Here is a 59573-nt window from a genome sequence, read left to right as displayed (position 1 = left end):
GAATACATCTGCATGATAGCTTAATAACTATAATATCAAAAGGCATTAATTGGCCCTGGCCGGTTGGCTCAGCGGTAGAGCGTCGGCCTGGCGTGCGGGGGACCTGGGTTCAATTCCCGGCCAGGGCACATAGGAGAAGTGCCCATTTGCTTCTCCACCCCCCCTCCTTCCTCTCTGTCTCTCTCTTCCCCTCCCGCAGCCAAGGCTCCATTGGAGCAAAGATGGCCGGGGCACTGGGGATGGCTCCTTGGCCTCTGCCCCAGGCGCTAGAGTGGCTCTGGTCGCGGCAGAGCGACGCCCCGGAGGGGCAGAGCATCGCCCCTGGTGGGCGTGCCAGGTGGATCCCGGTGGGGCGCATGTGGGAGTCTGTCTGATTGTCTCTCCCCGTTTCCAGCTTCAGAAAAATACAAAAAAAAAAAAAAAAGGCATTAATTGCTATTGCTTCTATGGTTCCCACAACATTCCTCTCTTTATCTCAAGGGATAAAGAACAGAAATTTTTTTTTTCTTTTTTTCTTTATTCATTTTTAGAGAGGAGAGAGAGAAGGGGGGAGGAGCTGGAAGCATCAATTCCCATATGTGCCTTGACTAGGCAAGCCCAGGGTTTCGAACCGCCGACCTCAGCATTTCCAGGTCGACGTGTTATCCACTGCGCCACCACAGGTCAGGCCAAGAACAGAAATCTTGAACAGAAATCTTATGAGAATGTTTTACTGAGAAAAAGCCCAGCAACTGCCTTCAGTCACATAGACCTGTTTCAGTGACCCGCCTTCAAGTCAAAACAATTCTCTTGGCAAAACATTCTTTTCTTGTTGGCTGTGTTCCCATCCAAGGCCATGCAATGGGTTATTCCACTGCATATGCCCGAGTAGACACACCTTCACAGGATGGTCATCTCAAGGGAGTCCCTTCCCAAGTTCTGTGGCACTGCCTCATGAAGAGACATGTAACAGATGTTTCCTTATGTAAATAATAAAAGCAAATGCTAACACTTTCAAATTTTTAATTATACCATTACTCTTAGTAATTTTAATTTAATTTTATTTTTTTAATTTTTTTACAGGGACAGAGAGTGAGTCAGAGAGGGATAGATAGGGACAGACAGACAGGAACGGAGAGAGATGAGAAGCATCAATCATCAGTTTTTCGTTGCGACACCTTAGGTGTTCATTGATTGCTTTCTCATATGTGCCATGACCGCGAGCCTTCAGCAGACTGAGTAACCCCCCGCTCGAGCCAGTGACCTTGGGTCCATGCTAGTGAGCTTTTTTGCTCAAACCAGATGAGCCCACGCTCAAGCTGGGTATCCTGGGGTCTCGAACCTGGGTCCTTCCACATCCCAGTCTGACGCTCTATCCACTGCGCCACCGCCTGGTCAGGCACTCTTAGTAATTGTTTTTTTTTTAATTTTTCTGAAGCTGGAAACGGGGAGAGACAGTCAGACAGACTCCCGCGTGCGCCCGACCAGGATCCACCCGGCATGCCCACCAGGGGCAACGCTCTGCCCACCAGGGGGCGATGCTCTGCCCCTCCGGGGCGTCGCTCTGCCGCGACCAGAGCCACTCTAGCGCCTGGGGCAGAGGCCAAGGAGCCATCCCCAGCGCCCAGGCCATCTTTGCTCCAATGAGCCTTGGCTGCGGGAGGGGAAGAGAGACAGAAAGGAAGGAGGGCCTGACTGGGCGGTGGCACAGTGGATAGAGCGTTGGACTGGGATGCAGAAGACCCAGGTTCGAGACCCCGAGGTCGCCAGCTTGAGCACGGGCTCATCTGGTTTGAGCAAAAGCTCACCAGCTTGAGCCCAAGGTCACTGGCTCAAGCAAGGGGTTACTCAGTCTGCTGAAGGCCTGTGGTCAAGGCACATATGAGAAGGCAATCAATGAATAATTAAGGTGTTGCAATGCACAATGAAAAACTAATAATTGATGCTTCTCATCTCTCCGTCCCTGTCTATCCCTCTCTCTGACTCTCTGTCTCTGTAAAAAAAAAAAAGAAAGAAAGGAAGGAGGGGGGGTGGAGAAGCAAATGGGCGCTTCTCCTATGTGCCCTGGCCAGGAATCGAACCCAGGTACCCAGCACGCCAGGCCAACGCTCTACCGCTGAGCCAACCGGCCAGGGCCAGTAATTTTTAACTTAAAATATGCAAGTTAATATTTGCTGTGGAGATTCAGAAGATGGTGCTAGATGGAGTTTGGATCAACAAGATCATAACCTGTAAAAAAGGACATTCTTGTTTCCTCAAAACTAATAGCTTTCCTCAAAGCTTTCAGTGTTTTTTCCCTAACACAGAGGTTGTATTATCTTAAATAATTAAATTCTTGCACTGAAGTAGATTGAAACTTTGGAAGATAAATTGCTCTTGGGCAAGAAAACAAATCAACTGTCCCTCTTCCTCCCCCCCAGGACTTCCAGGGCTGAGTTCATTATAGAAAAATTGACCTGCCATTTCTCTATAGGTGAACTCTTCCACAAGTACTGATGAGGGAAAACATAGATGTTAAAAGGTACTGTGGAAAAAGTTACTGAGAGCAGAAATTTTATAGTATCTAGGGCTTACTTTATAGAGAATATACCACCCTATTAAATGCCCTTTGATATTGCAATATTAACGATTCTTGAGGTGAAAATTAAGCTAAATGTCTTTTTTGAGACTATTTTATAAATTTTGTTATCTATACCTTACAAAATACTCAGAAATAGAAAACAAAAATAGAGCTAAAAGATACTTTTTTTTTCATTCAGTGACAGGAGGGGAGACAGACTCCCACATGCACCCGACTGGGATCCACCCAGCATGCCCACTAGGGGGTGAAGTTCTGCCCATCTGGGTTGTTGCTCCATTGCTCAGCAACTGAGCTCTTCCTAGTGCCTGAGGTAGAGGCCATGGAGCCATCCTCACCAACCTGGGCCAACTTGCTCCAATCGAGCCAAGGCTTCAGGAGGGGGGGGGGAGAGAGAGAGAGAGAGAAAGAGAGAGAGAAATAAGAGAGGGAGGGATACAGAAGCAGATGATTGCTTCTCCTGTGTGCCCTGACCTGGAATCAAACCCAGGACATCCACATGCTGGGCCAATGCTCTACCACTGAACCAACCAGCCAGGGCCAAAATATACAACATTAAAATATAAATTTTTTGCCTGACCAGGTGGTGGCGCAGTGGATAGAGTGTTGGACTGGGATGCGGAGGGCCCAGGTTCAAAACCCCGAGGTTGCCAGCTTGAGCGCGGGCTCATCTGATTTGAGCAAAGCTCACCAGCTTGGACCCAAGGTCGCTGGCTCGAGCAAGGGGTTACTTGGTCTGCTGTGGCCCCATGGTCAAGGCACATATGAGAGGGAAATCAATGAACAACTAAGGTGTCGCAATAAAAAAAAAACTAATAATGATTGATGCTTCTCATCTCTCTCCATTCCTGTCTGTCTATCCCTCTCTCTGACTCTCTGTCTCTATAAAACAAAAAAACATAAAAACAAAACCTTAAAATATATATATATATAAAATTTTCTAATTCCTCAGAAGAAACATAATAAATTTGAAACTTCATTATATTTAGATTATTACTGACATAAATATAGTATGATGTGAACAAGTTAATCACAAGGTATTTGAAGGTAATTTATTTCATGTGTGCGATAGAACAATTCTTTTTAAAATGCAATTTATAACAATATTCATTTTTATTTATAATTTTAGATTTTACTTTTATTGTCCTGACCGGATAGCAAAGTTGGTTAGAGCATTGTTCTGAAGCACAGGTTGCCGGTTTGATCCCCAGTCAGGGCACAAACAAGAACAGATGGATGTTCCTGTCTCTGTCTCTCCCTTACTCTCTCGCTAAATAAATTGCTGAGCAAACAAGTGTGTTAATTTAGCTAGCTTGTACTTTCCCTGATTGGTGCCTGGGCACGGGTCAGCATATGTGTATAGTCTACTGCGGCTGCAGGTGCTTGCCCTCAGGGCGCAGATTGTAGATTGCAGATTGCTGCCATTGGGAGGGGCCCCTGATTGCCGGAGAAGGGGTCCCCCCCACACACTCCTGTTTTGCTAGTTAGTGAGCCCTGAGAGGAAGGAAGCGGATTCTCGTGCCTGCTTGCTCGTCCACCTTTGCTAGACTCTAATAAACCCAACGGCCCACCATCCAGCTCCACAGTCTCTCTACCATCTCTCCCAATCCAATGTGAACCTGCATGGCCATCGCACCGGGCCTTACATAAATTTTAAAAAAGATTCTACTTTCATCAATTTTAGAGGGGCGTGAGGTGGTGGAGGAGGTAGTGGAGGCGTATGAAGCATCAACTCATAGTAATAGCTTTTTTGTTGTCTTTTGATGGTTTTGTTGACCTTTTAGAGAAAGAATTGGGGGAGAAAAAGAGAAAGGGAGGAGGGCAGGAACAAGAAGCTTCAACTAGCGGTAGTTGCTTCTTGTATTTGACTTGACCAGGCAAGCCCAGGGTTTTGAACTGGCGACCTCAGCGTTCCAGGTCCAGGCTTTATGCACTGTGCCACCACAGGCCAGGCTTTTTTCTTTTTTTTTTTAAATTAACTTTATTTTTTAAAGAGAAACATCAACTTGTAATTGCTCATTGGTTACTTTCTCTTCGAGCCAGCGCCCTTGGGGTCTCTAACCTGGATCCTCAGCATCCCAGCCCCACGCTCTAGCCTGCGGCCAATGCTCATGCCTGGCCTCTCGTCAGGCCTCGTTTCTTGTCGGGGACACTGTCCTGGCCGCCGCTGCACACAGGCTTCCTCTCTCTTACCCGGGTTCACCGCCACTGCTGGTCTCTCAGCCTGACTCGCTGGGGGACCAAGGAGCTCCGACCAGGCCGGCCCCTTGGGTTTCCTTCAGCAGCCTCACGCTCACGGCGCATGCGTGGCCTCCGCAGGCCCCGCCCCCAGCACGCGGGCGCCACATCCTACAGACCCGGCAGCGGAGAGCGGACAGCCCTCGAGTGAGTTTCACTCTTTTTCTGTCAAACCCTTCCTTCCACAACCCGTCCTTCATCCCGGGTCTGGGGCATCCTGGTGGGCCTTCAAGTCCCCGCTGCCGCCCCGCCCACTTAATGCGTCGCCGTGAGAAAGGGGGGCGCTTCCCGGGCGGTTTCAAGGCCGCCCCCGCGGGGTTGTTCTACCTTCGGTCCACATAGTGGCACCTTTCACCTCTTTTTCCTTTTAAAATCTTTTACTGACTTTGCTTAAAATCCTTTACTGGCCTGACCTGTGGTGGTGCAGTGGATAAAGCGTCGACCTGGAAATGCTGAGGTTGCCGGTTCGAAACCGCTTGCCTGGTCAAGGCACATATGGGAGTTGATGCTTCCAGCTCCTCCCCCCCTTCTCTCTCTCTGTCTCTCCTCTCTCTCTGTCTGTCTCTCCCTCTCCTCTCTAAAATGAATAAATTAAAAAAAAAAAATCCTTTACTGACCTTTTTTTTTTTTTTTTTTACACCAGGAGCCAATCAAGTCCTTAGGTGGATCCGCGGCCCCCGTCTCTCACCGGGCCCCAGGTGGCCGTCAGTCCATTCAGCCTCTGGCCGCGCTGACCTCCCCCCCCCCCCCCCCCCCGGTCCTAGAATCCCCTCCCCGCCTCTTTCGCGCCTTTCTCGGGCCACCTTCTCATCACATTTCCTGGACCGGGCTTTGGAGGAGGAGGTGTCGTGGACCTGCGTCCTGACATCCCAAGTTTCTCAGTCCCAAATGCCACCCCACCGAGAAATGTGCTCTTTGGGGTCATGTGGGCAAGAGGACCAGGAGAAAAGTAGAGTGCCCGAGAGAGAGAGAGAGAGAGAGAGAGAGAGAGAGAGAGAGAGAGAAATTGGAAAAGTGAGGAGGAGAGCAGAGTGTGAGAGAGGTGTAACCAGAAGAATGCAGGAATGCAATGTCTGGGGTCTTATGCTCAAGCCAGTGATCTCTGCGTTTCGGACTGAGGGAGGAAGGGCTGACTGAGAAAGTTTGAAAACTGAAACCACAATTGTGGTTCCTGTTATCGTTTCCCTGAAATAAACTTGCAGCACCAGCAAAAAGAATAGATTATATGAATAGTCAAGGACAAACCGTTCAAACTTCTTCTCACACACCTCCCCATCCTGGAGACACAAGTCAAGTAAGTCTGCAAACAAGTCAAATCAGGCACTTGTCACGGGAAGGAAGGCTAAAGCTGGAAAGGTATATAAGATGTAAGAAATCTAATTTGGGGGAGCTCGTGTTTTTGGTGCTACTAGCCCACACGCTCCACCGGCTACCAGTACATCCAACTTCCTCGACCAAGTTGTCTGGGTGTTTTATCCTCCATCGGGGTTGCTTCCTGCAACACGTGAGGGAGCACAGATGGCAAGGTGGAGGATGAGGGACTTGCAAAACCACAGTGAAAGTAGCAGGGGGGAAACACAGAAATTTACAGAAAAGCAGGATCTTCAAAGAGATGACAGTGAGCAAATAGGATGAGGGTCCACGGAAGAATGTGAAAAATTAGTGTTGTAATCATAAATTAAATCCCTAACCTGGCAGGGCACAGTTGGTAGACACCCTCAGGCCTGTAATTTCATTTTTTTGTTTGTTTAGAGTTTATTTATTCATTTTTAGAGAGAGAGAGAGAGGAGAGAGAGAGAAGGGGGGAGGAGCTGGAAGCATCAACTCCCATATGTGCCTTGACCAGGCAAGCCCAGGGTTTCAAACCTCAGTGTTCCAGGTCAACACTCTAGCCACTGTGCCACCACAGGTGGTAATTTCTTTAGTGGAAGGTATTTAACCCAGTACTGCCCATTGTCTCCTGCATCTAGGTTAATAGACCTTTGAAATGCCAGAAATAATAGCCCTTAGGCATGACGACTTTCAAGAAAGCACAGACTCGACTGATTTGTGGTGGCGCAGTGTTTAAAGCGTCAACCTAGAGTGCGAGGTTGCCAGTTTGAAACCCTCGGCTTGCCTGGTCAAGGCACATGTGGGAGTTGATGCTTCCTGCTCCTCCCCCCTTCTTTCTCTCTCTCCACTCCCACCCTCTCTTCTCTAAAATGAATAAAGTCTCTAAAAAATAAAAAAGCACTTAATCTTGGCTGCCCTGTAATCCAATTGTGGGGGACTGTAAACTGACAGAGTCCTTGCAGTTTAGATTTGTGGGGGACAGAGGTGTGAGGGTCTGTCAGTGAGCTGACAGGGTCCTTGCTGCCCATCCCCCACCGCACTTGCCTGATTAAATTGCTAAAGGCTGAGCTCTTCCCCACAGCCTCTGATTGTTTGAATAAATTGGTAAAGGCAATTTACTCTAGACAGGCAGTTTTCTTTTTACCCTTTTTTTTTTAAAGTTAAGATGTTATGCATAGTGGGGGGAGAATTCTTGGTTTCCTTCAGAAATGTAACTGGTATCTTAGCTCTTTGTTTTGCAAATAACTTTGCTCTCTGCACTATAAATAAAGCATTTTGAGGGTGCAGGCTTGCTCTTGCAAGCCATCAGCTTGCCAATGGGTACTCCCATTGGGTTTTGGAGCCCAGTATGTGTTTTTTACTTGCCCGCCGGGTGCAAGCTAGGATTAAAGATCATGGCCCATCACTTCTTGGCTCTGTTGTTTCTTATTTTATTTTATTTTATTTATTTATTTATTTACAGAGACAGAGAGTGGGTCAGAGAGAGGGACAGACAGATAGGAATGGAGAGAGATGAGAAGCATCAATCATTAGTTTTTCATTGCGCGTTGCAACACCTTAGTTGTTCATTGATTGCTTTCTCATACGTGCCTTGACCGTGTGCCTTCAGCAGACCGAGTAACCCCTTGCTGGAGCCAGCGACCTTGGGTTCAAGCTGGTGGGCTTTTCCTCAAACCAGATGAGCCCGCACTCAAGCTGGCAACCTCGGGATCTCGAACCTGGGTCCTCTGCATCCCAGTCCGACGCTCTATCCACTGTGCCACCGCCTGGTCAGACAGCTTTGTTGTTTCTTTACCGACTGTCCGAATCCAATGCAAACCTGCATGGGCCAGGCTGCTGTGCTGGTGGCCGTGGATACTGGCTTTACACTGTCCATGTGAAAGTCAGTCCTTGGGTGATGTAATGCTGGAAGTGCCTCTTGGACAGTCTTTGAACAGTTTGCTGAGTAACCTATAAATCCTGCAAGAACTTAGGTGGTTACATTTCTACACTTTGCAGTTAGAGTTTAAGTCCTAGTGACTACTGCTTCTAGCTGGAATTAGCAGCAGGTCCCAGCCTACAATAGGCATGGGGCATTGAGACAAGAGGAATAAAGACTATACATTAAATAAAGTGACAAAATCAGACTGTCAATACCCACAGTAAAGATTTTTGAGGGATAAATAAAACTTAAATATTCAAGTGAGGCATAGTAGATGGCCCTTGTGTTTACAAGAAATGAGATCAGCTTATCTACTACTTGAAAGAAATACCTTAGGCTCGTGAATGAAGTACTTGGGCCTTCAGTGGCAATTCCCAGCATGCTGGGCAAGGTCAGGTCACAGGTAGATGGAGCAGGGCTAGAAGAGACTGAACCCTCCCTCCATGGAGCAAGGGGGCAGCTTACCTTCTCATGTCCCTCTTTCCACAGCAGAGGTGTGTCCCTTGATGGGGCTGGGAAGCCTGGCAGGCTTCAGTTCAATGACCTTTCTTTCCACTCTGGAGCAGGGCCTTGATAGAATGCTATGAAGCCCCTTAGGGCACTGGAGCCAAAAGTTGTTATTTCCTGACTTCTTTTGGGCCTTATTTGCCTTTTCTGTTACTTCCTTGGTCATTATAGACCTTAAAAGCCATGCTCAGAAGATCTCACTGAGGGGCTTGACTAAGAGCAAAATTGGGAATTTAGTGTTTAAAAAAGCATATTAGAGGAAAGAAAAGATTTGATCTGTGGTGGTAAGGTGGTTGGAGACTGTGGAAGGTCTGAGTTTGATCTAGGGTGAGACTTCAGGTGGTGGGGGTTAAGGCGATGCCTAGATAGACTATGGACTGAGAATGAAGTTGAGCCTTAGCAGAGAGGACATGATATCACTTCATAGCAAGGAAGTTAGGAAGGGTGGTAATGTGTCTCCTTGAGGCAGGCAGGGAGGGGCTGCAGAGGAGTAGGTTATCTATATATTGTAAGAGAGTACTAGTTTTGAGATTGCATGCTGTTAAATCCTGAGCTAGTGCCTGCCGAAACAGGTGTGGGCTGTTTCTGAACCCTTTAGGATAAGACAATCCAGGTAAATTACTGGGCTGCATTAGTGTCTGGGTAAAGGCAAACAGAAAGTAAGAGTCAGGGTGTAGAGGAATGGTAAAGAAGGCATTCTTGAGGTCTAGGATTGTGAAGTGAGGGGTGTTTGAGGGAATGTGTGACAGTAATTTGTAGAGATTAGGGACCACTGGATGGAGGGGAATTACTGCCTCATTGATTAGGTGTAAGGTTTATATGAGGAGATAAGCTCCTGAAGGTTTTCGAACAGGAAGGATGGGGGTATTGCAGGGAGAGTCCGTGGGGATGAGTAAACCTGTTTTAAGAGGTGGGTAATTATTGGCTTAAGGCCTTAGAAACAGACACTGTTACACATTAAGCAAAGACTTCACATATTATGAATTAAGGAATTTAAATGAGCGCGCTTTACTTGTTTCAATTAAAATTATACTAGAGATATTTTCTGACAAAAAAAGAGACAAGATGGATTATTCACTCAGTTCAATAGACGATTTTGTTTTGTTTTGTTTTAAGCTTTTCAAGATGGCAGGGAGTTGCCAGCATAGAGGGGAGGAAGAGAGAAAGCAGAGGGATGGACAGTGTGAGCAGCTGGATGGAAAGAAGGAGGTTCAGAATCTGCAGGAGGAGGAGGAGGGTAAAGTACTGGTGTGGCACCACATGGTCAGAGGAGTCAAAAGGATTTAGAGTTCTGAGGAGAGGGGAGAGGGGGAGGAGGAAAGAGGCACAGTCACAGTTTGTAAGGAGGGAAGAGAGGTCAGAGATGAGACAGGCAACGCAGCCAGAGCCACAGCTTCTAAGGAGGGGGGAGGGGATGAAGAACACAGTGAAGGGAGAGGTCCCTGGCCAGCAGGGGAGGAGAAAGAGAGACTGGTGAATGAGAAAACAGGATTTAGTGAAGGGAGGGGGCTTTCTGGAGGGAAGAGACTCCAGCAAAAAGATTTGCTGAGGGAGTAGAGAGGGGTCCCGAGAGAGGGGTGCCCTCAGGGGTCAGGCAGGAAGGAGAGATTTGGGAGTTCGCAGAAAAGGAAAGATTAGGAGCAGAGGTTTTAGGTGAGGTTTCTTTGGCCAAAACCGGCCTGCATGTAGAACAGAAGGCACAGAAATTAAGGACAGGAGAGAAGGGAGAAGAAAGCCTGCACGTAAGGAATTTCTGATGCCCTCCCCATCCGGTGGCAGAAATTGTCAAGATCTCTTATGATATTGTAATCGAATGTCCCGTTTTCAGGCCAATGGGAGTCATTGTCTAGTCTGTACTGAGGCCATGCCATGTTACAGAAGAAGATTAATTTCTTCAGTTTGAGGTCTGAGAGACCAAGTTTGGTGAGTTTTTTTATGAGACATCCTAGAGGGGTCTGGTCGGAAGGCTTAGACTCTGAAGAGCCCATAGTGGAGACAGGTGAGCAAGAGGGGACGTCCTCGCCTTCTGTCACTGTCCCAAGAGGAGAGAATCTCCGTGTGGGGGAGTCGTCCCTGATAGAGGTCGTCACCACCTGTCAGGGAGCTCCGAGGACGAGAAGTCCAAGAGAGTGGAGAGGTTTGGCTAGGCGCCTAATCTTCTGTGCAGTCCACTGAGACTGAAAGTCAAACCCCTCAAAACGTGAGGCATGTCAGAGAAAACCGTCCGACCAGGAAGGGGTGTTTTTAGAGAGAAATTTGGAGGCCAACCAGGGAAGGGGAAGGGAGAAACTCCTTACCTTCCTGGTCCAGCAGGGGTTCAGGACAGGGTTAGACTGCCAGCCAATCGACCTACAATTACACGTCCAAACAGAATCAGGGAGTAAGCCCGGGACGAGCTGCCGCTGCCCATTGCTTCCCTGGTTGTAAGTTTGGACGGCAAAGAGGGATCGTCCAGGCAGTTAGTACCCTGTCCCGGGTTTCAGCACCAAAATGTAAGAATGAGACAGCACTCCATCACCAGATGTGCAGGCTTTATTAGAGGAGAAAGACCTGCCGGGGCACTCCTCCAGGAGAAGTGCACCGGGTTACAGACTAGGGGCGAGTTATATAGAGCCTGAGGGGATACTGAGGCAAAAGTCTTGGTATGTTTGGAATGCTCCTCCTTGGGGGGCTTCGAGCATGTAGGTGTTGAATCAAAAGTTCTGGTATGTCCAGAGCCCCTCCTTGGGGCAGCTTTTCAGCTTTTTGGAATTTCCTCTGTCTTAGGGGCGATAGTCCAGTAAGGGTGAGGTCTGACAGATAAGCGGAACATCAAGAGGGCAGTTTGGAATACACATATCTATCATGGCACAGGAAGGGGTATGTTGAAAAAACATACAGTGTGTCCGTAAAGTCATGGTGCACTTTTGACTGGTCACAGGAAAGCAACAAAAGACAATAGAAATGTGAAATCTGCACCAAATAAAAGGAAAATCCTCCCAGTTTCTGTAGGATGATGTGGCAGCATGTGCGCATGCGCAGATGATGACGTAACACCGTGTATACAGCGGAGCAGCCCACGGCCATGCCAGTCGAGATGTGGACAGTACAGAGGAAAGTTCAGTGTGTTCTGTGGCTCGCTAAATTCGAAGCCGTGACCAAAGTGCAACGTGAATATCAGCGCGTTTATAACGAAGCGCCACCACATAGGAATAACATTACTCGGTGGGATAAGGAGTTGAAGGAAACTGGCAGTTTGGTGGAGAAACCCCGTTCTGGTAGGCCATCAGTCAGTGACGAGTCTGTAGAGGCTATATGGGATAGCTACCTAAGGAGCCCTAAAAAATCTGTGCGTGAGCCCACATCAAACTGCACTGACTAGGTATGAAACTGGGAGAGTTTTCCTTTTATTTGGTGCAGATTTCACATTTCTATTGTCTTTTGTTGCTTTCCTGTGACCAGTCAAAAGTGCACCATGACTTTACGGACACACTATTTTTAACTTTGCAGACTGATTTCTAAACACGCTTGTTTTCTGAGGATGAAGCCCAGACAAGGAGGAAAAGGGAAGAAAGAGGGTTCAGCAATGGCTCTTTCTCAGGTAAAGTCATATTCTCGGTTGATTGTTGTGTCTTTCTTTCCTGAAATGCCCTTTGACGTGATGTTCTCTGTCTGAACTGTTTTGCCTGGCATTTGTTTGCACTCAACCTGGGTCTTCCCTCAGTCCTTCTCGTATCTAGTTTGATTCGATCTCAGCTTGACCCAGTGACATGGGACTTGTGAAGAGGCTCCCCTGGGCATCATCCTGGACAGCCTTTAACCCTTGAATTGGAGATCAGATGTGAGCACTATGTTGTTAGTGTGGTTAGAGAGGAGATTGTTTAGGCGTCGTGTCTGGGTGCACGGACAGCTATTATACATTTGAAGCAAAATAAGTGTGTTACTGACTTGAAAATCTCAATGATTTGGAATGGAGCGGATAGTTCAGACAGTTTTTAATTTCATCAACCAATGTAAAATAGAAAATCAATACAGTTTCCAACAGTTTGAGATTTTTTTAAACAAGAGAGATGAGAAGCATCAACTTATAATTGCATCACTGTAGTTGTTCATTGACAGCTTCTATTACGTATGTGCCTTGACGGGGGGCTCCAGCCAAGCCAGGAACCCTGTCCTCAAGCCAGGAACCTTGGGGTTTCAACCTGGGTCCTCAGCATCCCAGGTCGATGCTCTATCCGCACTGCGCCACCACTGGTCAAGCTGTCAGTTTGAGATTCTTTAGACTATTTTCATCACATGCATTTCTTGGAGGTTGCATCTTCACCATGCTGGTTGTATCCTTTGACGCACTGAAGTTTCTATGTTTAATACACACACGGTTCCGGTTATATTATTTTGCATGCAGATTTCCATACCCCCTCCCATCTTCTACACAACATTTTTTACAGAAACTGACCTCTATTATGTAGTCTTGATATACTTGTTGAAAATTATTTGGCATATATGCAGGACTTTATAATATGCTTTTTTAATTTATTTTTTTTACAAAGAGAGTCAGAGAGAGGGATCAACAGGGACAGACAGACAGGGAACAGAAAGAGATGAGAAGCATCAATCATCAGTTTTTCATTGCGACACCTTAGTTGTTCATTGATTGATTTCATACGTGCCTTGACCGTGGGCCTTCAGCAGACCGAGAAACCCCTTGCTTGAGCCAGCGACCTTGGGTCCAAGCTGGTGAGCTTTTTCTCAAACCAGATGAGCCCATACTCAAGCTGGTGACCTCAAGGTCTCAAACCTGGGTCCTCCACATCCCAGTCCAACGCTCTATCCACTGTGCCACCACCTGGTCAGGCCATTAAAAGTTGTTTGTTTTTTAAGGTGAAAGGAGGATAGATACAGAGGCAGATTTCTACATGTGCCCCAATGGGGATCCACCTGGCAACCCCGTATGGGGCCGATGCTCCAGTACTGGGCTATTTAGTGCCTGAGGCTGATGCTCAGACTAACTGAGCCATTCTCAGCACCCAGGACCACACTCAAACCGATCAATCCAATGGCTGCAGGAGGGGGAGAGATAGAAAGGAGAAGGGAAGGGTGGAGAAGCAGATGCACGCTTTTCCTGTGCGCCCTGACTGGGAATTGAACCTGGGACATCCATATGCCAGGCTGATGCTCTATCCACTGAGCAACTGGCCAGGACAACATTTCTTTTTTTTTTTTTTTTTTTTTTGCATTTTTCTGAAGCTGGAAACAGGGAGAGACAGTCAGACAGACTCCCGCATGCGCCCGACCGGGATCCACCCGGCACGCCCACCAGGGGCGATGCTCTGCCCACCAGGGGGTGATGCTCTGCCCATCCTGGGCGTCGCCATGTTGCGACCAGAGCCACTCTAGCGCCTGAGGCAGAGGCCACAGAGCCATGCCCAGCGCCCGGGCCATCTTTGCTCCAATGGAGCCTTGGCTGCGGGAGGGGAAGAGAGAGACAGAGAGGAAGGCGCGGCGGAGGGGTGGAGAAGCAAATGGGCGCTTCTCCTGTGTGCCCTGGCCGGGAATCGAACCCGGGTCCTCCGCACGCTAGGCCGATGCTCTACCGCTGAGCCAACCGGCCAGGGCCAGGACAACATTTCTAAGTTGCTTTTTTAAAATTGATTTGAGAGAGAAAGAGAAGGAGAAGGGGGTAGAAGAGCAAGAAGCATCAACTCATAGTAGTAGTTGCTTTTTTTTTTTTTTTGCTTTTTTTTTTTCATTTTTCTGAAGCTGGAAACAGGGAGAGACAGTCAGACAGACTCCCGCATGCGCCCAACCGGGATCCACCCGGCACGCCCACCATGGGGCGACGCTCTGCCCACCAGGGGGCGATGCTCTGCCCATCCTGGGCGTCGCCATGTTGCGACCAGAGCCACTCTAGCGCCTGAGGCAGAGGCCACAGAGCCATCCCCAGCACCTGGGCCATCTTTGCTCCAATGGAGCCTCGGCTGCGGGAGGGGAAGAGAGAGACAGAGAGGAAAGCGCGGCGGAGGGGTGGAGAAGCAAATGGGCGCTTCTCCTGTGTGCCCTGGCCGGGAATCGAACCCGGGTCCTCCGCACACCAGGCCGATGCTCTACCGCTGAGCCAACCAGCCAGGGCCAGTAGTTGCTTTTTGTATGTGCCTTGACCTGGCAAGCCTGGGGTTTCAAGCCAGCAACCTCAGCATTCCAGGTTGACACTTGATCCACTGCACCACCACAGGTCAAGCTATAATACGCTTTTTCATCTGAAAAACTGGAGGCTCCAACTTCCTTCTATTTCAAGAGTTTTTTGCTTCTCCTGGATCCCTTGTGCATGCTTTTACATGAATTCTAGTTTTTTTATTTGTGCCAAAATTACCTTTGGAATTTTGATAGGAATTCCATAGTCTGCAGAACACTTGGGTATCATGGACATTTGAATGTTAACTCTTGCAATTTGTGAGTGAAGGATGTCTATTTGTTTGTATCTCATTTATTTTCCTCAGTGTTTTGTTTTCAGAGTATAAACCTTTTACCTTGTTTATTGTTTATGTTGATATGTTTATTCCCATGTATTTTATCCTTTTCGATGTTATTGTAAACGGGATTGATTTTTTTAAGTCTTTTTTAAATTGCTCATTGTAATTTTTGTACAATCGTTTTTCTAGTTGTAACCCTTTTTTGTAAATGTGGAATCTTCATGCTTTTCTTCATGTAAGATCTTTTCAGCTCTGAAAAATAATTTTACTTTTTTCGATTTCCATGACATTTATTTCTTTTTCTTGTCTAATTGCTTTGGGTAGGACTTTCATTACTTGAACAGTAGTGCATAAAGTATGTTATTCTCACCTTTTTCCTCATCTTAGAACTAAAACTTTTATTTTTAAAATTTAATGTATTGGGGTGACACTAGTTAACAAAATCATACAGCATACAGGTACACAATTCTACAACACATCTTCTATACATAGTATTGTGTGTTCCTCCCAAATTAAATCTCCATCTATCACCATTTTAGAACTTTCAGATGCTCATTGTTATGTTTCAGTGGCTGTGTCTTTTCTGAATATGGTTTTTATTATATTGAGGTAGTTTACTACTTTTTCTTTTTTCTTTTTTTTTACAGAGAGAGAGTCAGAGTGAGGGATAGTCAGGGATAGACAGACAGGGACGGAGAGATGAGAAGCATCAATCATTAGTTTTTCGTTGTGCATTGCGACACTTTAGTTGTTCATTGATTGCTTTCTCATATGTGCCTTGACCATGGGCCTTCAGCAGACAGAGTAACCCCTTGCTGGAGCCAGCGACCTTGAGTCCAAGCTGGTGAATTTTTGTTCAAACCAGATGAGCCCACGCTCAAGCTGGCGACCTCGGGGTCTTGAACCTGGGTCTTCCGCATCCCAGTCCGACACTCTATCCACTGCGCCACCACCTGGTCAGGCTACTTTTTCTTTTTTTAAGTGAGAGGAGGGGAGATAGACTCCTGCATGTGCCCTGAAGGAGATCCACCTGGCAACCCCCATCTGCAGCCTATGCTCGAGTCAGTTGAGCTCTCCTCAGTGCCTGAGGCCAACGTTTGGACCAGCCACACCACAGGCTGTGGGAAGGGAATAGAGAGAGAGAAGTGGGAGAGGGAAAGAAGCAGATGGTGGCTTCTCGTGTGTTCCCTGACCAGGGATTGAACCCGGGATGTCTGCGCACCAGGCTGACGCTCTAGCCTCTAAGCCAACTGGCCAGAGCCTAAGGTAGTTTACTATTAATAGTTTGAAAAGTTTGTTGATTTTATCCAATGCCTTTTCTGCATCAGTCACAATCTTTTTTTCCTTTTCTTTCCTTTCATTCTGTTAATGTGGTAGGTTATATTGATTGATTTTTATACATGGAAACATTCTTGCCTTAATAAATTCTACTTGGTCACATTGTCTAATTGTTTTATGTGTTGAATTGAATTTTCTAGTATTTTGTTTTTTGCACCAATAGTAATCAGGGATATTAGTCTAGTTTCTCTTTTCTTTGTGTCTTTTTTTCTTTTTTGAGAGACAGGAAGGTAGAGAGGCTGAGAAGTATCAACTCGTGGTGTCTTCCACTTTAGTTGTGCATTATTACTGTATTTCCCCATGAATAAAATGCACCTTCTTTTGTAAAATTTGGGGTCTAAACACTGGTGCATACAGTGGTTGTTTTTTTACTTGCATTTCCTGCTTTCTCACGCTTGTTTTTGTGCTCATTGTTGAAGACAGTGATTCGTCATCAGACACAGATGAGGACAAGCTAATGGATGGGAGTTTTGACAGTGATGAGGAGTTGTATGAATTTTATGATGAATAAAACTTGAGTTCAGTAACTTTATGTAATACATTTTTTTTTCAAATTTCAGGCCCAAAATTATGGTGCGCCTTATACATGGGGAAATACAGTTCTATAGGTGCCTCGGTCAGGGTTGAGCCACTTCCCCTTGCTTAAGCCAGCACCTTTGGGCTCAAGCTGGAGAGCTTTGGGATTGTGTGGATGATCCCCTCCACTCAAGCCAGCGACCTCAGCATCCAGGTCACTGCTTTATCCCCTATGCCACCAACAGTCAGGGCTTTGTTATTTTGTTTTATTTAGTAAGACAGTCAGACAGGAAAGCAGAAAGATGATGCGAACTATCAACTTGTAGTTGTTTCACTTAGTTGTTCATTTATTGCTTCTCATACGTGCCTTGATCAGGGGTGCTTCAGCTGAGACATGACCCCTTGCTCAAGCCAGCGACCTTGGGCTTTGAGTCAGCGACCATAGGATCCTGTTGATGATCCTGTGCTCAAGCTGGATGAGCTGGTGTTCAAGCTGGCAATCTCAGGATTTTTTTTTTGTTTGTATTTTTCTGAAGTTGGAAACAGGGAGGCAGTCAGACAGACTCCCTCATGCGCCCGACCGGGATCTACCCGGCACACCCACCAGGGGGCGATGCTCTGCCCATCTGGGACGTTGCAACCAGAGCCATTCTAGTGCCTGAGGCAGAGGCCACAGGGCCATCCTCAGCACCCGGGCCAACTTTGCTCCAATGGAGCCTTGGCTGCGGGAGGGGAAGAGAGAGACAGAGAGGAAGGGGGGGGTGGAGAAGCAGATGGGTGGTTCTCCTGTGTGCCCTGGCCGGGAATCGAACCCAGGACTCCTGCACTCCAGGCCGATGCTCTACCACTGAGCCAACCGGCCAGGGCCAATCTCAGGATTTCGAACCCCTGCATCCCAGGTCAGGCTGGTATTGGATGTTTTTGATAGCTGATTGACTTTCTCTAGTAATAATTTCTTAACACATTTTTTATTTCATGATTGATTTTTATATCTTTTTAGGAATTGAACTGCTTCCTGGCAAGTATGTACTTGGTTTATATATTATTCTAACACTCCTTTAACAGTTGCCATGACATCGGTTACATTGTTCCCTCTTTCATCCTTACTTGAATCTTCTCTCCTTTTCTTTAAAACTTGATTTAAGATTTTATTAATTTTTTTAGAGAGAAAGGCAGAAGGAAGAGTAGGAAGCATCAACTTTAGTATTTGCTTCCTGTTTGTGCCTTGACCAGGTAAAGCTGGGTTCCCAACTGGTGACCTCAGTGTTTCAGGTCAACGCTTTATCCACTGCACTATCACAGGTCCGGCCTGGTATTGAATTTTAATTTTGCATTTCATGTGTTCTCTTCCAATATGAGAAACCCTCCTTGATTTACAGGCTATCATACACTGTTATGGGAAAATAATATAAACCAACATGACAGACACATCACTTGCCCAAGAATGTATGTGGATGTGTCTCCCTGACTAGGCAGTGACGCAGTGGATAAGAGTGTGAACCTGGTATGCTAAGGACCCAGGTTCAAAACCCTGGGGTCACTGGCTTGAGCATGGTCTCATCAGCTTGAATGTGGGGTTGCCCGCGAGAGTAGGATCATAGACATGAATTCATGATTGCTGGTTTGAGCCCAGAGTCACTGGCTTGAAGCCCAAGGTCACTGGTTAGACTGGAGCCGCCAGTCAAGGCACATGGGAAAAAGCAGTGAACAACTAAGTTGCCATAACTGAGTTGATGCTTCTTATCTTTCTCCCTTCCTGTCTGTCCCTTTCTGTCTCTTTTGCTTAAAAAATAAAAAATATATATATATGGATGTGTCAGACACTCATTTCAACTGAATCTATTTTATATCTCCTTTGTCATTTTGTGTGAGAGTAAGAACTGTCACCATTTCACCTTTGTAAAATGTGTTTGCATTTCAGCGATGGTTGACCTTCAGGGATGTGGCCACAGAATTTTCCCAGGAGTGGGAATACCTGAGCCCAGCTCAGTGGGCCTTGTACCTGCACGTGATGTGGGAGTACAGGAACCTGCTCTCGCTGGGTGAGGATGACTTTGCTCCAGAAGTCAGGGTCTGCCCTGTGTGTCTTTCCCCTTGTGTACTTTGGGAACTCCTGCCTTGTAAGACTGAGATCGAAACTGTTTACTCAGACACGAGAAGCCTTCATAATGTGGTATCAGGATGTTAAACTTGCCCTTTCTTCAGATGTCCTGTCCACTTTATATGATGGATTGTTCCAGAGCTGAAGTATTTAATAAAGCTCTGTGGCCAACATAAAATATCTAATTTCTTGTTTTCCACCCCCGTACTATTCATTTGGTATTTCTAGGATGAGCACTTGGTACCTGCATATGACACTGATCCCTGTGCCCAGAAGGTCGCAAACAGATGGACTTGTGAAATATTTTTCTTTACCCTTCTCTAATAGCTCTGCTTCTCAGTCAGAAGATGGCAGGTGTTTATGCTCCTTTCTCCTTACATGCAGGGATTTCTGTTTGTGATCTGAATATTATCACCATTTTGGAGCAAGGAGCCTTGGACTTTGGAGAGAGAATTGAAAACAGCAAAGAAACCAAATCGGTGGAAATGTATCAAAGTTGTGAAGACAGGTAAGAGCTCGCAGAGGACGCTGCAGCACTGAGCGTTTGCAGAAGTCTCCCCACGTGAAAGAGTTCTTTCAGACAGGGTTCTTTCTCGTGAATTGTCAGAGAAATTTTCTCCTCTCCAACTCTCTACTTTGCCCTACCCCCAGCTTTTGTATATCTGGAAAAGCCTTCATTTCTAGAGAATTACTTTTCTGGATATAGTATATTATTCTTGACAGGTGATTTCTCCCTTTTGGTAATTTGAATGTTTGTTTTCACTCTGTCCTAGCTTGTTTTGGGTTTCTGCTGAAAAATCCAATGATAACATCAACATCATGGGATTTTTTCATTGGTTATTGTCATCTTTGCCTGGCTTCCTTGAGAATTCTTTTCTTTTTGTTGTCAATGTAAGAATGTCCAATCCTGCCTGACCTGTGGTGGCACAGTGGATAAAGCATCAACCTGGAAACGCTGAGGTTGCTGGTTCAAAACCCTGGGCTTGCTTGGTCAAGGCGCATATGGGAGTTGATGCTTCCTGTTCCTCCCCCCTTCTCTCTCTCTCTCTCCCCCCTCTCTATAATGAATAAATAAAATATTTAAAAAAAAAATGTCCAATCCTGATCTGCAAAGAGGCATCCCAAAAATATGCCAACCTAGATGCATAGTAACAATGCACAAGCCTTGCCCAAGGCAAAAGCAAGCACCTCATTAAAGCTACATGCCTGGGGTATGACCATCCAGCATGACCTACCCAACCAGGAATCCATGATCAGATTACCCTGTGAGGTAACACTTAGTGGAACCTTTTTCATCCACAAAACTGCCCGAGCTTTCCAGTTTAATAAGGCAATAGAATAGTGCTACAAACTCTCACCCCAAGTCTTAGTAAGGCAGTGGGAGAGGGCTGCATTAGCAAGTTAGGGAGAGAGAGAAAGAATGGTATAGGCCAGTGCCTCCATCTCCAGGGAGCATTTGAGTAGGAAAATGCTGTGGTCCTGGCCAGTTGTTTCAGTGGTAGATCAAACCAGCATGTGGAAGTCTTGGGTTTGGTTCCTGGTCAGGGCACACAGGAGAGGTGACTGTTTGCTTCTCCCCACCTCCCTCTCTCCCTTCTTTCTCTGTCTCTTTCTCTTTCCCTCCTGCAGCCGTGGTTTGCATTGGCCCCAGCCAGGCACTGTGGATGGCTCCATGGAGCCTCCACCTCAAGTGTTAAAAATAGCTCTGCTGCAAGCATCAGCCCCAGAAGGGGTCTCTGCGTGGATCTCAGTCAGGGTGCATGCAGGAGCCTGCCTCTGTATCTCCTTTCCTCTCACTTAAAGAAAAAAAGAAGTGCTGTAATAAACCATAAATTCCTAACTTAGCACATCATGATGGGTAGTCATGCTCCAAGCATACAACTTTTTACTAAAAGGTCTTTCTCTTGCCCTAGCAGGATGGCTTGTTTGACTGGAGCACTGTCCTGAACTGCAGAGGCTTCAGGTTTGATCCCTGGTCAGTGCAATACTGGAACAGATAGATGTTCTTGTCTCTCTCTCTTCCTCTCTAATATCAATAACATAAACATTTGAAAAAAAATAAAAGCTCTATCTTTGCCCCAAGCAAGTCCTGTCCATTGTTTCTATGTATCTAGGCCAACATACCCCTGAAAAGCGTTCTACACTTCCCTTTCCAATGCACACGCCACCTGTCAGCCCCTTTCCACAAGCAAGTTGTCCCAATTGTCCTAGCTAGTCCCCACCTTAGTCTGCACCCCCATTCCATCCTCACGTCCCTGCCTTCAAGTGCACAAACTGAAATACTGTCATTCCCCAGAGCACTGGAGATCTTGGCGTCCCCACCACCCCCGTGTATACATGAAACTAAGTCAAATAAATGCACAACCGTTACCCACAGGTTTTGACACTGACCCGTCCCCCCCAAACCCCACCTAGCCAATGGTTTTAGGTCAGCAGATGGATCTTATACCTGTGTAGCTTGGGCACTTTTCAAACTTTTTTTTCTGGGTCCAGGAGCAAGTGACACCACATATAAATCCTTTATAAAGGGAGTCTCAGTTCCTGTACCATTTGGGGCCCCTTTAATGTCAACGCCAGTGGTTTTCAAAGCCAGGTATTTCGGGGCTCATCTTGGCACTGCAGCTTCCAGGGGTTGGGTTGCCAGTATGGGGGACCAAATTCCTGGCTCCTCTGTGCCTTTAAGCAAAGACCATGTATGATGCCTGACCAGGCGGTGGTGCAGTGGATGGAGCATGGGACTGGGATGCGGAGGACCCAGGTTCGAGACCCCGATGTCTCCAGCTTGAGCGTAGGCTCATCTGGTTTGAGCAAAAGCTCACCAGCTTGGACGCAAGGTCGCTGGCTTGAGCAAGGGGTTACTCAGTCTGCTGTAGTCCCACAGTCAAGGCACATATGAGAAAGCAATCAATGAACAACTAAGGTGTCGCAATGAAAAACTGATATGATTGATGCTTCTCATCTCTCTGTTCCTGTCTATCCCTCTCTGACTCTGTCTCTGTAAAAAAAAGAGAGACCATGTATGGTGAGATTTTTATTTTCCAGATGTGATAAGATAGTCTCTTTTAATGTTTATTGATTTTAGAGGGAGAGACAGGGATATCGATCTGTCCCTGTCTGTGCTCTGATCGGGACTGAAACTGCAACCTCTGTGCTTTGGGACAATGCTCTAACCAACCAGCTATCCAGCCAGGGCCAGGATATTTCTTTACTACCTTCAGGGAGTCTTCTCACTTGTCTTTAGAAGATAACCGGGCCCTGGCCGGTTGGCTCAGCGGTAGAGCGTCGGCCTGGCGTGCGGGGGACCCGGGTTCGATTCCCGGCCAGGGCACATAGGAGAAGCGCCCATTTGCTTCTCCACCCCCCCCCTCCTTCCTCTCTGTCTCTCTCCTCCCCTCCCACAGCCAAGGCTCCATTGGAGCAAAGATGGCCCAGGCACTGGGGATGGCTCCTTGGCCTCTGCCCCAGGCGCTAGAGTGGCTCTGGTCGCAGCAGAGCGATGCCCCGGAGGGGCAGAGCATCGCCCCTGGTGGGCGTGCCGGGGGGGATCCCGGTCGGGCGCATGCGGGTGTCTGTCTGTCTTTCCCCGTTTCCAGCTTCAGAAAAATACAAAAAATAAAAATAAAAAAAAGAAGATAACCATCACCAGTGCTGTTATCCAGGAAATGACACCAGTTGTTACTAGTGAAGTTGGGCCTTGACTCGAGTTTCGGACAGTAAAAATTTAGAGCCAGGAATTCAAGTTTTATAAAGTTAGCACATGTAATAGAACTGAGTAAGATGACCTGTTGCAGACTCAGGAAACAAGTTATAGCAGCAGCAAAGGGCCCTTGAAGCTTAGCAGAGAGAAAGGCAACTGTAAAGCACTGAAGAAAGGGGAGGAAGGGAAAGGCGTGGGCATGCTCCTAAGAGAGAGTTTCTTGTCTTTCATTTTTGAGTTTGTATGTGACTCTAGGCTTTTGGGATTTAGAGAATCAGGTATTGTATTAGCTTCTTGGGTTCAAGGATTCATCTTTCAAAGGTTTGGGTTTTGTTGATTGTTTGAATGGGCTGTTTCCTCCTCTTTTTCTGGCATACCTATTATTCTTATATTGGCCTTTTTGATGGAGTCAGAGTTCATTTGTTTTTTATTACTGTCAAATTTGTCTCTTCTCCCAGTCATTTCTAGATTTCTACCTTCACTATCACAAATTCTTCCCTTTGTGTGGTTGGCTTTATCTCTTAAGCCTGTTCATTCATTCTGTCTCCCTTAATTTATTATTTTCAATTTTTATTCATTTTAGTGAGAGATGGAGACAGACTGACACAGAACATTGATCTGTTCCTGCATGTGCCCTGACCAAGGATCAAACCAGCAACCTCTGTGCTTTAGGATGATGTTCTAACCAACCTGGCCAGGGTTTTATCTATGCGTTTTTCAACTCTACAATTCACGTATGATTTTTTTATTTTTCTGAAGTCAGAGAGACATATTTCTGCATGTGCCTGACAGATATCAACCCAGCAAGCCCACTAAGGGGGCGATGATCAGCCCATCTGGGGCCATTACTCCGTTTTAACTAGAGCCATCCTTAGCAGCCTTGGCTGTAGGAGAGGACGAGAAATTAGAAAGGACAGGGGGAAGGGTGGAGAAGCAGATGGGTGCTTCTCCTGTGTGCCCTGACTGGGAATCAAACCCTGAACATCCACACGTTGAGCCAATTGGCCAGGGCCCATAGTTATTTTTATACTATCAATTTCCTTCATAAAGTACTTCTATTGTTCTTTTATTTTATATCTTTCATAAAATGCCCTTCCGAGAGTTGTATGTTGAGTTTCTTTGATATTGTAGACTTGAATTGTCATTTAATCATACTTTAATGACTTCCAGTTTTGTTTGATGAAGTTTCTAAATTTTCTTCCTGAAGTATTTTGTTACCTTGGTTATTCATGGTATTTAGTGGATTATTTGTTTGGGGGTTTTGGGGAATGAAATATTATACATTTTTAAAAAGTATTTGATATTTCCATATTTAGTTGGATATATAGAGAGGTGTTTCTTTTTTGAAGTTAGCGCTGAAGTGCATGTTTTTATGTTTCTCTTGCGCAGCTCTCTTACTACTATGTGGCTATTTTTACATTTCAGTTCTTTCATGTGTTCTTCCTATATCTGGGAGTCATGACGCTGGGCATCATTCATTTATTATTGAACATCCACATTTTGTTAGACTTATGTTTAGTTCACACTGACAGTTTTTGACCCTTTCTGTGTATCTGGTACTGGTAGGGCCACCCATGCCCTTGATTTGTGACCATTTCCATAGACTACCTACCTTCTCCCCTAGAGTTACATCCTATGTGTGTCCTCGCATGTAAAGTGATGTTCCTGTAGACAAAAGGGAATTGGGGGCCCTGGCTGGTTGGCTCAGTGGTAGAGCGTCGGCCTGGTGTGCGGGAGTCCCGGGTTCGATTCCCGGCCAGGGCACACAGGAGAGGCGCCCATCTGCTTCTCCACCCCTCCCCCTCTCCTTCCTCTCTGTCTCTCTCTTCCCCTCCCGCAGCCGAGGCTCCATTGGAGCAAAGATGGCCCGGGCGCTGGGGATGACTCCTTGGCCTCTGCCCCAGGTGCTGGAGTGGCTCTGGTCGCAAAGGAGCGACGTCCCGGAGGGGCAGAGCGTCGCCCCCTGGTGGGCGTGCCGGGTGGATCCCGGTCGGGCGCATGTGGGAGTCTGTCTCTCCCCGTTTCCAGCTTCAGAAAAATACAAAAAAAAAAAAAAAGTGTAATTGGGTTTTTTTAAATCCATTTAGTTAACTTGTCTTGCTTGAGGAAGTTTCATCTGTTTACATTTACAGTGATTACTTGAAGGGATGGACTACTATAACGACTTCAGTACTATCTTCTCCTTTTAAAAAACTATTTAGAATGACCTTTCCTGTCTTATTTTGTTCCCTTGTGGTTCATGGATTTGGGGGGGGGGGCAGAGACAGAGAGAGTCAGAGAGACGGACAGATAGGGATAGACAGGAAGGAAGGGAGAGAGATGAGAAACATCAATTCTTTGTTGCAGCTCCTTAGTTGTTCATTGATTGCTTTCTCATATGTGCCTTGACCAGTGACCCCTTGCTCGAGCCAACGACCTTGGGCTCAAGCTGGCCACCTCAGTGTCTTGAGCCTGGATCCTCCACATCCCAGTCCGGCACTCTATCTACTGCGCCACCGCCTGGTCAGGCTGGAATTTTTTTTTTATAATGTTTATTTTATTGATTTTTTTTTTTTTTTTGTATTTTTCTGAAGCTGGAAACGGGGAGAGACAGTCAGACTCCCGCATGCGCCCGACCGGGATCCACCCGGCATGCCCACCAGGGGCGTCGCTCTGCCGCGACCAGAGCCACTCTAGCGCCTGGGGCAGAGGCCAAGGAGCCATCCCCAGCGCCTGGGCCATCTTTGCTCCAATGGAGCCTTGGCTGTGGGAGGGGAGGAGAGAGAGAGAGGAAGGAGGGGGGGGTGGAGAAGCAAATGGGCGCTTCTCCTATGTGCCCAGGCCAGGAATCGAACCCGGGTCCCCCCGCACACCAGGCCGACACTCTACGCTGAGCCAACCGGCCAGGGCTATTTTATTGATTTTATTGAGAGAGAGATAGGGAGTGAGAGACAGAATCATTGATCTGTTTCTGTATGTGCTCTGACTGGGAATCGAAACGGCAATCTCTGTGCTTCTGGACGACACTCGAGCCAACTGAGCTATCCAGCCAGCGTTCTTTTCTTTTTTTGAGAGAGAAAGGGAGAGAGATGAGAAGCGTCAACTCATAGCTGTGTCACTTTAGTAGTTCATTATTTCTCATACATGCCTTGACACGGAGGGGGACAGCTCAAACCGAGCCCTTGACCCCTTGCTCAAACCAGTGACCTTGGGCTCAAGCCAGCGACCTTGGGATCATGTTGATTCCATGCTCAAGCCGATGACCCCCACACTCAAGATGAAGAACGTGTGCTCAAGCCGGCAACTTCAGGGTTTCGGACCTGGGATCTCAGCGTCCCAGGTCAATGCTTTACCCACTGTGTCACGACCAATCAAGCTCTTAAACTAGGGTGTGTTTGGTTTTTTTGTAGTGAGATGCTAATTTTTAAAAAATATTATCTAAATTTATTTTAGATTGGAAGAGAGAGACAGGAACATTGATGTGCCCCAGTATGTGCCCTGACTGGGGATTTTTTTTAAGACTTTGTTTATTGCCTGGCCAGTGATGACACAGTGGATAAAGCATCAACGTAAAATGCTGAGGACACTGGTTCAAAACCCTGGCTCGCCTGGTCAAGGCACATATGAGAAGCAAGCAATGAACTAGAGTGAAACAATTATGAGTTGATACTTCTTGCACCACCCTTCTGTCCCCTCTGTAAACTCAATAAACCTTAAAATAATTTTTTTTACTTATTGATTTTAGAGGGGGGGGGGAGAGAGAGAGAAAGCGGGGAGGAGTAGGAAGCATGAACTTATAGTAGCTGCTTCTCGAATGTTCCTTGACTGGGTAAACTGTGGGTTTCAAACTGGCAACTTCAGCCTCTTAGGTTGATACTTTATCCACTGTGCCACCACAGGCAGGCTGGAGATTTAAAGTTTTTCATTTATTGATTTTGGACAGAAAGGGAGTGAAAGAGTGAAAAAGAGAATAGGATCTGATTTATTTTTTAATTTTTTTGTATATGGTCTTTTTTGAGATTTGGACGAAGAAACAGCCACCATCCCAGGTTTTATACACTTGCTTTGCACAGGCGAAGACAGATGACAGTAAGCTCTACTAGAAACTAAAGCTTCTCAAACCAGTTCTGGGGTTGTGTGCTGTTTCTTTTCTCTCTTTAGTGAGAGAGAGAAAGGGAGAGAAAGACAGGGATAGACAGACAGAAGGGGGAGAGATTAGAAGCATCAACTCATAGTTGCAGCACCTTAGTTGTTCATTGATTGCTTTCTCATATGTGCCTTGACCTGGGGGACTCCAGCTGAGCCAGTGACCCCTTGCTTACACCTGCGATCTTGGGGTCATGTCTATGATCCCACGCTCAAGCTGAAGATCCTGCACTCAAGCCAGTGACCTTGGGCTTTCAAACCTGGGTCTTTAAAACTCCAGGCCGATGCTCTATCCACTGTGCCACTGCCTGGTCAAGCTCTCTGTTTCTTGTATGTACAATAGTTTCCCAATTTAAAACATTCTGTTCGTCTGACCTGTGGTGGCGCAGTGGATAAAGCATTGACCTGGATTGCTGTGGTCCACGGTTTGAAACCCTGGGCTTATCTGGTCAAGGCACATATTGGAGTTGATGATTCTTGCTCCTCACCCCACTCTTCTCTCACCCTCCCCCCTGCCTCTCTAAAATGAAGAAATAAAAATTAAAAAAAATTAAAATACTTGCTGAGGCCCTGGCCAGTTAGCTCAGTAGTGGAGCGTTGGCTGGGCATGTAGATGGCCTGCGTTTGATTCCAAGTCAGGGCACACAGGAGAAGCAACCATCTGCTTCTCCACACCCCCCACCCTTTTCTTCCCCTCCCACAACCATGGCTAAATTGGTTCGAATGCATCATCCCAGGACTGAGGCTCCATGGAACCTCCCCCTCAGTCACTAAAAATGGCTCAGTTGCAAGCATGGCCCCAGAGGGGGTTGCTGGGTGGATCCTGGTCAGGGCGCATGTGGGAGTCTGTCTCTGTATCTCCCCTACTCTCACTTCGAAAAAACAAAAAATAGTATTTTTTTTAGCCTGACCAGGCAGTGACGCAGTGGATAGAGCGTCGGACTGGTATGCGGAAGGACCCAGGTTTGAGACCCCGAGGTCCAGCTTGAGCGCGGGCTCATCTGGCTTGAGCAAGGCTCACCAGCTTGGACTCAAGGTCTCTGGCTCAAGCAAGGGGTTACTTGGTCTGCTGAAGGCCCACAGTCAAGGCACATTTGAGAAAGCAATCAATGAACTAAGGTATCATAATGCGCAACGAAAAACTGATGATTGATGCTTTTCATCTCTCTGTTCCTGTCTATCTGTCCCTATCTATCCCTCTGTCTGACTCTCTCTGTCTCTCTAAAAAAATAAAAATTAAAAAAAAAATTTTTTTTTTAAAATGTGCTGACTGGAGATCAGACCTGCAACCCTTGCTTATCTTGAGGAGCTCTGACAAACTGAACACCCAGCCGGGGGCGTAGGGAATTTACAGTTCCCATGGAACGGGACCATAGGAACCAGTCATATCTGTGAATTCACTACATGTCATCTCAGAACAAGAGTCTTTCACTGTTATGTATTTTGTGAAACATTCAGTAAAGGGTAAATTCTAAGTTTTATTCCAAACTTGATCTACAGTTTTTCTATAAAACGAAGGCCAATATGCATAAAAAAACTTCATAAACATTCATAGCAGTTTCTGGAACTGAAAAGAAAAAACCATCTCAAGCAAGTAAGAAAAATAGCTCAACATACACACATATATACAGCACACACATATATACATATAGGAACCAGGTGAAATTGAAAAGTAATAAGAAAAATGTTCATGTCAATGAAATAAAGAGTATTTTTTCAATTTTGTAAAATTACATGGATCTCTTTATAAATGATACCTTTGTGTTTCATAAACACAGGGAGAGAAACATCCATAATGATTAAAGAGAAGTTGGAGCTGTTGTTTCTTACTCTGATTTCTTTGAAAATTTTTGTGTATCATTAGTGGAGAACTGTTATACTAAAAATTGAACTGAATTGAACATACATAAATAATAATAAATTTATTTTTAACTATTTGTATTTTTTGAGAGAAACAGGGAGACTGAGATACTGGAACATTGAGCTATTTCCATATGTGCCCTGGCTGGGGACTGAACCAGAAACCTCTGTGCTTCCAGAAGAATCTTCAACCGAGTTATCCGGCCAGGGCTTAATTATTTTATTGATTGACTGATTTTTACAGAGATAGAGGGAGAAAGGGAGAGAGAGAATAGGGGGAAAGGAAGCATTCATTGGTTGCTTCCTGTTTGTGCCTTGACCGAGGTTGAAACCCATACCCTTGTCATTTGGGGACAATGCTGACTGACTGACTCAGCTAACCGGCTAGGGCCAATAATATGATTGTGTGTGTCTGTGTGTGACAGAGACAAAGAGAGGGACAGATAGGGACAGACAGGAAGGGAAAGAGATAAGAAGGATCAATTCTTCGTTGAGGCACCTTAGTTGTTCATTGATTGCTTTCTCGTATGTGCCTTGACGGGGGGACTACAGCAGAGCAAGTGACCCCTTGCTCAAGCCATCGACCCCCACGCTCAAGCTGGTGTGTCCGTACTCAAGGTGGATAAGCCCGCGATCGAGCCAGCGACCTCTGGGATTCAAACCTGGGTTCTCCGCGTCCCAGTCCGATGCGCTATCCACTGTGCTACCACATGGTCAGCTGATTTTTAACTTACTTGAAAATCCAAAAAGTGATAATGCAGAGTATGATTGTGACATGAGTGTGGAATATAATGAAAATTTCCAGGAACAAGGTCTGATTGGTTAAAGCTTCCATGTCAAAAGAAAACGATCTCCAGGAAATAAAAGTAGCCTGCATTTTTCAAAGCTACAGAAACCAAGGAGAAGAGGGGAGATGACACGGGATGGTTTTGCACACCCCTCACAGATCCCTACTAGACCCTTGTTACTCACAAAGGGAATTATTCACTCTGCAGTGAAGTAACACCTCGGCCATGTGAGTATCAGGTGAACTGAACAATGTATCAGGCGACAGAGGCACAGAGAAAATACTTCATACCTGCTGTGACATTACCAGAAAAATAAATAACAAAATCATTATTTGGAAATTATCACATTACTTTCTTGCAAATGTCCATTCACATGCACCCCACATGTTCTGTTCTCTAACAGTTTCTTTAAATAGCAAGTCTTTCTTGCCAATCTAGTGAGCACCTGACCAGGGTTGGCGCAGTGGATAGAGCGTTGGACTGGGACTCAGAGAACCCAGGTTCAAAACCCTGAGGTCACCGGCCTGAGCGTAGGTTGAACAAGGCTCACCAGCTTGAGCCCAAGGTCACTGGCCTGAACAAGGGGTCACTCCCTCTGTTGTAGCCCCCTGGTCAAGGCACATATGAGAAAGCAATCAATGAACAACTAAGGTGCCGCAACAAAGAATTGATGCTTCTCGTCTCTCTCCCTATCTGTCTCTGTCACACACAAAAAAGTACCAATCTAATTAGCAAGTCTCTTCTAGTTGACTCTTCTCTGTGAGAACTTTCTGAGCTATTCTGATTCATAGAAAGTGCATTTACTGCCTGACCCGGCGGTGGCGCAGTGGATAGAGCGTCGGACTGGGATGCCGAGGACCCAGGTTCGAGACCCTGAGGTTGCCAGCTTGAGCGCGGGCTCATCTGGTTTGAGCAAAAGCTCACCAGATTGAACCCAAGGTCGCTGGCTCCAGCAAGGGGTTACTCAGTCTGCTGAAGGCCCATGGTCAAGGCACATATGAGAAAGCAATCAATGAACAACTAAGGTGTTGCAACGCACAATGAAAAACTAATGATTGATGCTTCTCATCTCTCTCCGTTCCTGTCTGTCCCTGTCTATCCCTCTCTCTGACTCACTCTGTCTCTGTAAAAAATAAAATTAAATTAAAAAAAAATTCCTGCATCTCTTAAATAAAAAAAAAAGTGCATTTCCTTAATCCTGACCCACAGAGCTGATGCTGCAGCCACATGAACCTAAAGCCTACAGTCCCTTCTTCACTGATGCCCGAGCCTCTGACCATCCCCACAGGGATGGTGGACACGGTGCCCTCCCAGGTTGATCTGTCACAGAGGGGACGTTTTCAGTAGTTGAAGGTCTTTAATTCATGGTGGGAATTGTTCATGCCCTCAGGGAGCCTGGAAGGAGAGAATGCACAGAAGGCTCTGGGACAAAGGAGGGAAGTATACAAGCTGTTCACCTTGACAAAAAGAAAAAAAAAAGAAGTAAATGGAACAACCTCACTAGGCAGGAACTTGAGAAGTAGAGAATTACAGGTTTCAGATCCTAAACCCACTGAAGTTGGAGGAAAAGCAAACACAGCCTCTGCCCAGGGCACATCGCTTACCTGAGAAACAGCCATTCTGTCCTGGTCCTGCTCCTGCTTGTTCTCTCAGGGGACAGTATGTTGAGTCAAATTGGCATTTGGAGAATGTGCCTCAATCTGTACATCATAGGCACAAGGACCTGGAAATGCTGAAAATGTTAGGTCGGACAGACAGCTATCTGAGTAGGAAATGGGGAGAAGGAGGCAAAAAGTAGGTTTATCCCACCCACTAAAGGAGGGAGTCAGCAGTTTAAGGTCTGTTAAAGAAAACCACCAGATGTTCACACGGACTTGAAACGCTTTGTTAGTCCCAATGTCAGGGCAGTGGAGCCTTAAAATTTTAAATGAAAAAGTATATAATCTGTAAGATCCCTTCAAGCAGGGGCACTCAGGTGTTGGGCAGATAAAATGTATTATGCTCACTTTGTTAAAGAGGCCGTTGCCCAGGTGATATTAATGTGTGTTGGGGTGGGCTAAAGGCAGGCAGAATCCTTGTAGCCTGGGGCTTGGTTTTGGGATTAAGCCTTTCCTACCCTTTTTGGTGTAAGGTGGTACAATCCAATCATGCCTCAGAGAAGTGACTTTGTATTAGAGACTACCCTATTTTGTATATTGGATTAAAGGTTGTGAAGCTACACTATAAAATAGGGGTAGAACGGGAACTTGCCGCTTGGTTCCTGAGGTTAGCATGAGAGAGCGGAGAGAGTAGAGCCAGCAGCTAAAGGAGGCCACGTGGAGGAGGCCAGGAGAAGCAGCCAAGATGGCGGAGTGCTGAGTGAGATGCCAGTTTGTGTAGAGTTTGTATCTGGGATAAGGAAGGAAATGGGGAACTGAGGAGAATAAGGTTGGTGAGCTAGAAACCTTTGATTCTAGGAAACTCGGATAAGTCAGTGGCTTTGTGAGCACTGAGTGTGACTGGGTTTGGAGCCCAGTGTGTATTTTTACTTGCCCGCCGGGTGCAAGGTAGGATTAAAGGCTATGGCCCACCAGTTTTTGGCTCCATGGTTTCTTTACCGACTGTCCGAATCCAATGCGAACCTGCATAGGCCTGGCAGCTCTGATGGTGGCTCTGGCCTTGCCTCCTGGCCTTACACTCAGGCAAGCCGAGTTTGCCTGCTTGTGCCCTGTGCCAAGTGCAGACCTCGGTGTGCATGAACACTGCACTGTATTTCTCATGAATTCTTTCTCTGGAGCAAGACAAAAATCTAGGCCGAAACAGCTCCCTGGGACTTGGGCCATCTCTAGTGACAAAAAGACCACCCTCTCCTTTCTTTCCTCTAGGGAGAGAAAAAAAAACGAGCTCCTTCAGGGACACCACACTTTTTTTTTTCTCAAATGCTCGCCTCCCACAGACAGCAATGAGAACGGCACTGCTCTCCTGAACGCCCAAACCCAACACAACACCCTGTCACCTCCCCTGACCATCCCTGCTCCCCACTCTCACTAATGCATCCCGGGCACTCTCCTCTCTGGGGCATGTCTGTGCCCCCCATTCACCTTTGTCTTTCCCTCTCCTAAGCTCCAAGGGTTCCTCTTTTGTCTCTGTGTGGGAGACTGCCAGCTGGCAAAGCCCTGGCAGTTTAAAATAGCCAAAGGTTGCCTGACCAGGCGGTGGCGCAGTGGATGGAGCGTCGGACTGGGATGCAGAGGATCCAGGTTCGAGACCCCGAGGTTGCCAGCTTGAGCAAAAGCTCACCAGCGTGGACCCAAGGTTGCTGGCTCCAGCAAGGGGTCACTCAGTCTGCTGAAGGCCTGCAGTCAGGGCACGTTTGAGAAGGCAATCAATGAACAAACTAAGATGTTGCAACGCGCAATGAAAAACTAATGATTGATGCTTCTCATCTCTCTCCGTTTCTGTCTGGATGTCCCTGTCTATCCCTCTCTCTGACTCACTCTCTGTCTCTGTAAAAAATAAATAAATAAAAATTAAAAAAAAAAAAAAAAGAGATAGCCAAAGGCTAAGCTCTTCCCCACACCTCCATATTGGCTATGAGGCTGAGTGTTTCTACTTGTCCCATCCCCCACCACACTTGTTTTAAGTTGCTAGAGGCAATTGACATGCCCTTCCTCTCACCCTTTGTTCTGATGTTGATTGATTTCAATTATGCCTGGTGGGGGAATTTCTGGCCTTAAAAGAATTCCTGTTTAGGCCTCAGAGGTGTGACTGTTTCAGACTTCCTTATTTGCATATGGCTCTGCACTATAATAAATAGACCAAGGGGCTTTGCTTTTGCAAACCATCAGCTGTGCAAAGACCTCCTGATCCCATCCTTTTTCTGAGTTTATTTCTTCATTCCGCACCGTTCTCACTCAGGACCTGGACAATTACTAGGCGCGCTGGTCCGCAGCACCTGTGAAACTTGTTCCCTGAGCCCACTTCCTCTACCTCTGTGACTTCTAAAATAAAATTTCTTTCATGGCCCTGGTCAGGTGGCTAGATGGTTAAAATGTGAACACAGAGCACCATAGGTCAGTCAATGAGTACACAACTAAATGGTACAACTAAATTCCCTCTCTCAAGTCAAGAAAAAAAAAAGGCAACAATGCAAAACAAATGCATCCAAGATCCCTATTGGTAATCCCCAGGGCTCACCTAGAAACACCTGAAGCAGCTCATTAAAACAACACTATACTCCACTCAGAGCAGTTATCCAACTCTCTGGAGGCAGGCCCAGGTTATGTTCTCTCTTTAAACCCCTCACTGATCTAACAGGAATCAGGTGGTGAACAATTTACCTTTAATAAGCATGCAGATCCCTTGGGGACGAGGGCTCCACTCTAAGCTGTGGTTCTGCAGGTCTGCAGGGGGGCCCAGGATACGGCATCTTTATCTCCGTCCCTGCGGTGCCTGCATTGCTCCCTCAGAGCTGTTTTCAGCAGCACCCTCAGATCTCTGGGTACTTAGAGAAGCTGGGGATAGAACTTCTAGAAGGGCCTGCTCTCTGGGCACAATTCCTTCTTCTTTTCCAGGAACTTCCAGAAATTATTTTTTATATGGTAAACACTGGTATATAGAGGCTGAAAACATGGAAAAATGTTAGCTATGAAAATATGCATCAAATTACACAATGAATACATAAGGCTCTGTAAGAACCAAGTTTCAGGTCAATATAGGCTGTCCTTCAATATTTTGAGAGTGGACAAAAGGGACTTGAGGGGAACAGCTCATTGGGGTTAACAGTCACTAATTGAACAAATCATATAAAAGAAACAGCTGCTGGACATTAGAAAATCTCATTACAATAAGTTCTGACCTTTTTTTTTGGACAGAGAGAGGGACAGACAGACAGGAAGGGAGAGAGATGAGAAACAATTGTTCATTACTGCTGCTTAGTCATTCATTGAATGCTTTCTCATCAGAAATCTTGGACTTAAAGCCAGCAACCTCTGGGCTCGAGCCAGAAACCATGGGGTCATGTCTATGATCCCACACTCAAGCCAGTGACCCTGCGCTCAAGCTGGTGAGCCCATGCTCAAGCCCACGACCTCGAACCTGGGTCTTCCATGTCCCAGTCAGACGCTCTATCCACTGCACGACCGCCTGGTCAGGCTAAGTTCTGACTTTTTTTTTTTTTTTTTTTTTTTTTTTTTTAAATTTTATTTATTTATTTATTTATTTTAGAGAGGAGAGGGAGAGACACAGGGAGAGAGAGGAGAGACAGAGAGAGAGAAGGGGGGAGGAGCTGGAAGCATCAACTCCCATATGTGCCTTGACCAGGCAAGCCCAGGGTTTCGAACCTGCGACCTCAGCATTTCCAGGTCGATGCTTTATCCACTGCGCCACGACAGGTCAGGCTAAGTTCTGACTTTTAAGATCACAGTCATCCTTGCCAAATGTACACAGAAATAGCCTAACACTGTTTAGTATGTTACAGTGGATGTTTCAACATATGACAGTAAAAGAATGCAGGGGTAAGAATTTAAACTAGACAATATTTTTTTGAAAAAACAATTTGGAATCGTTTTTAATGTAATGATTCTATGGTCAGTCTTAAAAAGTTGAGAATACCTCATATTTAGAAAAGAATGTTAAGAGTTCATTATAAGGCCTGACCTGTGGTGGCGCAGTGGATAAAGCGACCTGGAATGCTGAGGTCGCCGGTTCGAAACCCTGGGCTTGCCTGGTCAAGGCACATATGGGAGTTGATGCTTCCAGCTCTTCCCCCTTCTCTCTGTCTCTCTCTTCTCTCTGTCTCTCTCTCCTCTCTAAAAATGAATAAAAATTTTTTAAAAAATAATTAAAAAAAGAGTTCATTATAAGATATCACCAATACTTATTTCAGAAATTCATGTCTATTTACAAAACAGCAAATATTCAAAAGACTAAGAGTTATCTCAAAAAGATTTTAAAAAAATGAATTACACAGGGCCTCTCTTCCATGGGGCTGCAGGGGTTTCTTTTCTCCTCAGCCAGGGCTGGAGGCCAAGATCAGCCTTTGAGGATCATTGTCGGGGCTGCCATGAGCTGGGCAGTCCTGTTTTCCTACCTCAAATACTTGTTTTGGGGAAATAAATAAATAAATAAAATGAATTACACATGAGATGTAGAATGAAAAAAGGAAATGCGGTGAACAGAAACAGAAGACCCAATGCTTTTAATGTTCCTTGAAAAAGCTAAAACTTACATTATTTTACTAACCAATGTCACTCCAGTACATTCAATTTAAAATTAAAAAGAAAAGCAAAAGCATCACATGTTCAGTCACTTTTTGTCCCAAGTCTCCTCCCTGTTGCTATCCCAGGAAATGACACCGATGACTGACAGACAAGTCTCGCCCCTCTGAATAAACAAGGGCTTCAAATGGAAACAAATGATCACAAGATGCACAAGCCTTATAACTGACGATTTATAATTCTTATCTTTTTAAGTAAAACAATTCAGCAACTATTAAATAGATTATAAAACCACAAGACCATGTATCACAACTTAATCATGCAGTTCGCGTCAGCTCACCGTTCAGCGGAGCCGGGTTCCTCTTCTTCCTGCTTCCAAGTACTTGTGTATGTGGATCTGTTTGTCTCTTCCCTGCTTCTCTGCAGCATCGTCTTTTCCTGTGTTTTCCTTCCCTCCGCTGCTCTTTCTCCCCTTTCTCTATTCCTGTCCCTACACTTGTTCCGAGAAATTCCTGAAACTTGTTTCACCTAAACGTGCTTTCTCCCTGATCTGAGTGCTCCCATCTCCACGCATGTGCGCGTCATTAGCCACCCCCCACGCCAATGTCTCCTGTTGCCCGTTTATCCTTGTCCCCCTGCCCCCCGCAGGCTGACACAGAGCTGTTTCTCCCTCGGCTCCCTCATCCCTGAAGGCCCTACTCGCCCCCCCCTCTCCTCCTCTGAGCCACTCCCTCCTTCTGAAGTGCCCCGTCCTGCGCCCCCACTTCTGCTCCCCAGCCCCCTCCCTGCGCCCTTCTCTCCGGGCCCCTCCCTCTCCTCGGGGTTTCTCCCCTTTCTTCCCCTCGAGCTCCTCTCCCCGGTTACTGTCACTCTCCCGTCCGGTCCTGTCCCCTGCACCCCCAGGATGCCGTCTCTTCCTGGCCCCTCACTGACCTCTCCTCCCCTCCCGTGTCTCTCTCCGTCCCCTGACCCCTCCCAGCCCCGCTCTGCACGTCCCCGGGGCCCCTTCGCTGTCGCCGCTCCCACACAGCCGGGGGCTCTGCCCCATGGTGAGTGTGCTCTTCCTGGACCCGGGCCTCTTATTAAATGGGGTGGGGTCTCAGGAGGGGGTCCGCAGGTCCCCAGGCAGGGGCGGGGGGCGGGACCGAGGCTGGAAACCCCACGGCAGTTTCCCTGGAAACCGAGGCGGAGCCCCTGCCCGGCAGCGAAGGGGGCAGGAGCGGGCCTCTCACCGGGACTCCGCACTCACCGTTCTGGCCTCCGGATTCCCTCCCCCCCCCCCCCCCGCCCCCGCCCCCGCCCCCGCCCCCGTCCGGAATGTAAGCAGCTGTGCGCCTGCGCATTGAGGGGGGGTGGGGGGGATCGCCCACTGAGCGCTTCTGCAAGGCGTGGGGTGCAGTACGCGGGCCTTTTCCCACAGCGGAATGGAGAGGGGCGACTACAGGGGCGGGGCCAGGGCTCCCCTCAACCTGCTCTTAATAGGTTGTAGCTTTTCTTTATTCGTTGATTTCACTTACCACAGTATTATTCTTAAAATATGAAAGATTTTTTTTCCGGCCCTGCAGGGTTGGCGCAGCGATAGAGCAACCACTGGGCATGTGGAAGTACCCGGTTTGATTTCGGTCGGGGCGCACAGGAGAAGCTACCATCTGCTTCTCCACCCTTCCCCTTCTCCCACTTTCCCCCTCCCCCAGCCAGGGCTGGAATGCTTGGAACCAAGTTGGCCTCCTGCCCTGAGGCTGGCTCCATGGCCTCCCCTCAGGCGCTAAAATAGTTCAGTTGCCAAGCAACAGAGCAGCAGCCAAGACAGGCAGAGCATGCTGGAGTCTGTCTCTGCCTCTCATTTAATTAAAAAAAAAAAAAAAGAAAGAAAAAGATTGTGATAGATACGTGAATTCCAAACTGCCCTCTTGATGTTCCCCTTATCTGTCAGACCTCACCCTTACTGGACTATCGCCCCTGAAAAGAGGAATTCCAAGAAGCTGGCAAGCCCCCCAAGGAGGAGCATTCTGGACATACCAGGACTTTTGCCTCAGTATCCCCTCAGGCTCTCCCAAACACTATATAACTCTCCCCTAGTCTGTAACCAGCACTCTTCTCCCCAGGAGAAGTGCCCGGCAGGGTTCCTTTCTTCCTTTCAATAAAGCCTGTTACTCTGGTCTTTCGGACTCCCATGGATTCCAACAGATTGTTTTTCCAAAAATAAATTTATGATAAGCCTGCCAAGGATTCAATTTGGATAAGATCTTTGCCACATACATTTTAAAAAATTTATTGATCTGCCCTGGCCAGTCGGCTCAGAGGTAGAGCGTGCGGGAGTCCCGGGTTCGATTCCTGGCCAGGGCACACAGGAGAAGCGCCCATCTGCTCCTCCATCCATCCCCCTCTCCTTCCTCTCTATCTCTCTATCCCCCTCCCACAGCCAAGGCTCCATTGGAGCAAAGTTGGACTGGGCATTGAGGATGGCTCCATGGCCTCTGCCTCAGGTGCTAGAATGGCTCTGGTTGCAACAGAGCAACGCCCCAGATATGGGCAGAGCATCGCCCCCTGGTGGGCGTGCCTGGTGGATCCCAGTCGGGCGCATGCGAGAGTCTGTCTGACTGCCTCCCCGTTTCCAACTTCAGAAAAATACAAAAAAAATAAAAAAAATAAAATTTATTGATCTATTTTAATGGGAGAGGAAAGACTGACCTGTGGTGGTGCAGTGGATGAAGCCTTGAGGAATGCTGAGGTTGCTGTTCAAAACCCTGGGCTTGTCTGGTCAAGGCACATATTACAAGCAATCAATGAGCAACTAGGGTGAAGCCTCTAAGGGTTGATGCTTCTCGCTGCCCCCTCCACTCTGTAAAATCAATAAAGAAAGTCTTTTCAACAGGAGAGAGAAAACAGTTCCTGTATGCCCACCACAGGTCAGGAACACAACATTATATTTTTAAGATTTCTCTAAGACATATATTTACTGATGTTTCATGTTTCACCACAATAAATACACTGATTCATTATATCATTTTATATATATATTGTTGTAAGGTACCAGAAAGCTGAAAAATTAATATTGATAATCTAGAAGGAAAGGTCAGGCTTTCCTGTCCCATCCTTCCTCTGGGGAGGGGAGGGAGAAGAATGTAGAAGTTTCTGGCTTGCAAGAACAATGGGTCATTTAGTTTTAAATCTAAAATAAAGGCTAACCAAGAAACTTCTCTTTCATTAGGAGGCAGAATTTACATACCACCTAGCATTCACTGTAGTTCCTCCCCCTCCCTGGAATCCTGAGAGTAAAATACCTCTAGGCTAGTGAGGGAAGATGAACCCTGAAAGATTTGTAAACATCTTTGATTGTGTTACCTTAAAAGTTTTAATGTTTCGCCTGACCAGGCGGTGGCGCAGTAGATAGAGTGTCGGACTGGGATGCAGAAGGATCCAGGTTCGAGACCCCAAGGTCGCCAGCTTGAGCGCGGGCTCATCTGGTTTGAGCAAAAAGCTCACAGGCTTGGACCCAAGGTCGCTGGCTCCAGCAAGGGGTTACTCGGTCTGCTGAAGGCCCATGGTCAAGGCACATATGAGAAAGCAATCAATGAACAACTAAGAAGTCGCAACGTGCAACGAGAAATTAATGATTGATTCTTCTCATCTCTCTCCGTTCCTTTCTGTCTGTCCCTGTCTATCTCTGCCTCTGAAAAAAAAAAAAAAAAAAATTAAAAAAAAAAAGTTTTAATGTTTCTGTGTATCCCTTTGTTGGGCAGATAAAATATATTATGCTCACTTTGTTAAAGATGGTACTGCCCACATGGAAGCCTGTCACCCAGGTGATATTAGTATGTATTGGGGGCGGGCTGTGGGCAGGCAGGATCCCTGTAGCCTGGGCTTGGTTTTAGGACTAAGCCTTTCCCACCCTTTTTTTTTTTTGTTTTTTTTAATATTTTATTTATTGATTTCCAGAGAGAGGGGGGAGAGAGAGAGAGAAAGGGGAGGAGCAGGAAGCATCAACTCCCATACGTGCCTTGACCAGGCAAGCCCAGGGCTTCGAACCAGCAACCTCAATGTTCCAGGTCGACGCTTTATCCCACTGCACCACCACAGGTCAGGCTTTCCCACCCTTTTTGATGTGGGGTGGTGCAATCCCATCATGCTTCAGATAAGTGACTTTGTATTAGAGACTTCCCTATTTTGTATATTGGATTAAAGGTTTTGATTTCTACACTATAAAATGGGGACAGAACGGGAGCTTGCTCTCTTGGTTCCTGAGATTAGCATTAGAGAGCAGAGAAAGGCCACGTGGAAGAGGCCAGGAGAAGCAGCCAAGATGGTGGAGTGCTGAGTGAGAAGCCAATTTGTGCAGAGTTTGTGCAGAGAGAAGGAAGGAGATGGGGAACAGAGGTGAATAAGTCTGGTGAGCTAGAAACCTTTGATTCTAGGAAACTCGGAAAAGTCACTAGCTTTGTGAGCACTGAATGAGTGGGTTTTGGAGCGCAGTGTGTGTTTTTACTTGCCCGCCGGGCGGGTGCAAGCTAGGATTAAAGATGATGGCCCACCAGTTTTTGGCTCCGTTGTTTCTTTACCGACTGTCCGAATCCAATGTGAACCTGCATGGGCCGGGCTGCTGTGATGGTGGCCGTGCCTACTAGCTTCACACCCCTAAACAAATGTAAGCTTGTGCCCTGATGTCATGCTCTCCCTCACCGGTGTGTGATCAAGGGTATGTAAACAGCCCCTGAAATATTTTTGGAGCACATGACTTAGGCTTCCAGAATGCCCCATGTAAGCTATATGCGGCCGGCATATTTAACAAATCTCCTCATTTAATAAAGCTCTTCAAAATTCATCTGGACTTGGTGTCTCTATGTAAACCCATAGAATTGAGGTACGGGTACTTTACAACAATATGTGTGTGTGTGTGTATACATATATTTTAGATACATGCCTCATACTCCTCCCCCCTTTCTCTCTCTCCTCTCTCTAAAATTGAAAAGTAAAAACTTTTAAAATATTTTTGCACTGGCCTGTTTGCTCAGTGGTAGAGCATCGGCCCAGTATGTGTATGTCCTGGGTTTGATTCCTGGTCAGGGCACACAGGAAAAGTGAGCATCTGTTTCTCCATCCCTTCCCCACCTTTGCCTCTCCCACAGCCATGGCTCAATTGGTTTGAGTGCATCAGCCCTTAGTGCTGACGGCTTTGTGGAGCCTCTACTTCAGGTGTTAAAAATAGCTAGGTTGGCCCTGGCCGGTTGGCTCAGCGGTAGAGCGTCGGCCTGGCATGTGGGGGACCCGGGTTCAATTCCTGGCCAGGGCACACAGGAGAAGCACCCATTTGCTTCTCCACCCCCCCTTCCTCTCTGTCTCTCTCTTCCCCTCCCGCAGCCAAGGCTCCATTGGAGCAAGGATGGCCCGGGCGCTGGGGATGGCTCCTTGGCCTCTGCCCCAGGCGCTAGAGTGGCTCTGGTCGCGACAGAGCGACGCCCCGGAGGGGCAGAGCATTGCCCCCTGGTGGGCGTGGCGGGTGGATCCTGGCCGGGCGCATGTGGGAGTCTGTCTGTCTCTCCCCATTTCCAGCTTCAGAAAAAAAAAAAAAAAAAAGACAGACAGAAGAAGTGCCCATCTGCTTCTCCACTCTCCTTTCTATCTATCTCTCTCTTCCCTTCCCACAGCCAAGGCTCCATGGGAGCAAAGTTGGCCCAGGTGCTGAGGATGGCTCCATGGTCTCTGTCTCAGGCACTAGAATGGCTCTGGTTGAAGCAGAGCAAAGGTCCAGAGGGGCAGAGCATCACCCCCAATGGGCATTCCAGGTGGGTCCTGGTAGGGCACATGCAGGAGTCTGTCTGTTTGCCCCCCCCTTCTCAATTCAGGGGGGAAAAAAATAATGCTCTGCCTAATAACTGGGTTGGTTAAAGTGTTGTCCCCATACACAAAGGTTGCCAGTTCAATTCCTGGTCATGGCACATACAGAAACAGATCAATGTTGCTGTCTCTTTAAGAAAAAAGAAAAGAGCCTGACCAGGCAGCATGGTAAACTAGGACTCAGAAGACTCAGGTTCAAAACCCTAAGGTCGCCAGCTTGAGCATGGGCTCATGTGGCTTGACCACAGGCTCACCAGCTTGAACAAGGGGTTGCTGACTTGAGCATGGGATCATAGACATGACCCCATGGTCGCTGGCTTGAAGCCCAAGGTCGCTGGCTTGAGCAAGGGGTCACTCTCTCTGCTGTAGCTCCCAGTCAAGGCACATATGAGAAAGCAGTCATTGAACAACTAAGGAGTGGCAACAAAGAATTGATGCTTCTCATCTCTCTCCCTTCCTGTCTGTCCCTGTCTCTCTCTCTTGCTAGAAGAAATTACTAAATAAAAAATAAACATTTCACCCTGACCAGGTGGTGGCGCAGTGGATAGAGCGTCGGACTGGGATGCGGAAGGACCCAGGTTCAAGACCCCGAGGTCGCCAGCTTGAGCGCGGGCTCATCTGGCTTGAGCAAAGAGCTCACCAGCTTGGACCCAAGGTCGCTGGCTCCAGCAGGGGGTTACTCGGTCTGCTGAAGGCCCACGGTCAAGGCACATGTGAGAAAGCAATCAATGAACAACTAAGAAGTCGCAATGCGCAACGAGAAACTGATGATTGATGCTTCTCATCTCTCTCCGTTCCTGTCTGTCTGTCCCTGTCTATCTCTGCCTCTGTAAAAAAAAAAAAAAAGTTAAAAAAAAAATAAAATAAAATAAACATTTCAGATTAAGTACACCACAATTAAGGACCACGCTGAGAAAGCAAATGAACACCCTAATCAATATATATATATATTTTTTTGTATTTTTCTGAAGCTGGAAACGGGGAGAGACAATCAGCCAGACTCCCGCATGCACCCGACCCCCAACCGGGATCCACCCGGCACTCCCACCAGGGGCGATGCTCTGCCCACCAGGGGGTGATGCTCTGCCCACCAGGGCGTCACTCTGCCGAGACCAGAGCCACTCTAGCGCCTGGGGCAGAGGCCAAGGAGCCATCCCCAGCGCCCGGGCCATCTTTGCTCCAATGGAGCCTTGGCTGCAGGAGGGCAAGAGAGAGACAGAGAGGAAGGGGGGGGGGGTGGAGAAGCAAATGGGCGCTTCTCCTATGTGCCCTGGCCAGGAATTGAACCTGGGTCCCCTGCATGCCAGGCCGATGCTCTACCGCTGAGCCAACCGGCCAGGGCCCTAATCAATGCTTTTGCCTGAAGTAAACTTCAATTGAAAAAAAAGTCATTTTCATACATATGAAGGACCTAACGATTCTGTAACCCACTTCTTAGTAAAGGAGAACATTCCAGTATGTTGTATCAGCACTTGCGAATCCCAAAGCACAATTATGACAAAGACCTAATGAGAAAGTGAAACACACAGGACAGTCCCAGGCAGCTCTGGACTGGACAGGAGAGATTACAGAATGACAGTGATGACCAAAGCAGGTAACAGTGGACACTTTACTACATGCCGGGAAATACTCTAGGGTCGCCTATGACAATACTTTTTAAAGAACTAGCCTGACCTGTGGTGGCGCAGTGGATAAGCATCAGTTTGGAATGCTGAGGTCACCAGTTCAAAACCCTGGGCTTGCCCAGTCAAGGCACATATGAGAAGCAACTACTACGAGTTGATGATTCCTGCTTCATTCCCCCTCCTCTCTCTAAAAATCAATCAATAAAAATAAAAAAAGAATGAACTCTATGAGGTACCAGATATATTAAACTATTATATCAAAGAGGAATTATGGAATACAGATTATACATTAGTTAGTTCATACAAACAAACTAACAAAAAGAACATTTTGAAGTTAAACAGAAAATTCTATTTTCACATTTGAGGAGGTGCATTTTGCTAGATGAAATCACTGATCTAAACTCTGTAGGGTCTTTTCTCTTTTTTTTTAAATTAAGTAGAAGGAGGAGAGATAGAGAGCCAGACTCCTGCATGTGCCCCGGACCAGGACTCACCCAGCAAGCCCTCTATGGGGCCATGCTCTACCCATCTGGGGCGGTCCTCTGTTGCTCAGCAACTGAGCTATTTTAGCACCTGAACTTCCTTTCCAGCCATGGCTGTGAGAAGAGAAGAGAGACAGGGAGAGAGAAGAGGGAGAGAGTGGGGTGAGGAAGCTGATGGTCACTTCTTCTGTGTGTCCTGACTAGAAATCAAACCCAGGAATTCCACACACCAGGCCAATGCTCAACCACTGAGCCAACCATCCAGGGCCTATAATTTTTCTTTTTCTTTTTTTTTTTTTAAGGAGAGGGGGAGAGAGAGAGGAAGAGAGAGAGAGAGAGAGAGATGGGGGGGAGCAGGCAGCATAAACCCATATGTGCCTTGACCGGGCAGCCCGGGGTTTCAAACTGGTGACCTCAGCATTTCAGGTCGATGCTTTACCCACTGCGCCACCACAGGTCAGGCCAGGGCCTATAATTTTTCAAAAAACAAAACCCAAGCCAATATACATAAAGGAACTCCATGAACACTTATAGCAGTTTCTGTAACAGAATAATAAAAACATTTTAAGAAGAAAAAATAGCTAGCTCAAATTACATTAACATTTTATTTACTCAAAAACATACACATTTGGCCTGACCTGTGGTGGCGCAGTGGATAAAGTGTCGACCTGGAAATGCTGAGGTCGCCGGTTCGAAACCCTGGGCTTGCCTGGTCAAGGCACATATGGGAGTTGATGCTTCCAGCTCCTCCCCGCCTTCTCTCTCTCTGTCTCTCCTCTCTGTCTCTCCCTCTCCTCTCTAAAATGAATAAATAAATAAAAAAAAACATACACATTTGAACCATGTACTATTAAAAGTGAAAAAATAAAAAGTTTCAGGTCAATGAAATCAAAACTATTTTGCAATTCTGTTAATCTTATTTGTAGATGTAAACCTTATTTGGGCAACTATATGTGGATGATACCATCTGTGTTTTATACACTCCATAGGAAGAGAAACAACAATAATGATGGAAGGAAAGTAAGAACTATTGTTTCTTTTTATTATTATTATTAATTTTTATTTTTTTTTACAGAGACAGAGAGAGAGTCAGAGAGAGGGATAGACAGGGACAGACAGACAGGAATGAAGAGATGAGAAGCATTAATCATTAGTTTTTCATTGCGCGTTGCAACACCTTAGTTGTTCATTGTTTGCTTTCTCATATGTGCCTTGACCGGGGGCCTTCAGCAGTCCGAGTAACCCCTTGCTCAAGCCAGCAACCTTGGGTTCAAGCTGGTGAGCTTTTGCTCAGACCAGATGGGCCTGCGCTCAAGCTGGCGACCTCGGGGTCTCGAACCTGGGTCCTCCACATCCCAGTCCAACGCTCTATCCACTGCGCAACCGCCTGGTCAGGCAAGAACTATTGTTTCTTACTCTTTCATTTATTTGAATCTTTTGTGTATCATTAGTGGAATGAAGAGCTATATCTTAGAAATTTAACTGAATTAAACATATATTAATAAGATAATTTTTAAAAAATAATATGATTTTTAACATAACTGAAAATCCCAGGCCTGACCTGTGGTGGCGCAGTGGATAAAGCATTGACCTGGAATGCTGAGATCTCCGGGTTTGAAACTCCGGACTTGCCCAGTCAAGGCACATATGGGAGTTGATGCTTCCTGCTCCTCCCCTCTTCTTTCTCTCTCTCTCTCTCTCTCTCCCCAGTCTAAAAATAAATAAATTGAATAAAGTCTTAAAAGAAGAGAAAATCCAAAAAGTGATAATGCAGAGCGTTGTCTATGACATGAGTGTGGAATATCATGAATATTTACAGGAACAAGGCCTGAGTAGTTGAAGCTTCCACGTCAAGCCAATGATCTCCAGAAAATAAAAGTATACTGCTCACTAAAATTAGGGGTCCAGAGAACCTGTAGATACTCCAGTACTGTCAGCCTTTTGTATAGTGCATTTTCACCAATGAAATAAAAGCTAGCTTTACAACTCATTTGCATAATCAAAGAAGTTTCTTTGACTTGTCATTTACTTTTCTGATATTGTTAATAAAAAATAATCAGCCTGACCAGGCGGTGGTGCAGTGGATAGAGCGGCGGACTGGGATGCGGAGGACCCAGGTTCAAGACCCCGAGGTTGCCAGTTTGAGCGTGGGCTCATCTGGTTTGAGCAAAGCTCACCAGATTGGACCCAAGGTCGCTGGCTCGAGCAAGGGTCTGCTGTAGCCCCCGGTCAAGGCACATATGAGAAAGCAATCAATGAACAACTAAGGTGTCAAAACGAAAAACTAATGATTGATGCTTTTCATCTCTCTCCGTTCCTGTCTGTCTGTCCCTATCTATTCCTCTGTCTGACTCTCTCTCTGTTTTTGAAAAAAAAAAAAAAAAAATCAAATGCTTCTTTTTTTTATTGCTTCATATTCATTTTGAAATACTCGCCTGACCTGTGGTGGTGCAGTGGATAAAGCGTCCACTTGGAAATGCTGAGGTTGCCGGTTCGAAGCCCTGGGCTTGCCTGGTCAAGGCACATGTGGGAGTTGATGCTTCCAGCTCCTCCCCTCATCTCTCTCTGTCTCTCCTCTCTCTCTCTGTCTCTCCCTCTCCTCTCTAAAATGAACAAATAAAAAATTTTTTAAAAAATTAAAAAAAAAAAAAAAAAAGAAATACTCCCTAATTTCTGTGAGCAGTATAAGAACAGGAAACATGCGGCCCTGGCCGGTTGGCTCAGCGGTAGAGCGTCGGCCTAGCGTGCGGAGGACCCGGGTTTGATTCCCGGCCAGGGCACACAGGAGAAGCGCCCATTTGCTTCTCCACCCCTCCGCTGCGCTTTCCTCTCTGTCTCTCTCTTCCCCTCCCGCAGCCAAGGCTCCATTGGAGCAAAGATGGCCCGGGCGCTGGGCATGGCTCTGTGGCCTCTGCCTCAGGCGCTACAGTGGCTCTGGTCGCAATATGGCGACGCCCAGGATGGGCAGAGCATCGCCCCCTGGTGGGCAGAGCTTCGCCCCTGGTGGGCGTGCCGGGTGGATCCCGGTCGGGCGCATGCGGGAGTCTGTCTGACTGTCTCTCCCTGTTTCCAGCTTAAGAAAAATGGAAAAAAAAAAAAAAAAAAAAAAAAGAACAGGAAACATCAACTCCTTAGAGTTGCTTCTCACATGTGCCTTGATAGGACAAACCCTGGGTTTTGAACCAGTGATCTCAGTGTTCCAGGTCAATTCTTTATCCACTGCGCCATCACAGGCCAGGCTCATTTTCAAATTAGAAAGAAACTAAGACGAGGGGAGTTTCCAGATGACACGGATGGTTTTGCACATGACTCCCAAATCCCTACTTAGACCCTTGTTAACCATACAGGGAAACTACTAACTCTATAATAAAGAGAGCAGCACCTCCGCCATATGAATTGATTAGGTGGACTGGAATAATGAGTATCGGGTGATTGAGGCACATGGAAGAACACCTCACTGCTGCGACATTACCAGAAAAAATACAGAAATAAGGAAATCATTATTTGAAAATGATCACAAAAACAGTTTCCTGCAAATGTCAGTCTATATGTATCCTCCACGTTGTGGTCTCTAATAGTTCTTTTAAATAGCAAGTCTTTCTCAGCATCTAGTGAGCACGTCTCTTCTAGCTGCTCTTCTCTGTCAGAACTTCCTCAGCTATTCTGACCCGGAGAAGGTGCATTTCCTTAATCCTGTCTGACAGAACTGACGCTGCAGCCACATGAACCTAAAGCCTACACTCCCTTCTTCACTGATGCCTGAGCCTCTGACCATCCCCACAGGGATGGTGGACACGGTGCCCTCTAGGTCAGAGGTCTCAAACTCAACTCAGCATGTGGGCCGCAGAGCAAGATCACAGCCCTTCGGCGGGCCGCACTAGGTCTACAAAAGGCAACTGTTACGCAACACTTTTCTCACTGCAGTTGAAAACAAAAAAAAAATCAGTACAACAAGCACAATCGTACATGCAGTTTACTCAGTGTCACAAAATGACCAGAAACTGTAGTTCGCATCACAACTGCTGTTAACTAAGCTAATATCTAGCTAAGATGCTAGAGAAATGAAAAATACAAGTAGGCCCCTAGGCTTACTTAATTTTATCCAAAATATTTTGAACTTCGTGGATTAGTCTGCGGGCCGCACAAAATTGTTCGGCAGGCCGCGAGTTTGAGACCCCTGCTCTAGGTTCATCTGTCACAAAGGGGATGTTTCTGGTATTTGAAAGTCACTAATTAAAGGAGAGAATTGTTCACGCCCTCAGGGAGCCTGGATGGAGAGAAGGCACAGAAGGCTCTGGGACAAAGGAGAGAAGTTTATAAGCTGCTCACCTTGAAAATCATAGGGGAAAAGAAAAGTAAATGGAAACATCCTCCATCGGCAAGAACATCAAAAGTAGAGAACTAAAGGTTGTGGGTCCTAAACCCACTGAAGTTTGGAGGAAAAGCAAACACAGCCTCTGCCCAGGACACATCGCTTACCTGAGAAGCAGCCATTCTGTCCTGGTCCGGCTCCTGCTTGACTTCTCAGGTGACAGTATGTTGAGGAGTCAAGTCTGCATTTCTAGATGTGCCACCACAGGTGTCCACACAGCCCCTCTATCCACTTCCACCTCAGTCACAGACAGAAGGACCTGGAAATGCTGAAAAGGCCACACTCTCCTGTCCTTCCTCACTGGAGTCAGCCAACAGGGCTCCTGCAGGGAGACCACACTGTATTATTTTCCTGTCTTCACCTGTCTCCTCCCTCAGACGTCCACACATTCCCACAGCAATGAGAACGGGCGCTGCTCTCCTGAACTCCCAAACCCAACACAGCACCCTGTCACCTCCCCTGACCATCCCTGCTCCCCACTCTCACTAATGCATCCTGGGCGCTCTCCTCTCTGGAGCATGTCTGCGCCTCCCCACTCACCTTTGCCTGTCTCTCTCCTAATCTCCAAGGGCTCCTCTTTTGCCTCAGAAACTTGTTCCCTGAGCCCACTTCTACTTCTGTGACTTCAAAATAAAATTGTTCATGGCCCTTTCTAGGTAGCTCAGTGAATAAAATGCCAACCCAGCATGCCATAGGTCAATCAATGTACATCACTAAATGAAGCAACTAAGCTCTACCCATCTCTCCCTCACTCCCTCTCTTGCATAAATTAAAAAAAAAGAATACAGAAAGAAAGAGAGAAAAAAAAGAAAGAAAAAGAAGAGAAAAAAAAACGAAGGAAAGAAAGAACAGTAAAACATGCATCCAGGAACCTGCTAATCCCTGGGCCCACCTTAGAATCACCTGGAGACCCTCATTAAAACAACAACACAGGTCATCCTCAGGTTACAACAGTTTTGTTCCTATAAGTGACAGTAACCAGAATTTTGGTATAAGTCAAAACACATCCTAGCCTAACACAAACACTTGCGCTTTTAAGAGTCCAAAATGGCGTAGGCCAGCGTGCTGGGGGATGCCACCTCCCTCCCTCAGGGCATGACTGTGGATTCTTCCACCACACCATGCGCACCCAAACTAGATCGTCTACTTAGTCTGTAAAAATGAGCGCTAACGGCATTAGCCAAAACACTCACATCTCAATTTTTTAAGTTTTCATGGGAGTGAGCATTGTAAACTCGAAACATTGTATGCCGAATGTCAAGACTGTTGTAACCCAAGGACTCCTCCCTTTATACTCCACCCAGAGCTTTTGTCCAATTCTGTGGGGGAGGGTACACGTGATGTCCTTTCTTTTTTTTTTAAACTATTTATTTATTTATGTTTTTACAGATTTTATTTATTCATTTTTAGACAGGAGAGAGAGAGAAAGAGAGAGAGAGAAGGGGGTTGGAGCAGGAAGCATCAACTCCCATATGTGCCTTGACCAGGCAAGCCTCAGGTCTTGAACCGGCCAACCTTGGCATTCCAGGTCTACACTTTATCCACTGCACCACCAGAGGTCAGGCCAGTGATGTCCTTTCTTAAAAGGCCAGAGGGGAACAATTTAGCTTTAATAAGCATGCAGGTCCCTTGGGGATGAGGGCTCCATCCACTCTAAGCTGTGGTTCTGCAGGTCTGCAGTGGGGCCCAGGATACGGCATCTTTATCTAGGTCCCTGCATTGCTCCCTCAAAGCTGTTTTCTTTCTTTCTTTTACAGGGACAGAGAGAGAGAGTCAGATAGACAGGGACAGACAGACAAGAATGGCGAGAGATGAGAAGCATCAATTATCAGTTTTTCGTTGTGAGACCTTAGTTGTTCATTGATTGCTTTCTCCTATGTGCCTTGACCGCGGGCCTTCAGCAGACGGAGTAACCCCTTGCTCGAGCCAGCGACTTTGGGTCCAAGCTGGTGAGCTTTTGCTCAAACCAGATGAGTCAGCGCTCAAGCTGGTGACCTCGGGGTCTCGAACCTGAGTCCTCTGCATCCCTGTCCAACGCTCTATCCACTGTCCACTGTGCCACCGCCTGGTCAGGCTTCCTCAGAGCTGTTTTCAGCAGCACTGGCTGACAGGGATCAGACCCAACACACAATAGACCTCTGGATACTGTGAGGGCTTGGGGATAGAACTTCTAGAAGGACCTGCTCCCTGGACAGAGTTCCTTCTTCCTTTCCAGGAAATTACAGGAATTATTTTAAAAACAAAATATGATTGAACATGATTGGTGGCACAGTGGAAACAGCAGCAATCTGGGATGCTGAGGTCCTAGGTTCAAAACCCTGAGGTCATCAGCTTGAGTGTGGGATCATCCATGTGATCCCAAAATTGCTGGCTTAAGCCCAAAGGTCACTGGCTCAGCTTAAGACCCCACCCCCACCCCAAGGCACATATGAGAAGCAATTAATGAACTACTAAAACTGACCCAAATTCTAGTTGATGCTTATCTCTTTCCTTTCCTCTCTCTCACCCTCTCTCTCTCTCTCACAAAACAAATGATTGAAAGGACAGGCAGCCACAAAGTACATCTCTCATCCCTAACCTAATCTGACCTAGTTTTGAGTTGTTTTAGAGACACAAAGGAGTGTGAACGCAGCAGTTAAGTGACCTCCACCTTGTGAGACAGTTGCCAACATTCGATGTAATTTTTACAACCTACTGCAGCTGGACAACTAAAAAAACAAACCATCCTCCTGTGTCGGCTGTCTAGTGGCAATAACCACATTGTTTCTGAAAAGCCTCAATAAAAGCCAACCCCCCACCTGACTGAAGGCCCGAGCTATCACCTTGGTGAATGGCTCTATCTGTCTTGGAAATTAATAGACTTCTCTGCTTCAGCCTTGTCACTGTTTGTAAATTCTTTTTACAAGCCTGCATGTCTGGCCAACCTAAAAATAATAGACAGGTTTTTCAGGCTGACAACATGAAAAAATGTTAGCTATGAAAATATGTGCATCAAATTACACAACGAATACACGGGTTCTGTAAGAATCAAGATTCAGGTCAATCCAGGCCAACCCTCAGTGTTTTCAGAGCGGACAAGAGGGACTTGAGGGGAACAGCTCCTTGGTGGCTCACCGTCACTAATCACATAAAAGCAAAGAAAAAGCTGCTGAACACTAGATGAACTCATGATACTAGGTTCTGACTGCTAAGATCTTACACAGTGTGACCTTGGGCTCAAGCCAGGAAATTGGATCCTCTGAACCGAATTTCAAACTTGGGTCCTCTGAACAGAAACAAAGAATGCCCAATGCTTTTAATATTCCTTGAAAAAGCTAAAACTTACATAATTTTATTAACCAATGTCACCCAATACATTCAATTTAAAATTGAAAAGAAAGAAAAAACATCACGTGCTGACAGACTCAGTCATTTCTTGTACCAGGTCCCATCCCTCTTGCCATCCTAGGAAATGACAAGACACCTATAACTGACAGACAGGTCTCAGCCCTCTGAGTAAACAAGGCCTTCAATTGGAAGCAAATGACCACAAACTGCACAGGCCTCACAAATGATGATTTGTAATTCTCATTCATATCTTTTTAAGTGAAACAATTCAGCAACTATTAAGTAGATTATAAAGCCACAAGACCATGTATCACCACTTAATCACGCACATCCCATGGCCTCACCATTCAGCAGGGCGGGGTCCCATCCTTCCTGCTTCGAAGTATTTCTGTCTGTGGATCTGTTTCTGTCTCTTCCCAGCTTTTCTGCACCGTCGTCCTTTCCCGTGTTTCCCTCCCCCCTCCCCTACTCTTTCTCCCCTTTTCTCTATTCCTGTCCGTACACCTTTCCCCTGAAACTCCTGAAACCTATTTCACCTGAACGTGCTCTTTCTCCCTGATCTTTCTGAGTGCTGCCATCTCCACGCATGTCCGCGTCATTCTCTACCCGCTACACCTGTGTCCCACCTGCGCCCGCAGGCTGATTCTGAGCTGTTTCTCCCCCGGCTCCTTCACCCCTAAACCCCCTTTCTGTCCCTACTCGCCCCCCAGCTCTCCTCCTCTGAGCCGCTCCCTCCTTCTGAAGTGCCCCGTCCTGCGCCCCCACTTCTGCTCCCCAGCCCCCTCCCTGCGCCCTTCTCTCCGGGCCCCTCCCTCTCCTCGGGGTTTCTCCCCTTTCTTCCCCTCGCGCTCCTCTCCCCGGTTACTGTCACTCTCCCCGTCGCGGTCCCGTCTCCCCGCACCCCCACGTGGCCGTCTCTTCATGGCCCCTCACGGACCTCTCCTCCCCTCCCGTGTCTCTCTCCGTCCCCTGACCCCTCCCAGCCCCGCTCTGCGCGTCCCCGGGGCCCCTTCGCTGTCGCCGCTCCCACACAGCCTCCCCGCGCGGGGCCGGGGGCTCTTCTGGGGACCCCGCGTTCTCGGCCCGATCCCCGCCCCACGGATAGTGCGCTGTTCCTGGACCCGGGCCTCTTATTAAATGGGGTGGGGTCTCAGGAGGGGGTCCGCAGGTCCCCAGGCCCGGGGGGCGGGGCCGCCCCTCGGGACCGAAGCAGAAAACCCCGCGGCAGGGGGGTCCCACGCCCCGCGGCGGCCTCAGAGTTTCCCTGGAAACCGACGCGGAGCCCCCACCTGACAGCGCAGCGGACAGGCTCGGGGCCTCTCACCGGGACTCCGCACTCACCGCCGGGGGCTCGGGAGCGGGGCTCTCGGCGTCCGCAGCGACCCTCGGGCTCCCCGCGTGCAGGAACGGGGACGAGGAGGAGCGGGTTTAAACCGGGAAGACCGACCAACCGACCGGCCTGGCACATCCCCTCCGGGGCACTGCGGGAGCCTGTCTCACTCTCTCCACTTGTCTCAAAAAAAAAAAAAAAAAAAAAAAAAAGCCCTTCAGGGTCTGTGAGCAGCTGCACCTGCGCACTGCCTCGACAGCCGGGCAGGGGGAGCGCCCCGCGGAGCGCTTCCGCAGGGCCCCTGACTACAGGCCAAGTCTGTGGCCTGACAGGGCCCCTCCACTTGCTCTAATTGGTTGTAGCCTTTCCTTGTTATCGGTTTTACTTACCACAGCATCATTCCTAAATCGAAATATTTCTTTCCATGCTTCACATCGTGATGACCCTCCAACGATTCTATTTTGGATAAGATCTTTGCCACACAGGTTATATTTTTGAATCCTCTGAGACGAATATTCACTCAAGATTATGACTGTTTGACTCTCAGTTAAATTCATTGCCCAACTCAGTATATTTTAACATCTTTACCAGTATGAATTTCTGATGCTCAGTGAACATTCATATTGTCTAAAATTCTCCGAAATTCATTATAGTTGCAGGTTTTCTTCAATTAGTATAACTGTGATATGTTTATCGATGAACAATGGTTCAAAACAGTCCCCAGTTTATTGCAAAATTTCCTTTTCACAGTAAGAAAAATTCTTTCCAATTATACAAAAATAAGAAACCATTATGATAGATTTTTTAGATTCTTTTAAAATTTATTAATTTTAGAAAGGTGAGAGAGAGAAGGGGAAGGAGCAGGAAGCATCAACTCCATATGTGCCTTGACCAGGCAAGCCCAGGGTTTCGAACTGGCAACCTCAGCGTTCCAGGTCGATGCTTTATCCACTGTGCCACCACAGGTCAGGCCTCTGATAGATTTCTTATCTTTTTTTGTTTGTTTGGTTTTTTAAAATTTATTTATTTTAGAAAGGAGAGAGAGAGGGAGAGAGAGAGAAGGGGGGTAGGAGCTGGAAGCATCAACTCCCATAGGTGCCTTGACCAGGCAAGCTCAGGGTTTCGAACCAGCGACCTCAGCATTTCCAGGTCAACGCTTTATCCACTGCGCCAACATAGGTCAGGCCACTAGATTTCTTATCTTGATTACACTTCTATATCCTCAGTTTTAATCTCCAAGGTACCCTGATGTACCTGAAAGCTTAATTCACTCTTTTCATCAAATCATCCCATGCATTTGTTTCTTGAACATGGTAAACACATCCCCCCCCCCATTTTTAGAGAAGAGAGAGAAGGGGTAGGAGATGAAAGCATCAACTCTCATATGTGCCTTGATCAGGCAAGCGTGGGGACTTGAACCAGTGAACACAGCATTCCAAGCCGATGCTTTCTTTAATCCGCCAGTGCGCTACCAGTGGATTAAAGGTGTTTGTCTTTTTAATACAAGTCTGGGAATATTTTGGGAATACTTGGAAGGTAGTTTATGGAGATTATACATAGTTATATAATACTGCAACTAGCCCTGGCCGACAGCTTGGTTGGTTGGGGCATCAGGTCCAGGTGGAGAGGTTGCTGGTTGCTGGTTCGATCCCCAGTCAGGGTACATACACGGACAGCTGAATATTCCTATCTATCTATCTCGCTCTCCCTTCCTCTCTCATTGAAATCAATAAATAAAAATTTAAAAAATATACTGCAATGAATCATGTTGAAATATAAGTGATTTCAACGTGGACACTCATGTTACAAGCAAATAAACACATCGCTGGTGGAACTTTGATGAAACTCAGAACCCTTGGAGAATGACATATTATAGGTGAAAGCCAAGAGTTCATTTTGTCTAGAGGAAGTTTTATTGCTTGTAAAACTTACAGAAAAATTGAAATGAACATATTCATAAGAAAAAAACTATATTATCAATGGAAAGTTCTGACATATCTCCCTGTAGTATCATTTTAAAACAGATGCAAATTCTATTAAACACATCAAAATCATTGTAGACTTCAAAAATTTGAAAAACACAGGCACTAGTGTGACCTGTTTTATTAAACTCTTATCACAAAGACTTTTTTCTTTAAAAAAAAAATTTTTTTTTTTAGATTTTATTTATTCATTTTAGAGAGGGGAGAGAGAGAGAGAGAGAGAGAGAGAAAGGGGGGAGGAGCAGGAAGCATCAACTCCCACATGTGCCTTGACCAGGGAAACCAGGGTTTTGATCCGGCGACCTCAGAATTCCAAGTCGAGGCTTTATCCACTGCGCCACCACAGGTCAGGCAGGTCTCATTTTTCTTTTAACGAGACAGAGACAGACAGACAAGAAGCACCAACTTTAGTTGTTCCTTGATTGTTTTCTCTTATGTTCCTTGGCGGGGACTCAGGCTGAGCCAATGACCCCTTGCTCAAGCCAGTGACCTTGGGCTTCAAGTCAGCGACCATGGGGTCACATCTGATACCACACTCTGACCATGCTTAAGCCAGGTGAGCCCACGCTCAAGCCAGTGACCTCAGGGTTTTGAACCTGGGTTTTCAGACCCAGGCTGCCGTTCTACCCACTGTTCAACCACCTGGTCAGGCAAGACAGTTTTTCTTGTGGGAGAGAGAGTCAGGGAGAGAGATGAGAAACATGAATTCTTCATTGCAGCTTTTTAGTTGTTCATTGATTGATTTCTCATATGTGCCTTGACCAGGGGGCTACAGCAGACCAAGTGACCCTTTGCTCAAGCCAGCGACCTTGGGCTCAAGCTGGTGAGCCTTGCTCAAACCAGATGAGCTCACGCTCAAGCTGGCAACCTCGGGGTCTCGAACCTGCGTCTCAAACCTGGGTCCTCCACATCCCAGTCTAACGCTCTGTCCACTGCGCCACCACCTGGTCAGGAGGCAAGACAGTTTTTAAACACACATTGAGCCTGACTAGGTGGTGGCGCAGTGGATAGAGCGTGGGACTTGGGATAAGGACAACCCAGGTTCGAGACCCTGAGGTCACAGGCTTGAGCCCAAAGGTCGCTGACTTGTAAGCCCAAGGTCACTGGCTTGAGCAAGGGGTCACTTGATCTGCTGGAGCCCACCCCCCCAAGGTACATATGAGAAAGCAATCAATGAACAAATAAGGTGTCACAACGAAGAACTGATGCTTCTCATCTCTCTCCCTTTCCTGTCTGTCTGTCCCTCTCTCTGTCTCTGTTCCAAAAAAAAAAAACCCACAAAACACACACATTGAACACATATTTAACACTGTTGAATTTTTAAAAACCTGGACCGAAGTAAACTTGATTTGGGGTGTTAAACACGCAATGGAATATACAAATGACGTACTGTAGAATTGTGCAAATCAAAGCTGTATAATTTCATTAACCAATGTCATCCCCCAAATTAATATAAAAATAATATTAAAAATTAAAAAAAAATCTAGACTTAAGTAAGGAGCAATTTATGCAAAAATCCTGACTCTAGATCCAATGCTGTGAGTACAAGACCAATAAGGGTCTCAAAGTTTAGCTAGAGAAGAACTTTCTTAGGAAGGGGTCAACAAGTCTAAAAAGAATAAACAAAACAAAGCAAACCATAAACAGACACAAAGATATGGAGAAGTAGCTGAAGGCTGCCTGAGCTGTGGTGGCGCAGTGGATAAGCAGTTGACCTGGAACGCTGAGGTCATCGGTTTAACGCCCTGGGCTTATACCCACAAACCATCAATGAACAACTAAAGTGAAGCAGCTATGACATCATACTTCTCGCTCCCCTACCCCTCTCTCTCCTCTCTGTAAAAATCAATAAATAACATTTTTTTAAAGATTTTATTTATTCATTATAGGGGGGGGGGGAGAGAGAGAGAGAGAGAGAGAAGGGGGGAGGAGCAGGAAGCATCAACTCTCATATGTGCCTTGACCAGGCAAGCCCACGGTTTTGAACCGGCAACCTCAGCGTTTCCAGGTCGACGCCTTATCCACTGCACCACCACAGGTCAGGCAAATAACATTTTTTATTATTGTTAATTTTTTAAATTCATCTTAGAGAAGGAGAGACAGGAACATCAATCTGCTTGCAAATACATACATCCCAGGGACCAAACTGGCAACCTCCATGCTTCTGGATGATGTTCCAGCCAACCAAGCCCTCCAACCAGGGCAATATAAATAAGTCTATAAACCTGACCAGGCAGTGGCACACTAGACAGAGCACTGACCTGGGATGCTGAGGACCCAGGCTTAAAACCCTAAGGTCAACAGCTTGCGTGAGGGGTCATTGGCTCAGCTGTAGCATGTATGAAAAAGCAATAATAAATGAACAACTCAAGGGCCACAACTGAGTTGATTCTTATCTGTCTCCTTTCCTACCTGTCTCTGTCTTTCTCACTAAAAAACAAACAAAAACATGGAGAAATCGGTTCACCTTTTTACTGTTTAATGCCACTAAGGAAAGGGATTCCTAATGAAAAAAATTTCAGCCCAAGCCAAATGGCTCGGTTGGTTACAGCATCATCCCAAAGTGCAGAGGTTGCCGGTTTAATCCCTGGTCAGGGCACATACAGGTAGATATTACCATCTCTCTCTTGCTCTCTCCTTCCCTCTCTAAAATCGATAAAATAAACATTAAAATAAAAAAGAGCCTGACCAGGCGGTGGCGCAGTGGACAGAGCATCGAACTGGGATGCAGAGGACCCAGGTTCGAGACCCCAGGGTCGCCAGCTTGAGTGTGGGCTCATCTGGTTTGAGCAAAAGCTTACCAGCTTGAGCCCAAGGTCGCTGGTTCGAGCAAGGGGTTACTCAGTCTGCTGAAGGCCCACAGTCAAGGCACATATGAGAAAGCAATCAATGAACAACTAAGGTGTTGCAACGCGCAATGAAAAACTAATGATTGATGCTTCTCATCTCTCTCCGTTCCTGTCTGTCTGTCCCTGTCTATCCCTCTCTCTCTCTGTCTCTGTAAAAAATAAATAAAATTAAAAATAAAAAAGAAATTCCTGCCTGACCAGGCGGTGGCACAGTGGATAGAGTGTTGGACTGGGATGCGGAGGGCCCAGGTTCAAGACCCCGAGGTCGCCAGCTTGAGCGCAGGCTCATCTGGCTTGAGCAAAAAAAAAAAAAGCTCACCAGCTTGGACCCAAGGTTGCTGGCTCAAGCAAGGGGTTACTCGGTCTGCTGAAGGCCCGCGGTCAAGGCACATATGAGAAAGCAATCAATGTACAACTAAGGTGTCACAATGAAAAACTAAGGATTGATGCTTCTCATCTCTCTCCATTCCTGTCTGTCTATCCCTCTCTCTCTTTGTCTCTATAAAAAAAAAAAAGAAAAAGAAAAAAAGAAATTCCTCTGCATTATCGAACAGTATAGGGGTTCCTCGGGTCATGACAGTCTCGACATATGACATTTCAAGTTTACACCCCTCATTCTCATAAAAATTTAAAATAATTGAGATGTCAGTATTTTGGCTGTTATGGATGCCTTGCAATGCTACAGGCGGATTTTGGAAGAGAAGTCATCAACCTTCCAGACTAGCCTGGAACAATTCTTGAAAATATTTTTATTATATATTTATTTATTCATTTTAGAGAGGAGAGGGAGAGACAGAGAGAGAGAGAGAGAGAGAGAGAGAGAAGAGAGAGAGAGAGAAGGGGGGGAGGAGCTGGAAGCATCAACTCCCATATGTGCCTTGACCAGGCAAGCCCAGGGTTTTGAACCGGCGACCTCAGCATTTCCAGGTCGACGCTTTATCCACTGCGCCACCACAGGTCAGCTGAACAATTCTTTAAGAAGGTAGAGAGGCCTGCCTCAGATCCTGTACCCTCTCCATCAGCTGCTTCTCGAGACGAAACACCTGTAGTCCAGGTAGAGTCATCTCCAGCGTCTCCTGCATGTTCCTTAGGCGATCCTGATTCACCTGACCCAGTATCTCCAGCACCTTCTGCAGGTTCTCCTGCCTCTCCAGCTTCCTCCTCCCAGTAGGTCACTCTCTCCCACCTTGCACTGCCCCTTCCAGTGTGCAAGCCAACCACAGGAATAAAGGGAAGGAATTTTTTTTACACTCATTTTTTGGCCTTTCTGATACTACACTACAGTGTACAGTACAGTATACTTACGTCCTTTTCCTGTGCCTTGTGTTTTTATGTTCTAGATTATGATTTTACAACTGTGTTAGGATAGGTAAGTGACTTAGGATAGGATGTGTTTCAACTTACACCAAAATTCGGGTTACATCAGAGTTGTAGGAATGGAACTGTGTCGTAACCCAAGGACCCCCTGTAAATTGTTACCTACAACCTTCAATAAAATGTATGTGAACATATTGAAATTCATTCAAGTTTATTAATGAAAACAATATTAAGTTTACACATACTCTAAATAAAGTATGACAAACACTCTTTGCAACTATTTGTGAAAATATACACATTACAAACAATGAAGTGTTCCTGTTCTTCTGATATAAAGATTTGAAAGTTGTGGTTTCTTTGATTGTGAGAATGAAAGCTAACAATTTAGGAAGCATATAATACATAAAAGTACAATAATTATATACATGTAGAGATAATTTATCTATACTTTCTCAGATACCCCTAATCACTTTACTTCAACCACATCAATTAATGTCCATCATTCATCACTTCAATCTATGGCTACTATAATGATACTTCAGGATTTTTAATAATCCGCTATCATATTTTCCTTAAAGAGCATCTGAGAAAAATCGTTTAAATTCACAATGTTCCTCTGTCTCATGTTAATCAAAATAACAAAGATGCCTTTCATGGTGACAAAGAACAAATTTCTAAGTCAACAACAAACAGCATCTCCAGTTAGATTTTCTTCACGCAATCTGGTTTGCAATGACCTCAGTCTTCCTTGGAAAAGTTGCTCTGAGTGAAACCCACCTAATATACAAGAACTCACAGATATTTAAAGAAGCAACATTCAACCTCATG

The 59573-nt window shown here is 46.5% G+C and overlaps 3 long non-coding RNA genes and 1 other non-coding gene across 5 annotated transcripts; 1 reads left to right on the top strand and 3 right to left on the bottom strand.

The window, feature by feature from the left end:
* Positions 1-33897: 33897 nt before the first annotated feature.
* Positions 33898-36304, bottom strand: LOC136399303 (uncharacterized). Its single transcript, XR_010750131.1, has 3 exons — positions 35967-36304; positions 35067-35214; positions 33898-34030 (listed from the first exon to the last, which is right to left on the bottom strand). It is a non-coding gene; the product is annotated as an uncharacterized lncRNA (long non-coding RNA).
* LOC136401663 (small Cajal body-specific RNA 20) lies at positions 35380-35510 on the top strand. Its single transcript, XR_010750677.1, has one exon. It is a non-coding gene; the product is annotated as a small Cajal body-specific RNA 20 (non-coding RNA).
* Positions 36305-38266: 1962 nt separating the features above from the next.
* Positions 38267-39269, bottom strand: LOC136399308 (uncharacterized). Its single transcript, XR_010750137.1, has 2 exons — positions 38972-39269; positions 38267-38468 (listed from the first exon to the last, which is right to left on the bottom strand). It is a non-coding gene; the product is annotated as an uncharacterized lncRNA (long non-coding RNA).
* A 4964-nt stretch (positions 39270-44233) lies between these two features.
* Positions 44234-52758, bottom strand: LOC136399306 (uncharacterized). Of its 2 annotated transcripts, none has more exons than XR_010750134.1 (3): positions 52609-52758; positions 48048-48262; positions 44234-44366 (listed from the first exon to the last, which is right to left on the bottom strand). It is a non-coding gene; the product is annotated as an uncharacterized lncRNA (long non-coding RNA). The 2 variants fall into 2 exon arrangements; XR_010750135.1 differs by lacking the exon at positions 52609-52758 and adding an exon at positions 51612-51676.
* Positions 52759-59573: the final 6815 nt, after the last annotated feature.

Source organism: Saccopteryx leptura, chromosome 3 (assembly GCF_036850995.1).
Source record: "Saccopteryx leptura isolate mSacLep1 chromosome 3, mSacLep1_pri_phased_curated, whole genome shotgun sequence".
Taxonomy (NCBI): Eukaryota; Metazoa; Chordata; class Mammalia; order Chiroptera; family Emballonuridae; genus Saccopteryx; species Saccopteryx leptura.
The sequence above is the reverse complement of the archived record's forward strand: the minus strand, read 5'-3'. Positions and strand labels throughout refer to the sequence as shown.